General features: G+C 45.8%; 2 protein-coding genes across 2 annotated transcripts; one reads left to right on the forward strand and one right to left on the reverse strand.

Moving 5' to 3' along the window:
- Positions 1-21,150: 21,150 nt before the first annotated feature.
- LOC125542759 (probable uridine nucleosidase 2) lies at positions 21,151-23,705 on the forward strand. Its single transcript, XM_048705933.1, has 7 exons — positions 21,151-21,411; positions 21,547-21,662; positions 21,765-21,824; positions 21,974-22,264; positions 22,453-22,549; positions 23,016-23,123; positions 23,254-23,705. Exons 1-7 carry the CDS (start codon positions 21,357-21,359, stop codon positions 23,499-23,501), a joined length of 975 nt encoding a protein of 324 aa, XP_048561890.1. The 5' UTR covers positions 21,151-21,356; the 3' UTR covers positions 23,502-23,705.
- A 261-nt stretch (positions 23,706-23,966) lies between these two features.
- LOC125542758 (RAP domain-containing protein, chloroplastic-like) lies at positions 23,967-27,125 on the reverse strand. Its single transcript, XM_048705932.1, has 3 exons — positions 25,274-27,125; positions 25,050-25,132; positions 23,967-24,343 (listed from the first exon to the last, which is right to left on the reverse strand). The coding sequence occupies exons 1-3, from the start codon at positions 27,045-27,047 to the stop codon at positions 24,272-24,274; spliced, it is 1,929 nt and encodes a 642-aa protein (XP_048561889.1). The 5' UTR covers positions 27,048-27,125; the 3' UTR covers positions 23,967-24,271.
- Positions 27,126-72,089: the final 44,964 nt, after the last annotated feature.

Consider the following 72,089-nt stretch of genomic DNA (forward strand, 5'->3'; position numbering starts at 1 on the left):
CTTAAACCGCACTAGGGGCTTCCTGCTTTGTTATTTTTCTCTTTCAAGACTTTAATCTCTGGAAACCATGTCCGGCAGCATGATTGCCGAACACATGATGCAGCAACCAAGGAGGCAGAAAGCTACGTCACACCACGGAACTCCCAGGTGGATTACTATAACGAGTGAAATACTTGCTTTAATACTATTCCTCAGCTTGCCCTTGGAAGGGACATGTCAAACATTCCTACTTTTTGCTTACCGCACTACTTGTATCATTCTGCTTTAACGCACCTTTTTGAATAAACAATGCATAGCATTAAGACTATTATTTGCATTCTTCCTTTATATATATATATATATGTTCATTCATGACATCCAGCACCCGTACACTCTGGTACGGCCAATACGCTAGGGGCTTAAGCATACCCCATAATACGGCGTGAGAAGTGCGAACACTTTCGACAGTGCAGCACCCCGAACTTATAGCATTATATGCATCAGCTCTGAATCATGTCTTGGGTCAATAGTTGGGTTTGCCCGGCTCCCATGTTTTGGTATCTTACGTTCCGCTATATCGGCTAAGGTAGCACTGGGAGAACTACTGCGATTGTGCCCCGGTTCTGCTGGGCTAAGCACCTCAGTAGAGAAAGCTAAAACTGACTGTCATGATAAGGCGAGAGACTGGTCGCTGTTCGAGAGGTTTGAAGTCCCTAAAGACTTATGCCGCTTAGAGCGAGGAGTCGGCCCTGTCTGGCTTAAGGCGTGTATAGCGCCCCGAATTCAGTCTTCCGAATACTAGGGGCTTCGCCGAAATTTAAAATTATAGAATTCTATGGCTAAGTGAGAGCGATAACGCATTATAGTCTGATTGCCTTGTTCGTTGTGCTGAGCACCTCCCTCGAAGGACCCAAAAATGGGAACAAGAGTGCTCAGGTTTATCCCGAACACCCCAGCACTCGTGGCGTGGGGGCAGAAGCCAACGACTAGCCATCTCTCAGATTTGATAAATAGCCAAACAGAAGGTAATATTTTAAATTCAAACAGGCGTTGCATAGCGCATATGAACAAGTTTTCATAATACAGGATTACACGAGTAAGTTTATTCAAATATTACATCTTTCGCACACTCGTCCGCTACAAGACGGGCACCCTTCAGGACACCCTCATAGTACATCTCAGGGTGGCGATGCTCCTTGCCCTGCAGCGGCCCTTCCTTCACCAGCTTCACGGCATCCATCTTGGCCCAGTGCACCTTCGCGCGGGTGAAAGCCCGGCGTGCACCTTCGATGCAGACGAACTACTTGATGACTTCCAGCCGTGGGCAGGCATCCACAAGCCGCCTCACCAGGCCGAAGTAGCTGTTGGGAAGGGCGTTGTCAGGCCACATCCGGACTATAAAGCCCTTCATGGCCTGTTCGGCCGCCTTGTGCAGCTCGACCAGTTGCTTCAGCTGGTCGCTCAGAGGTATCGGGTGTTCGGTCCCAGCATACTGAGACCAAAACAGCTTCTCCGTTGAGCTTCCCTCCTCAGCCTGGTAAAACTGTGCGGCATTCGACACGCTGCGGGGCAAATCTACGAATGCTCCTGGAAAGCTCTGGACTCGGGTAAGTAACAAGTAATTTACTTTCACATTCTTGCTTTGCAAATTGAATGCCTTACCCGCCGCTATCTTCTTCATCGCATCAATCTCCTGGAGGGCCTTTTCGGCTTCAGCCTTGGCACTCTTTGCACTCTCAAGGGATGCAGCAAGCTCAGACTCTCGCGTCTTCAAGTGAAGCTCCGACACCTCGTGCTTCGTCACGAGAGCGTGGAGCTCTTGCTGCACCTCGCCCACCCGTGCCTCTTGTTTTTCCCGCTCGGTGCGCTCCTGGGCCGCTTTGTTTTCGGCCTCGGATAGAGCTTGCTTCAGGGTTGCCACTTCGGTTGTGGCCCCTAGCAAATTAAAGATGATCCTGTCATTTTGCAATTGCATCCTTTTTGTATATATACATATCTATAGACTAGGTATTACTTACCTTTGTTCTCCTCGAGCTGCCTCTTGGCAAGGCCGAGCTCTTTCTTGGACCCTTCGAGGTCCTGCTTCAGTACGGCGACCTCCGCAGTCAGTGCGGCAGAGGTCAGCAGTGAAGCCTGCATACGCATATAGACATACTTATATTAGAATCCTGCAGATATTAGTTGATCCTCTATTCGGATTTTATTTTTTGAACACCAAACAGAGCATCAGGGGCTACTGTCTATGCGGTAATATTTTTCCTATATTTCAAATACTTACCTCAAAGCCTGTTAGAAGGCTGGCACAGGCTTCAGTCAGTCTGCTCTTGGCGGCCTGAACCTTCTGGATCACCGCACTCATAATAGTGCAGTGCTCTTCGTCGATGGAAGCGCTGCGAAGCGCTCCCAGCAGATTGCCCGGTGCCTCTAGATGGACAGAGGTCACCAGCACGGGCGTCTTGCCCCTTTTGGAAGGTGGCCGCCTGCCCGAGTCTGGAACCACTGGAGGTTCCGGCGCAACGTTCGGCTGAAGGCCGAACTCGGAGCCCTCGGGAGCCTTACTCCCTCTGCTCCCGGAGTCCGGAAGGTCGCCTTGAGGCGCCTCCGGGACTGTCTCCCCTCGACCCGGTGCCTCTTGAGATAGCACCTCGGCATTGTCCGTAGGGCAAGGGGAGGTGGCAGTCGGAAGTGGATCGCTATCCATATCCGACGAGTCCAAGGAGCCGCCCGACGAAGATATGTCGATACGGGCTTGGGGCGGTCTGCATAATCATATTCGGTGTTAGGAGAAGCAGTGCGACAAAGGTATGCTATGAGTTACTCTGGTATCCAAATACTGACGACTTCGCCAGGGGCTTGGCCCTCAGCAGCCACTCGTCTTCGTCTTTGGCGGCGGTGGTGGAGCAGTCCAGAAGGAGAGTCCTTCCCTTCTTGGACCCTTCGCCCCCCCCCCCCCGGTTGGGGCTACCTTCCTTTTCTTGTCTCCCCCGGCTGGAGGGGGAGCATCTTCATATTCCTCCTCATCTTCGTGGGAGGAGTGCGTCGCAGAGTCATCGGACGATAAGTCCGATACCACCTGGCGTCGGGAACTCTTTCGGGTTCCCTTGGCCTTCTTCTTGGTCTTCTCCAGCACCTTGTAAGGATCCGGAGTCAGCATCTCCGTCAGGAGAGCATCCGTAGTGTCTTCGGGCAGAGGGGCCAGATAGTTGATCTTCTCCGATGCCCCCACCAGTCCTGTCAAAGGCATGGGAGCTCAGACCCCGCACGTGGTTAAGCTATGGGAAGTAAAAATCCTACCAGATGTACAAAACTTACCAGATTCGCAGGGCGCTTCGCGCTTAGCCCACAGTCCTCGGTGAGAGAGGGAGGGACCTCGGCACCCTTGAACAGCACCCTCCAGACGTCCTTGTGCGTCGTGTCGAAGAGCTCGCTCAGAGTCTGGTGCTGGGCCGGGTCGAACTCCCACAAGTTGAAATCCCATTGTTGATACGGGAGGATCCGGCGGAAGAGCATGACCTGGATTATGTTGACAAGCTTGAGCTTCTTGCTTGCCATATTCCGGATACATTTCTGGAGTCCGTCCAGCTCCATCGATGAACCCCAGGATAGGCCCTTCTCTTTCCAGGAGGTGAGCCACGTGGGGACTCCGGATCGAAACTCGGGGGCCACCACCCAGTTGGTGTCGTGCGTCTCGGTGATGTAGAACCACGCCGATTGCCACCCCTTTATGGTCTCCACGAAGGAGCCTTCAAGCCAATAACATTGGGCATCTTTCCCACCATGGCTCCGCCGCATTCCGCTTGTTGGCCTCCCACCACCTTCGGCTTGATATTGAAGGTCTTCAGCCACAGACCAAAGTGGGGCCGGATGCGGAGGAAAGCCTCACACACGACGATGAACGCCGAAATGTTGAGGATGAAGTTCGGGGCCAGATCATGAAAGTCCAGCCCGTAGTAGAACATAAGACCGCGGACGAATGGATGAAGGGGAAACCCCAGTCTGCGGAGGAAGTGCTGGAGGAAAACTACCCTCTCGTGAGGTTCCGGGGTAGGGATGATCTACCCAGTCAGCGGGCAGCCGATGCGCGATACTTGCGGCTAAGTATCCGGCTCCGCGCAGCTTTTTGATGTGTCCCTCCGTGACGGAGGAAGCCATCCACTTGCCTCCCGCTCCGGACATGTTTGGAGAAGGTTGAGGAGAAGGATGTGGACTTGGGCGTTGGAGCTCGAGTGCGCAAGAATGGATGAGCAAGGAGGAAGAAGGCGTGGGTAGGAAAAGGTTAAACCTTATCCCTTTATAAGGGCGGCCGAAACTATAAGCCCCCACTAGCCTGGTAAAACTCGCTTATCCCCCAAGCGCCGTAATTGATGGCACGGTTGGGTTACCCATGCCCGTATTGATGATAATACCGTAATAAGGGGGACACGATCTCTGCTTTGACAAGACGTGTCAAGAAATTGCCTCGCGTTATGTGCGAGGCTAGTTAAAGAAAAACGGTTCGAATAATCACCGAGCCATGGCATGATGTCATGTTGCCAAAACGTGTCAGCAGATTAGATTTGTGGAAATATTATTCTCTCTACGGTGGTATGTGGAACTTATTTTGTAGGGTCGCACACTATCCTTTTATTCAAACTCTTATGTGGTGTATCCGAAGGAGGAACCTGCCTTGCAATGCCGAAGACAACACTGCGCGCCGGACTCATCATCATTGAAGCCTGGTTTAGGGGCTACTGAGGGAGTCCTGGATTAGGGGGTCTCCGGACAGCCGGACTATATCCTTTGGCCGGACTGTTGGACTATGAAGATACAGGATTGAAGACTTTGTCCCGTGTCCGGATAGGACTCTACTTGGCGTGGAAGGCAAGCCAGGCAGTACGGATATGGATATCTCCTTTGTAACCGACCTTGTGTAACCCTAGCCCCCTCCGGTGTCTATATAAACCAGAGGGTTTTAGTCCGTAGGACAACATACAATCATACCACAGGCTAGCTTTTAGGGTTTAGCGTCTCCGATCTCATGGTAGATCAACTCTTATAATACTCGTATCATCAAGAATAGATCAAGCAGGACGTAGGGTTTTACCTCCATCAAGAGGGCCCGAACCTGGGTAAAACATTGTGTCCCCTGCCTCCTGTTACCATCCGCCTTACACGCACAGTTCGGGACCCCCTACCCGAGATCCACCGGTTTTGACACCGACAATGTTTATTAAAGAACAATTGGTATTTAAGCTCTCCTTCCCTATTCTTAACAATAAAATCATGTGCCACCATATTTTATAATCTGGATAAACACGAGGCAGCACCTTTTCTTCCTTCTCAAAATGCCTAATAGGTATGTTAAAATGTGCAGCTAGCGGTGTGAAGCATAGATGCCTCCAAAGATGGGGCCCTTGGTACGGTTCAGACTTAACCGTTTGGCAATAATACCGCCCATACTAACAGATTTATCACCGTATAAACCGTGGAGCAAAATAATAATATCAGGGATACTAAGGTTTCCCCAGTTTCCGCGACCAATTAAACAACGACTAGCAAATAATGCAAAGTAACGTAAAACAGGAAAATGTATGCTAGTGATTCGTGCATCGGAAACCTTCCTTGTTTACCCTACAGTGATAGTATCAATAAACCCCTCCACATCATCGCGATGTGGTTCTTCTGCCTTGCCCTCAAAAGGGACTAAACAAATCCGACAAAAATCATAAAGTGACATCTCCTTATGCTCATCATATAAATGAAACTCCACCGTAGGTGGCGAGTTCCTAGAATGGAAATGAAAGTTTTGCACAAAGGTATTTGTGAGTAAGAGATACTGATCGCATTGGTCATGGAGGAAAGCTGTGAGGCCTGCATTCTTAGCCAATTCATGAAAATCTTCATAAATACCGGCTGCTCTCAAGAAATCATCAGAAGGCCATTCACACGCCCGAACCTCCGCGATGCGAGGAAGATTATACTTAGGCTTTGGTGCCTTTTCCTTCGAGCTTTGGCTCGATGAGCCCCTCAAAAGTATCCTCATCATTTTCTGAAAAATTCTGAAATTTTTAGTAACTTCAAAATAAAAGTGAACCAAACTCAATAATATTGATAACAACTACTCCTACAAGTGCCTAGGGCCTATATCATGCATCAAAACTACTTTTGACCATATAAATTGGACATGCAAGCTCAAGAACAGGGTCACCTAAGCAGGAAAAAAATTGCAATGAATAAAGCACTAGAACAAAAACTAATTGGACCAATAGAGGAGTCACATACCAAGGAACAATCTCCCATAGCAATTTTGTGAGAGGTGCTTTGAGCAAGGAGATCGAAAATGGCAGCAAAATGAGCTAGAACTCGTGCTTGAGCTGGATATATTCGTGTTTGGGGGAGGAAGAAGGAGTGTGTGGCTGAAAGGATAAGTGGAGGAGGGCCACCGTGGGCCCACGAGGCAGGGGGGCATGCCCAGGGGGTAGGGCGTGCCCTCCACCCTCGTGGGCAGGTGGTTGACTGATAACCCACAAGTATAGGGGATCGCAACAGTTTTCGAGGGTAGAGTATTCAACCCAAATTTATTGATTCGACACAAGGGGAGCCAAAGAATATTCTCAAGTATTAGCAGCTGAGTTGTCAATTCAACCACACCTGGAAACTTAATATCTGCAGCAAAGTAATATGATAGTAGTGGTAACGGTAGCAAAAGGTAACAGTAGTAAAAGTAGTGTTTTTGGTATTTTGTAGCGATGATGGCAATAGCAATGGAAAAGTAAATAAGCGAAGAACAATATATGGAAAGCTCGTAGGCAATGGATCGGTGATGGAGAATTATGCCGGATGCGGTTCATCATGTAATAGTCATAACCTAGGGTGACACAGAACTAGCTCCAGTTCATTGATATAATGTAGGCATGTATTCCAAACATAGTCATACGTGCTTATGGAAAAGAACTTGCATGACATCTTTTGTCCTACCCTCCCGTGGCAGCGGGGTCCTTACGGAAACTAAGGGATATTAAGGCCTCCTTTTAATAGAGAACCGGAACAAAGCATTAACACATGGTGAATACATGAACTCCTCAAACTATGGTCATCACCGGTAAGTATCCCGATTATTGTCACTTCGGGGTTAACGGATCATAACACATAATAGGTGACTATAGACTTGCAAGATAGGATCAAGAACACTCATATATTGATGAAAACATAATAGGTTCAGATCTGAAATCATGGCACTCGGGCCCTAGTGACAAGCATTAAGCATAGCAAAGTCATAGCAACATCAATCTCAGAACATAGTGGACACTAGGGATCAAACCCTAACAAAACTAACTCGATTACATGATAGATCCCATCCAACCCATCACCGTCCAGCAAGCCTACGATGGAATTACTCACACACGGCGGTGAGCGTCATGAAATTGGTGATGGAGGATGGTTGATGATGACGATGGCGACGGATTCCCCTCTCCGAAGCCCCGAACGGACTCCAGATCAGCCCTCCCGAGAGGTTTTAGGGCTTGGCGGCGGCTCCGTATCGTAAAACGCGATGATTTCTTCTCTCTTATTTTTTTCTCATCGAAACTCAATATATGGAGGTGGAGTTGGAGTCGGAGACACAACAAGGGGCCCACGAGGTAGGGGGCGCGCCCCCCACCCTCGTGGCAAGGTGGTGGGCCCCCTGGCCTTCATCTTTGGCAAGTATTTTTCTTATTTTATGAAAAGTGGCTCTATGAAGTTTCAGATCATTCCGAGAACGTTTGCTCCTGCACATAAATAACACCATGGTAATTCTGCTGAAAACGGCGTCAGTCCGGGTTAGTTCCTTTCAAATCATGCAAGTTAGAGTCCAAAACAAGGGCAAAAGTGTTTGGAAAAGTAGATACGTTGGAGACGTATCATTGACCCCCCTGATGTGTTCTCAGTGCCAAATATTCTCAAATATTCTAGAAAAATCATATTTAAATTTCAGGGCATTTGGAGAACTTTTATTTTCGGGGTATTTTTATATTGCACGGATAATCAGATAACACACAGAAAAATATTTATTTCTATTTTATTTAATATAAATAACAGAAAGTAAAAGCGGGGTACAGAAGGTTGTGCCTTCTAGTTTCATCCATCTCATGATCTTCAAAAGGAATCCTCTAACAAGGTTGATCAAGTCTTGTTAACGAACTCATTCCGAATAACATGGAACCGGAGAAATTTCAAACAACACTATGTTACCTCAACGGGGATATGCACATCCCCAATAATGAGAATATCATATTTCTTCTTGAGAGTAGGAAGAGGGAATTCAAAACCTCCAAATATAATCGATGGAATTGTTCCAATAGAGTTGATACTATGAACTTGAGGTTGTTTCCTTGGAAAGTGTACCGTATGCTCATTACCATTAACATGAAAAGTGACATTGCCTTTAGTGCAATCAATGACAGCCCCTACAGTATTCAAAAAGGGTCTTCCAAGAATAATAGACATACTATCGTCCTCAGGAATATCAAGAATAACAAAGTCCGTTAAAATAGTAATGTTTGCAACTACGACAGGCACATCCTCACAAATACCGACAGGTATAGCAGTTGATTTATCAGCCATTTGCAAAGATATTTCAGTAGGTGTCAACTTATTCAAATCAAGTCTACGATATAAAGAGAGAGGCATAACACTAACACCGGCTCCAAGATCACATAAAGCAGTTTTAACATAGTTTCTTTTAATGGAGCATGGTATAGTGGGTACTCCTGGATCTCCAAGTTTCTTTGGTATTCCACCTTTAGAAGTATAATTAGCAAGCATGGTGGAAATTTTAGCTTCCGGTATCTTTCTTCTATTTGTAATAATATCTTTTATGTACTTAGCATAAGGATTTGTTTTGAGCATATCAGTTAATCGCATACGCAAAAAGATAGGTCTAATCATTTCAGCAAAGCGCTCAAAATCCTCATCATCCTTTTTCTTGGATGGTTTTGGAGGAAAAGGCATGGGTTTCTGAACCCAAGGCTCTCTTTCTTTACCATGTTTCCTAGCAATAAATTCTTTCTTATCATAACGTTGATTCTTTAATTGTGGGTTATCAAGATCAATAGCAGGTTCAATTTCTATATCATTGTCATTACTAGGTTGAGCATCATCATGAACATTATTATTAACATTATCATTAGTTTCAGGTTCATTACCAGATTGAGTTTCAGCATCAGAAATAGAAATATCATTTGGATTCTCGGGTGTTTCAACAATAGGATCACTAGAAGCATGCAGAGTCCTATCATTTTTATTTTTCTTCTTTTTAGAAGAACTAGGTGCATCTAAATCATTTCTCTAAGAATCTTGCTCAATTCTCTTAGGATGGCCTTCAGGATACAAAGGTTCCTGAGTCATTCTACCAGTTCTAGTAGCCACTCTAACTACATTATCATTATTTTTACTATTCAATTCATTGAGCAAATCATTTTGAGCTTTAAGTACTTGTTCTACTTGAGTGGTAACCATACAAGCATGTTTACTAATAAGTTTAAGTTCACCTTTGACATTAGCCATATAATCACCCAAGTGTTCAAGCATATTTGAATTATATTTCAGTTGTCTACCAAAATAAGCATTAAAGTCTTCTTGCTTAGCCATAAATTTGTCAAACTCATCTAAGCATGGGCTAGCAAATTTAGTAAACGGGATTACAGCTTTATCATATCTATAGAGAGAATTTACCTTTACTACCTGTGTCGGGTTATCAAGACCATGAGTTTCTTCAATAGGTAAAGGATTAAGATTATTTGTTTCTTCAACAGGCGGTAAATTAAGACCATGTATTTCCTCAATATGATGTAAATTCTTAACATCTTCAGCTTTAATACCCTTTTCTTTCATAGATTTATTTGCCTCTTGCATATCTTCAGGACTGAGAAATACAATACCCCTCTTCTTAGGAGTTGGTTTAGGAATTGGCTCAGGAATTGGCTCCGGAGGTGTCCAATTATTTTCATTTGTCAACATATTATTCAATAGAGTTTCAGCTTCATCCGGTGTTCTTTCCCTGAAAACGGAACCAGCACAACTATCCAAGTAATCTCTGGAAGCATCGGTTAGTCCATTATAAAAGATATCAAGTATTTCATTTTTCTTAAGTGGATGATCAGGCAAAGCATTAAGTAATTGGAGAAGCCTCCCCCAAGCTTGTGGGAGACTCTCTTCTTCAATTTGCACAAAATTATATATATCCCTTAAAGCAGCTTGTTTCTTATGAGCAGGGAAATATTTAGTAGAGAAGTAATAAATCATATCCCGGGGACTACGCACACAACCAGGATCAAGAGAATTAAACCATATCTTAGCATCACCCTTTAATAAGAACGGAAATATTTTAAGGATATAAAAGTAGCGAGTTCTCTCATCAGTAGTAAACAGGGTAGCTATATCATTTAATTTAGTAAGATGTGCCACAACAGTTTCAGATTCATAGCCATGAAAAGGATCAGACTCAACCAAAGTAATTATATCAGGATCCACAGAGAATTCGTAATCCTTATCAGTAACACAGATAGGTGAAGTAGCAAAAGCAGGGTCAGGTTTCATTCTAGCATTTAGAGATTGCTTATTCCATTTAGCTAATAACCTCTTAAGTTCGTTTCTATCTTTGCAAGCTAAAATAGCTAAAGAATCTTCTTGATCAAAGACATAAGCCTCAGGAATAACAAGTGATTCTTCATCATCACTTTCATCAGTATTATCAGATTCAATATTTTCAATCTCTCTAGCCCTAGCAATTTGTTCATCAAGAAAATCACTAAGTGGCACAATAGTATCAGACACAGAAGTAGTTTCACCATAAGTATCATGCATAGCAGAAGTGGCATCATCAATAACATGCGACATATCAGAACGGATAGCAGAAGCAGGTGTAGCTGTCGCAAGCTTACTCAAAACAGAAGGTGAATCAAGTGCAGAGCTAGATGGCAGTTCCATACCTCCCCTCGTAGTTGAGGGATAAATCTTGGTTCTTGGATCTTTCAAGTTCTTCATAATGATAAGCAGATATAAATCCCAAGTGACTCAAAGAATAGAGTTATGCTCCCCGGCAACGGCGCGAGAAAATAGTCTTGATAACCCACAAGTATAGGGGATCGCAACAGTTTTCGAGGGTAAAGTATTCAACCCAAATTTATTAATTCGACACAAGGGGAGCCAAAGAATACTCTCAAGTATTAGCAGCTCAGTTGTCAATTCAACCACACCTGGAAACTTAATGTCTGCAGCAAAGTGTTTCGTAGCAAAGTAATATGATAGTAGTGGTAACGGTAGCAAAAGGTAAGAGTAGTAAAAGTAATGTTTTTGGTATTTTGTAGTGATGATAGCAATAGCAACGGAAAAGTAAATAAGCGAAGAACAATATATGAAAAGCTCGTAGGCAATGGATCAGTGATGGAGAATTATGCCGGATGCGGTTCATCATGTAATAGTCATAACCTAGTGTGACACAGAACTAGCTCCAGTTCATTGATATAATGTAAGCATGTATTCTGAATATAGTCATACGTGCTTATGGAAAAGAACTTGCATGACATCTTTTGTCCTACCCTCCCGTGGCAGCGGGGTCCTTACGGAAACTAAGGTATATTAAGGCCTCCTTTTAATAGAGTACCGGAACAAAGCATTAACACATAGTGAATACATGAACTCCTCAAACTACGGTCATCACCGGTAAGTATCTCGATTATTGTCACTTCGGGTTAACGGATGATAACACATAATAGGTGACTATAGACTTGCAAGATAGGATCAAGAACACTCATATATTGATGAAAACATAATAGGTTCAGATCGGAAATCATGGCACTCGGGCCCTAGTGAAATCATAGCAACATCAATCTCAGAACATAGTGGATACTAGGGATCAAACCCTAACAAAACTAACTCGATTACATGATAGATCCCATCCAACCCATCACCGTCCAGCAAGCCTACGATGGAATTACTCACGCACGGCGGTGAGCATCATGAAATTGGTGATGGAGGATGGTTGACGATGACGATGGCGACGGATTCCCCTCTCCGGAGCCCTGAACGGACTCCAGATCAGCCCTCCCGAGAGGTTTTAGGGCTTGGCGGCGGCTCCGTATCGTAAAACGCAATGAATTCTTCTCTCTAATTTTTTTCTACCCGAAACACAATATATAGAGTTGGAGTCGGAGAGGCAACAGGGGGCCCACGAGGTAGGGGGCGCGCCCCCCACCCTCGTGGAGAGGTGGTGGGCCCCCTGGCCTTCATATTTTGCAGGTATTTTTCATATTTTCTGAAAAGTTCCTCCGTGAAGTTTCAGGTCATTCCGAGAATGTTTGTTTCTGCACATAAATAACACCATGGTAATTCTGCTGAAAACAGCGTCAGTCCGGGTTAGTTCCATTCAAATCATGCAAGTTAGAGTCCAAAACAAGGGCAAAAGTGTTTGGAACAGTAGATACGTTGGAGACGTATCAGTCATCAACCCCTACCTCGCGGAGGTGCTGCAACACCCTCAAACCATTGAGATGCGTGAGGGGTTGTTGCACATCCGCAATGTTGAGGGACCAAGGAGGACCGGAAGCGTGGAGGCAAGGCTCGAGGCAATGGAGCAACAAGTTTTCAAGTGCCAGGAGATGGTGGAGCGTGGACTTGACTCCAATCACATTATGATCACGGAGTTAACCAAGAACCACAAGCTGGATGCCAAGGACATTGGGGAGGCCATCTTCAAGCTTCACGAGAAAATCGAGCACCTCCAAGCCCAGATCTATGACCTGCAAAATCAAAACTATGAGTATGAATATAGATTCAAGGGGATGAGTTTGGCTGCATATTTGAGGATTTAGGAGACTCGGTCATCCTTCTATGATGGCGATCCTATGCCTTGGAAGAGGGACGACAAGCCTACATCATCAACAACTCCACCCTCTCCACCAACAAAGAAGAATTGAGTATCTGGTATAGGCACTCCCCTTGGCAACTGCCAAGCTTGGGGGAGTGCCCCGGTATCGTATCACCGTCACTTTTATCTTTACCGTTTTTCTTAGTTCGATCCTTTTGATAATATTTTGATCTAGTAGAATAAAAGTTTTTAGTATGATCTAGTTTTGAGTTTTGCTTTATGATCCCTCTATGTAATCGAGTCCGTGAGCTATATAATAAAGATTAGTGTTGAGTCAAGGGCTTGATTATTTTGCCATGATCTTGAGTGAATAAAAGAAAAGAGAAAAGAATAAAAAGAAACAAAGAGATCATATGGATCTTATGGAGAGTAATGACTTCACATATAAAGAGTATTATGAATAAAAGTTGTTGAGAGTTGACAAACATAGTTTTGGTCATCATTGCAATTAATAGGAAGTAATAAAGAAAGAGAGGTCTTCACATATAAATATACTATCTTGGACATCTTTTATGATTGTGAGCACTCATTAAAATATGATATGCTAAAGAGTTGACGTTGGACAAGGAAGACAGCATAATGGGTTATGTTTTCTTACATCGAAGATAAATTATATTGTCATGGATCATCCAACATGTTGAGCGTGCCTTTCCCCCTCATGCTAGCCAAATTCCTTGCACCAAGTAGAGATACTACTTGTGCTTCCAAATATCCCTAAACCCAGTTTTGCCATGAGAGTCCACCATACCTACCTATGGATTGAGTAAGATCCTTCAAGTAAGTTGTCATCGGTGCAAGCAATAAAAATTTCTCTCTAAATATGTATGACTTATTAGTGTGGGAGAAAATAAGCTTTATACGATCGTGTGATATGGAAGAAATAAAAGCGACGGACTGCATAATAAAGGTCTATATCACAAGTGGCAATATAAAGTGACGTTCTTTCGCATTAAGATTTTGTGCATCCAACCATAAAAGCGCATGACAACCTCTGCTTCCTTCTGCGAAGGGCCTATCTTTTACCTTTATCTCCCACCTTACATAAGAGTCATGATGATCTTCACCTTTCCTTTTTACATTTTATCTTTTGGAAAGCACATTATGTTGGAAAGATCCTGGTATATATGGCTAATTGGATGTGAGTTTTCATGAACTATTATTGTTGACATTACCCTTGAGGTAAAACGTTGGGAGGCAAAACTATAAGCCCCTATCTTTCTCTGTATCCAATTAAAACTCCATACCCATAAGTATTGCGTGAGTGTTAGAAATTGTGAAAGACTATATGATGGTTGAGTATGTGGACTTGCTGAAAAGCTCTTATATTGACTCTTTCCTATGTTATGATAAATTGCAATTGCCTCAATGACTAAGATTAGAGTTTGTTGGTTCTCAATGAAGTTTATGATTCATACTTGAAATTGTGATTGAATTATTACTCTAGCATAAGAGATCATATGACAATAATTATATAAGCTGTTGTTCTAAGAATGATCATGATGTCCTCATGTCTGTATTTTATTTTTATCGACACCTCTATCTCTAAACATGTGGACATATTCTTCGATTTCGGCTTTCACTTGAGGACAAGCGAGGTCTAAGCTTGGGGGAGTTGATACGTCCATTTTGCATCATGCTTTTATATCGATATTTATTTGCATTATGGGCTATTATTACACATTATGTCACAATACTTATGCCTATTCTCTCTTATTTTACAAGGTTTACATAAAGAGGGAGAATGCCGGCAGATCGAATTCTGGGCTGGAAAAGGAGCAAATATTAGAGACCTATTCTGCACAGCTCTAAAAGTCCTGAAACTTCACGGAAGTTATTTTCAGAATATATAAAAAACACTGAGCGCAAGAAGTACCAGAGGAGGGCCACTCACCAGCCACGAGGGTGGTGGCGCGCCCAACCCCCCTGGGCGCGCCCCCCTGCCTCGTGGGCCCCCTGGTGGCCCTCCGATGCCCATCTTCTGCTATATGGAGTCTTTCATGGACAAAAAAATCATAAGCAAGCTTTCGGGACGAGACTCCACCGCCACGAGGCGGAACCTTGGCGGAACCAATCTAGGGCTTTGGCGGAGCTGTTCTGCCGGGGAAACTTCCCTCCAGGAGGGGGAAATCATCGCCATCATCATCACCAACGATCCTCTCATCGGGAGGGGGTCAATCTCCATCAACATCTTCACTAGCACCATCTCCTCTCAAACCCTAGTTCATCTCTTGTATCCAATTCTTGTCTCTAAGTCTGGGATTGGTACCTGTGGTTGCTAGTAGTGTTGATTACTCCTTGTAGTTGATGCTAGTTGGTTTACTTGGTGGAAGATCATATGTTCAGATCCTATATGCACATTAATACCCCTCTGATTATGAACATGAATATGCTTTGTGAGTAGTTACGTTTGTTCCCGAGGACATGGGAGAAGTCTTGCTATTAGTAGTCATGTGAATTTGGTATTCGTTAGATATTTTGATGAGATGTATGTTGTCTCTCCTCTAGTGGTGTTATGTGAATGTCGACTACATGACACTTCACCATTATTTGGGCCTAGAGGAAGGCATTGGGAAGTAATAAGTAGATGATGGGTTGCTAGAGTGACAAAAGCTTAAACCCTAGTTTATGCGTTGCTTTGTAAGGGGCTGATTTGGATCAATATGTTTCATGCTATGGTTAGGTTTACCTTAATACTTTTGTTATAGTTGCGGATGCTTGCAATAGAGGTTAATCATAAGTGGGATGTTTGTCCAAGTAAGGGCAGCACCCAAGCACCGGTCCACCCACATATCAAATTATCAAAGTACCGAACGTGAATCATATGAACGTGATGAAAACTAGCTTGACGATAATTCCCATGTGTCCTCGGGAGCGCTTTTCTCTATATAAGAGTTTGCCCAGGCTTGTCCTTTGCTACAAAAAGGATTGGGCCACCTTGCTGCACTTTATTTACTTTTGTTACTTGTTGCTCGTTACAAATTATCTTATCACAAAACTATCTATTACCTACAATTTCAGTGCTTGCAGAGAATACCTTGCTGAAAACCACTTATCATTTCCTTCTGCTCCTCGTTGGGTTCGACAATCTTACTTATCGAAAGGACTACGATAGATCCCCTATACTTGTGGGTCATCAATCGGTATTATGAGTTTATGTTTTTGATGAACCGAAGGTAGTTCGGAGTCCCGTATTTGATCATGGACATGACGAGGAGTCTCGAAATGGTCGAGACGTAAAGATCGATATATTGGAAGCCTATGTTTGGACATCGGAATGGTTCCAGATGAGTTCGGACATTTTCCGCAGTACCGGGAGGTTACCGGAACTCCCCGGGGAGTATATGGGCCTTATTGGGCTTTAGGGGAAAGAGAGAGGGGCTGGCTAGGGCATCCCCCCCCCAAGGCCTAGTCCGAATTGGACTAGGGGGAGGGGCGGCGCCCCCTCCTTCCTTCTCTTCTCTCCTTCCCTTCCTTCTCTCCTACTCCTACTTGGAAAGGGGGGGTCCTACTCCCGGTGGGAGTAGGACTCCCTAGGGCGTGCCATAGTAGAGGGCCAGCCCTCCCCCTCCTCCACTCCTTTATATACGGGGGAGGGGGCACCCCATAGACACACAAGTTGATCATTGATCTCTTAGCCGTGTGCGGTGCCCCCTCCACCATAATCCACCTCGGTCATATCGTAGCGGTGCTTAGGCAAAGCCCTGTTCCGGTAGTATCATCATCACCGTCATCATGCCGTCGTGCTAACGAAGCTCTCCCTTGACACTATGTTGGATCGTGAGTTCGTGGGATGTCACCGAGCCGAACATGTGCAGATCACGGAGGTGTCGTACCTTCGGTGCTAGGATCGATCGATCGTGAAGACGTACGACTACATCAACTGTGTTGTCATAGCGCTTCCACTTACGGTCTATGAGGGTATGTGGACAATACTCTTCCCTCTCGTTGTTATGCATCACCATGATCTTGCGTGTGCGTAGGATTTTTTTGAAATTACTACGTTCCCCAACATGCGGACGCGGGGGGAGCCGAAGATGATGAAGACGAAGCAGGGGCGGCCCCTTGGACGAGTTGCGGTCACCCTTAGTGGCGGCGTTCACGGAGAAGGAGCCGTGACTGGCCTTGGAGTGGCACGCCTCGACACGCTGCTCGGTGAGGAGGAGGCGGGAGTAAACCTCATGTGCCATCATGGGAGTTGAGTTGCCCCGCTCGTTGATGATCTCAACCAAAGCATCATACTCCTCGTCGAGCCCATTGACGATCAAGGAGTTGAACTCGGAATTGGTGAGCGGCTGTCCAATGGAGGTCAACATGTCAGCAAGGCCCTTGACCTTGTTGTAGAACTCCGTGGCCGTGGAGTCAAGCTTCTCACACTCGCCAAGCTGACGGCGAAGCGCAGATACACGCGCCTATGACTGCGTCGCAAACGAGCGCTCGAGGATGGTCCATGCCTCATGAGACGTCAAAGTGATGACGACAAGCCCGGCAACAGCCGGAGAGAGCGACCCCTGGATGGAGGAGAGGTTCGCCTGGTCCTGCCCTGTCCAGACACGGTGGGCCGGATTATAGACCGGACCGTGCACGTTGTCCACCAGCGCGGGGGGGGGGCAAGGGAGACAGCCATCGACATAACCAAGCAGGTAATGACTCCCAAGGAGCGGAAGAACCTGCGCACGGCAAAAGATGTAGTTGTTGGCCGACTGCTTGATGGTTATGAGGTGGCTGAAGTGAAACGGCGGCGGCGGCGGCGATCCCATCGTGGAGACTGCCTGGGGTGGAGACACCATGGAGGCAGTCAGGGGCACCGTGGGTGCGACCGGAGGTGCAAGCGGTGCAGAGGCAGATGGCGTCGCGGCCGGGACCGACGCCGCGAGCCCCGCCATCAAGGCGGACTCGGGCGCCCCTCGGTATAGTGGCGGGACAGAACCCGTGGCAGGAGAGACGGACGATGAGGCGCCGGTGTGCACCACGAGCCGGTGGAGTCGAGAAGAAGGAGCCGACGCTCCGTGTCCCAAGCGGGGACTGCACGACAGCTGCATGCAACGGGCGGGACAAGAGCGCCGTGAGGAGGCCGACAGGAACCCCGTGGTGGTGGAACCGGAGGCGGAGGCACTCGTCATGGCGGCGGCTGATCGGGCGGCGGCGGTAGTGGCGGCGGTGTCGGGAGTTTAGGGTTTTGTGGAAGCGAACGTAATCTAGTGTGATATCATGTAAGACAATAGGTTTGAGGGAATCGACACGACCCTCTAGGGGTGGCCTATCACATATATATAATGAGGTGGTATACAACATTACAATATACACGTGTAAATACAGAGGCTATATAGTCTAACACCCTCCCTCAATCTTAGCCACTTCCTAAAAAATTTAGAAGGATAAAATTGTGTCGGCAAGCCTCAAACTATGGTCATCTCTTCCAAGGATGACATCTTCATCAAAGCATTGCCTCTATCACAGTTTGAGGCTCGGTGAAGACAGTCTAACAGTCCGTCTTTTGCGTCAAATTGTTTGATTTGCACAACGCGCACATGCTTGTGAGTCGTGACTAATCCCCTCCCGAGCACGCCCAACACAACTAGCGGTTGTTTTCGTCTTATTACACGAGGGGACCGCCTAATCGCCCGCCTTCATGCTTGTGCAATATTCCAAAACTCTCTCTCGTTCATGTTTTTCTCGTGCATATAATATCAAGTAAAATTCAAATGTGGACATCTGAGAAGAAGCTTCATTTTCAAAACGTTGGTGTGGCCCTGGGCTAGCTGATGCATCCATGTTGGCAACAGCTCACACTAGCTACTACAAGGCCACATAGCATTGGCCGGTGAAAATGTGTCACACTGACCGCTCGTGGTGCTCTCTGGTCAATGTGGTGCTACACCATTGCCATTCCATAAGTGCTAACCATCATCCATCAATATGGGTCCAAGCAAAATAAAAGTGTCTTTCCTTTCTTCCCGTGGAATAAATGAAGGCCGGACGGCTAGGGTCTCCCGTCAACACCGCCGGCAGTCTGCTTCGTCTTCAATGGCCTTAGGTCCATGGAGGCATGACGGACCCAAGTCCTTGTCGGCGGGAGGATTCCTTCTTCGTTTGTACATGTTTTTTTGAGTTTGATTAGAGTTTACATCCTCCTCGAGAAGGCGTGGCGGCTTCTACAAGACACCACCAATCACTTCATAAACTAGTGTGCCAAAACAACTCATCCAATAACTCCAGATAAAGTAATACATCATCCTTTCTCCACTGGCATCTCCAAGAAGTAGATGATGGGAAAATATGAGCAAATCATATTGGTCTCGTCGATGTTCTTCGTAGGAAGAAATCTTGACACTGTCAAATGAAACCAACAATGTGATCCTTTTGTGTAGCGCCACATACATAATTTTTTTTATATAAATGAACGACTCTAGTCATGAAGACAGAATATGTCCGGAATAGATGAGAAGTAATAAGGTAAGAGGTAAAATATGTACTGATAAATTCAAATAAGGTGAGAGGAGATAGAAGGTCTATGAAAGATAATAATGTAACACACAAGCATGCATGCTAAACCTCTAACATATTCACAGGAACATTTTTATAATTTATAACTACACAATGACATTGTAACATATAGCACAATGACATAGCAGTTGCAACATTCGTTCTTTTTTAACAAATAACACAATGACATTATGACATAGTATATTGAGCATTCTTGATTCTGGAACTCTTAGCACAATGAATTATTATCACATAGCAATTAAAGCATGCTTGTTTTCATAAATTACATAGCGAATAAAAACCAAGGCATGTGACTCTACCTATGCGAGCACCCGCGAGGCCTAACATACCACTTCTCCCCCTTTGACAACAAGTACCAAAAAGGGTGAAGGAAACTAATGAGACCCAAATGATCACTCCTCATCGATGTTGTCATCGTCAGGGACCCCCTGTGAGAAGATGTCGGTCTCAGACGGGAAGCCAAACTCAGGGATCGGAGGAACTAGAGGGATATGATCATCATCGATAGGTCTCCCACCTCAGGCACGAAGGCGAGCCTTATGCTGGTTGACCCTCGTTGTATGACAGGACTCCATGATGGCAACATTTATTGCATTGACAGTGCAGGCAGCGATGATGGCCTTCTGGGACTGAACAAGGAAGCTAGCAATGCGACCAAGGGGTTCCGCCATTGGCCTTGCCTTTGGGGAAGGAGCCATAGGTACATTACCCTTGGCCTTGTCCCTTTTCTCTTCATGTGGAGTCTAGAATTGATGAGCAACAGTATCCTGTACAGGAAAGGAAGCGATAGCATCAATGAGAGGCAGCGAACGCTGTTTATGCGGCCGAGGAGGCCATCGCAAGTGAGTTCCTGTGGAGAGGTGGCGCGTCTCCTATGCAGATGCACTTCTTTCCGCTGCAATTTCCGATAAATAACGAGGAGAATGACAAGATGCAACACATGGTGGCTAGCGGCCATGAGTCTCCTATGATATGCTGATGGTTGATCGAGGCGGCGGGTTTCAGGCAACGGAGGTGTGATGCAGTCGGGAGGAGGTGGGGGGAAAAGGCATGGCGAGATCCACCTATCGGAGTTGAGAGGAGGTGGAGGAATGGCGCGGTGAGTTCCTTGGATGGCGCGCTGGTGGTGGGGAGAATGGGGAGCGGGTGAGATTTTCGTTAAATAGAAACGAAGCTGCCGAGGATAAGGCTTGTTCGTGCCGTGACAATCCCTGAGCGAATTAATTGAAAAAGTGACGTGGCAGGAGCCCATGCATCAAGATTTGCGCATCCAATCCAGCGGCCTGCGACACGTTTGATCCCAAGTGCTAACAATCCGATGTCAGACCGTTAGCATTTGGAGAACCAACCTAGATGGTTAGGAGAACAGTAGTATCTTAGCCCACCAGGATTCAAATCCTGAATTTATTTTAGGATTTCCGGTAATACGCGTTCAGTGGGAGGAGACGCTCACGTCGACTGCGAGGCGCTTACGGTGACTTCGTAAAATCTTAAGATGATATGCTGGCCCAATCTCTCGGAGGTGCTCATAGGGATAGGGTGTGCGTGTATGCGTTCATAGGGATGAGTGTATGCACGTATATATGGGTGACTGTGTCTGTACTGATGTTAATAAAAAAGACTGTTAGCATTTGAAAAAAAAATACTTAGATTGTGCATGTCCGATGTGTACCCCTATTCTAAAAGAAGGTGTATGGTGCTCTAAAAACAGGGAAATGATCGTGACAAGGCTGCCCATCGGAACCATGGGTCATGGGTGGGATCTGGGCTGGGGCCCCGTGGATCTCCAACAGCCTTTCCTTTTGGGATATACTACTGCCCGGAGAGGTCGGCAGCGCCGCTTTCCCTCTCTCAAGTTGAGCCAGCCGCATCACTGCCTGTGAGCGAGACGTGTACACATCTCCATCTCCGTCTCCACCTCGCTCGATCCGCCTGCACAACCGGCGCTGCCCCGATCCCCAAGAATCCGATCCAGGGATCCAGGTCCATGGCCGCCGTGACCAAGAAGAAGAAGGTCATCATCGACACCGACCCAGGGATCGGTCCGCATCCACCCATCCGTTCTTACGAATCTTGTTTTGTCGATCCCTCCTCTTGTTTTTCTCGATTTATTATCATCATATCCCCCTCCTTATGAATCTTGCATTGCGAATTCGCCGGGGATGGACGAACCGCAGATGACGCCATGGCCATCTTCGTGGCGCTGAGGTCGCCGGAGCTGGAGGTGGTGGGCCTCACCACCATCTTCGGCAACGTCTACACCGCCCTCGCCACCCGCAACGCGCTGCACCTCGTCGGTCCACCCCACCCCACTCCCTCGCTCGCATTTTGACTTTCGGTTTTCATGAGTGGATCTTTCTGATGCTAATCGAGTCCATCTCTAGCTTGATTTCAGCTGGAGACCGCTGGGAGGACCGACATCCCCGTCGCGGAGGGGTCCCATGTAACAATCAAGGTATCATCTTACTTCAGTACATTCTGTATTTATGTATATATGTATCTTTGTTTACCATCTCATTCAGTTAAATGTCTGACATCTCGATCGATCAAGTGTTTGCTAACTGAAACTGAATGTCTGTGTGGTCCACCGTGAATAAAATTCAGAAAGCCACCAAGCTACGAATTGCTAGCTTCGTCCACGGTTCCGATGGCCTCGGCAACCAGAACTTCCCTCCGCCGGCCGGCAAGGCGCTGGACCAGTCCGCCGCCGCCTTCCTTGTCGAGCAGGCGAATCTCTACCCCGGACAGGTCACCGTCATCGCCCTCGGACCCCTCACCAACCTTGCGCTGGCTGTCGAGCTTGACCCCTCTTTCCCAAAGAAGATTGGGCAGATTATTATCCTGGGTGGCGCATATTCAGTTAATGGAAATGTCAACCCTGCAGCTGAGGCAAATGTGAGTTAGTCCTATCAGATTCTTGTTAGATGATGTTGTCCTGTCACGCTTCCCTTCAAATTCAGAGAACAACACACTTTATGTCACCAGCTTCTTCTTTCAGAGCATTGATTTACAAATTGCAAGCTGCAATTCCAACAATTCATCATCTTGCCTTCACTGGTTAATTGGTTATCTCGATTAAACAGATATTTGGCGATCCTGATGCGGCTGATATAGTTTTTACCTGCGGTGCGGATATTTTGGCCATCGGAATTAACATTACGCACCAAGTACTCCTTTCTGGTAATTCTCTTGCTGTCCGGAGTTGTTTCTGTATCTTGTTACTTTTGAGACCTTGTTATATAGCAGAGCTGAAAATAGCAACATGATACTAATTGTGGTTTCATATATAGTGGGATATATTCTTCTTTCCTCGTGATTATATCATATGTTTTGCTTGAGTTAATCATACAGGGGTTAACAGCAACAGTGTGAACCTTTGGTTAATAACATAAGGCATGAGTTCGGTTCTAGTTGTTTAACCAACTATACTAGCTTAGAAGATATCTTTTCGAAGAATGAAGGCACCCATTTTGACACCGAGTGCTTTGTTCGCTTGGAATGATTTAATTTTAGTTGTCACTTGGTCTTCATGGATAACTACAGATAGTTAGGTTGCATAGATGTACCACCTCTTGTTGGATGAATCTATGTTTGATATTGACAGTTGCCATGTATTAGAAAACATAACATTTTGACATGTCTGCAGATGTTGACCGGAAGAAGCTTGAACAGTCCGATAGCAAATATGCTCGCTACTTGAGCAATATACTGGGTTATTATTATGATTATCACATGGACGCCTACTCCATAACAGGTCAGTATGAAAGCAGTCAGTCTGTACACTTAACTTGGATGGATCAGCAGTATAACACTTGATGATGAGAAGCTAAACAATTAAAGAGACTTGAATGGCTGATTTTGTTAGTATGATGAAATGGTTGCAGGAGTATATCTTCATGATCCCACAACTCTTCTTGCCGCCGTAGATCCGTCGCTGATGACTTACACGGAAGGAGTGGTGAGGGTTCAGACGGATGGAATCACAAAGGGTCTCACCGTTTTCGACAATACCAAGAAAACGTATGGGGAGATAACAGCGTGGTGTGGTAAGCCGACCGTGAAGGTTGCTGTCACGGTCGATGCCCCCGCTGTCGTGGAGCTAATTATGCAGAGGCTTCTCATGGACGATTAAAACATCATGTTTGCAATGCTGCAGTCAAGATTCAAGAACATATTTGTCAATGTTGCATTATGTACTGGCTACCTTACCATGTGCCTTTTTCTTTGTAGTTCAACACTTGTAGTCCAACACTTGACATTTACACTTGTAGTTCAACACTTGAGCCTTTTACACTTCGGACATAAGGACCAGATTATAGTCCATTTTCACTTTTCAGTTCTCAATGCACATCTGAATCAATTGTTTGGTGTGTAAGAGGATAATTGGTTTGATGCCAACATTTGGCATTGCCAATACTTGGCAAGCCAACAACTGACAATATAAAAAATTGCCAAAAATGGGCAACTTCTTGTGAGGTTGGCAAGTAAACATGCTAACCAACCATTTTTGGCATTTGCCAAATGTTGGCATGTCAATTTTTGGCATCAAACCATTCCAATGTCATGCCATCATCAAGAGTTCTCACGCAGTGCAACATATGGCAACCTGATCTAGCTTATGTGTTTCAGCACCAAACAGTTCCCCAAAAATTATCATGTGATACAGAATAGTTCAGTGTATACAAATATCTCACGTGCCTCTCAAACAAAACAAAAACATAACTATATCTCATCACCAACGGCTTCTGACACGCTAGGCCTTGAAGCTACACGCTGCGCCCAATAAACACCGCGCCCTGCAAAGCCCAAAGTTGGATCCACCACAAATTGCTTGAAAATGCAATTCCAGGGGTATTCTTCATGTTGGCAGAGCTCATGATGTCAAATGTCCAACGGCTACACTTATTCTGCATCAATGCCTAAAATTCTCCTCAGATACTCCATTTGCTCAGTCTCACCTTGAAGCTCCTCCCACTGTGTTTGTCAGGGAAAACAAACTCTTAATATGCTAAATATTTTCACCTATTCAGGTAACTAAGAAAACTAATGCTGAAATCCAAGTCAAGGTTCATATGAGTGCACAAAATGCCGGTACAAGTTCGTGTGAGCTCCATTACAGATAAACATGAGTAATAGGGAGAAGCCTTTTCTTATAGAAAAAACAGAACAAGACATTGATTTCAGATGGTGGCATATGAAATCCTGGAAAATATGTCACGCTGTGGAGGAGTTAAGAGTTTCCTTTGCGAATTGACAATAGATTAATTAATATGACACACTAATGAGTGTCAGGGAAAAGAAACTCTTAATATATTATCACAGTAAGTCTTAAAATAGATATTCTCACTTATTCAGAGAACTCAGAAAACTAATGCTGAAATCCAAGTCAAGCTACTAAAATGTCCCTAAAGTTAATATGAGAGCACAAAATGCAGAACAAGAACTTCTTTTTTTCTGTCCAACAAGTTAATGTGAGTTTACAGATAAACATGAATAATAGAGTGAAGCCATTTCTTTTGGAAAACAAAACAGAACAGTGATTTGAGACGGTGGCATATGAAGTTCTGGAAGATATGACACAATATAGAGTAGCTGTGAATTTTCTTTGTTAATCGACGACAGATTAAACAATAAATCTGTAAAATTTACTAACGGTTAGCATCTTCAAGGTGTGACTAACCTCTTGGTGAGACAAGGAAACTAATTTCCATCCAGCAGCGGTTATGTAACGCCTTTTAAATGCCGTGTGGCCTAATGGTGTGCCTGAAAAACAGGTACACATCTGCATTAGTTTCTGCTTTGAGATGCAGAATCAAGTAGGGAAACAAGAAGAAAATGGACAGCCTTTTATCAGAAATGGTAAGTAAAGCACAGAAAGCAACAGACATCAATAGTAGAGGATACCTAAATTCCTTGAGAAGTGCGTCGTCCCGTCTATCTCAAATGCAAGCTTCTCATCAACTAACACCGCATCGACGGTGTAACCATCCACTGTATATTCTCTAACCCATTCATGCCCGGTACTATATAAAAGACGTCCGACATCCTTCTGAAACAAGGAGGTCGTCTTCTGATTGAACCGTTTGCTCTTCACCGCTTTTGTTATTTTCTCTTCCAGATCATCTCTTAAGCCCATATTGAGATGTGCATATTCAAGCTTCAAAGACTGATTTGCAAGATATACCTGTGATGCGAACATTATGTCTTCCCTGTACTGATCAGAGACTCTCTGCTCTTCGTGTTGGCTCAGAGTGTTCCAGATATGTGAGAAGAATTGTCGGTCCAGTTGCCCAAGAACAGCATAGGACCAAGCAATATTGCCAAGCTGATCTCGACTAAAGTTTAGCGCATGAGAATTGTTACCATATTCTTCGCTCGAAGCTTCTTTGGCAGCGTTCTGCTGCATGTCTGACGACGATGGATCATAGACATTACATTTGAAGATGGCAGCATCCTGGAAAGCAGCATCAAGTGCGTCGAGCAAAGGACCGGGGCATTCATTAAGAGAAGCACATCCCCAGAGGAACTGAGCAAGCTCTTGCTCCTTGAAGGTGTGCACCAGTGTTGCTGCTCTCTGTGCCAACGCCGAGAAAAGGCCTGGTGCTGACTGGCGCATGGTGGCGAACGCTCCGGCGACATTGGCGACATTCTGCGCGTTGAAATCATCAGCCTTGGAGATGGCCACGCCGGCAATCCTATCCATCTCCGGCAAGTAGAGCAGGTCACCCCCGATCTTGGACAAGGCCCAGCAGATGTTGGACACGCCCTGCGGCGAGCACTCCGGGAGGGACATCATGGCCAGCCCCACGAGCATGGACATGTCCCTGTGCCGTGCGAAGGCCAGCCGGTGCATCTGCACCATGGACACGGCCTCCATCCTCCTGGCGATGCGGTGGAGCGCGGTGGCGATGTTCAGCGCGGTGAGCGGCGAGGGGCTGAGGCCCTTGGCGACGGCCGCGACGACGTCGGCGGTGAGCGCCAGCACCTCCTCGGCGGTCTGCGCCTGCACGATGTCCCTGTTGAGGGCCACCTCCCTGGTCCGGTTGGACGGCGCGGCGGCGAAGCTGGAGAGCGTCTGGATGAAGCGCTCCCTGTTCCTCTGCCGCTTTTCGTCGAACAGCCCGTCCCCGAGCTGCGCCACCCGGAGGTCGAGGTCGTCCAGGGTCGCCTCCTCGTCGCTGTCGAACTCGTCCCCATCCAGCGGCGGCTCATCCTCGTCGGCGTCGTGCTTGCGGGGCTTCCTGCCGAGGACCCTCTTCTTCTGCTTCTTCTTCTTCTTCTTCTTGGGCGGGGTGACCATGCGCTGGAGCGCCGGTGTGAGGCCCCTGGCCTCGATGGAGCGCAGCGCGGAGCGGCGCGCGCGGACGCACCAGTCGGTGCTGGCGGCGGGGAGCGGGTCGTCGTCGCCGTCGTCGTTCCCGGACCGCGGCTGAGGGTCGGGCCCGAGGAAGTCGAGCTGCCACTGCGGCGTGGCGTCGTCCTCCTTCACGGCGGCGCGGCAGGGCGGGAGGCGAGAGGCGCATCCCCTGAGACTGAGGCTGGGGAGGCCGGAGAAAATGGGGTGGTGGGGCTGGGGATAATGGTGGTACGGGTTGCTGGAGGAGAGCACGGGGAAGGTGCTGCCGCCGCCGGCGGTGCTTCGGGGGAGAGGGGCGAGGAGCGCGGCAGCGGTTTCCATTGTTGGTTGCTCGGCTCAATCGGGGTAGCGCGGCTCGAGTCTCTGGATGGATAAGAAGGAATTTCAGCGCCTGGCCTCGCCTGGGAAGGCTGCTTGGTTTTCTTGTGTTAGTCTGAAACTCTGAATGTGTACAGACTTTGCTTCAGAAAGTTCAGAGAAATTGTAACAAAAAAATAAGCCTGTGTCTGCTAGTCTGAATGTGCACAATGTAGTTTCATAATTCAGGTCTGTGGTAATCAAGCGGTTAATATGCGGAACACAAAGTATTCATCTGTAAAACGGGAGTACTTATAAGCCGCCTGAACCAAGTATAAGCCGCCGCACGAATCCCACCAAAGATGATTAGTGGTGTTATGGATTGGTGGTTGAACACACTTGTGTTGCACTCGTTCCAAATCTCGCATGCGATGAGCATTGCGAGCGTCGCCATACCCTTGCGGTTAGCATGATTTTGAAGCAAGAAGTGTTCCCATCAAGCCTTAACGTTGTCGATGCTCCTCCAGGAGGTAGAATGAAAGCAATGGTGGCCAAGCCAATCACGGGCCAAGTTCCAAATCTAGAGGGAGAAACGGCATTGGAATCTCATATGAGCAACCAACTCAACGGTACCACATTTTGGTCACCCGCACTTAGCCAATCTGCCTGCCATCCAAATCCATTTTGTATGATTAGCCACAAAGAATTTGCAGTTGGGAGGAGCCCAAATCTTCCACACCATGCTAAAGCCGCGAAGTAGCATCCCGAGCTTCCACACAATTAAGTTCAGGCGGCCGTCAACAAGCTGTGTCTGAGACGTAAAGGACCAAAGGTTGAAGAACTCCTGGATATGTGGCATAAATAGGCTGTTGGAAGTTCATCGATATTCACCCAAGATCACCCACAAGGGCATCCTTGACTCGGTCGTTCTTCTTTGTGGAGATGTCAAAAAATGGAAGGAGCAATGTCTTTAGGTTGCATTCCGTTGACCCATGGCGAGTTCTAGAAGCTCGCCTTAGCGCCATCATCGATCATCGCAAATGGTGAGAGCATGGAAGAGAACCATATCCGAGCTATCACAAGGGTTGCCAGTGCCCACCCATGTTCTCTCCAGCGCGGGCCACTCGAACCAAGGCCAACCGAGGCGTAGGGCCTGAGAGAAATTGCCCAAGTGCAGGATCCCAAGGCCACCAAAGACGGTAGGCCGGCACACCATCCCCCATTTAATTTTGGATTTCCCAGCCGAGACCTTGTCAGATCCCACCCAAAGAAAGGCCTTCCACAACCTGTCAATGAATTGCAAAACCTCCAAAGGGATGCTAGGGCAGGGGGTGATATGGTAGACAGTGACGACCGTGAGAACCACCATGACCAAGGCCACATGTTTGATGGTAGTGAAAAAACAGCCTTGATAAGGGGGAAGCTTGGCCGCCACCTTATCTTCCAAGTGTTGAAAGTGAATGTGCTTGAGGCGCTTGATCAACAAAGGCAACTGAAAACAACACATGGGGAAGGCCGACCACATCATAGGGAGGCTTTGCATCATGTCGCCAAGGTCTATGTCGTCGCAACAGATAGGGGCAAAGCGCGACTTGTGGAAGTTTGTTATCAACCCTGTGACCTCCCCAAAGTCATTAACGGTGGAGGAGAGGGCATGCATATCCTCCTTAATCAGGGCCACAAATATGGTCACATCATTGGCGTACAGAAAGGGGCAAAGCATCTTCCCACGGTCTCTGAAAGGATGCAAAAGACCAAGCTCGGTGGACAACTATAAGAGGTTACAAAGGGTCAATTGTGATGGCGAAGAATGACAACGACAGGGGATCTCCCCGTCTGAGGCCGCGACCATGGCGAATGGGAGTGCCGGGTACACCGTTGAGAAGCACCCTTGAGGAAGACATGGAGAGAAGGTGGCAATTTAGTTGTGAAAGTGAGGGGTGAGCCTCGCCGTTGGAGGAGGTCAAAGATATACTCCCAGTGCACAGACTCGAAGGTCTTTCTTATGTCAAACTTGAGAAAGATTGAAGCCTTTTTTCGTCGGTGCAACCAACACACGTAAATGCGGACAAACATGAAGTTATCATGGTTGCTTCGAGTCGTAGTGAAGATGCTTTGGGTGTTGGGAATGAGGGTGTCCATGTGAGGGGCAAGTTACATGACCAACAGTTTCGCCACAATCTTTGCAATGGCATGTGTAAGGCTAATTGGGCAATAGTCGATGATCTCGTCGGCACCGTCTTTCTTAGGGAGGAGCACAATATTGGCTGAGTTCAGCCATTCGAAATGCTCCACATGTAGGTCCGAGAACCTGCTGATGATGGCCATGAGATCCTATTTAATGAGGTTTGCAATATTGTCCGAGCAGTAGTAGTGGAACAAGCCAGTGTTTCCCCTTAATTGCTTCTTATTGCTTGTAGTTTCCCTGTATTTGAAAAGCATTGACTGATGATTACTGACACTGATTGTTGGCGTACGTGATACATGGAAAGAGATTATGCACGTAGTGTGGTGACTTGATATGGCTGGTCCATGCATGAATATGATCCATGTTTTCCTTATATACACCGATTGATTGTATTATTTCTTTGTGGGGTGATTGATTGTTATTTTTTAATTTCATTTGCCTCCTTCATTTCTTTAGTTTCTACAAGGGGCGACAACAAAATTGTAAAAAAATCCAAGCGAATCCTTCATTCCCTTTGTGTGTGTGTGTGCGCGCGCGCGTGCGTGCGTGCGTGTGTGTGTGTTAGCATTAAAGACAACACAATCAGCGGTCCTAACAATTCATGGCGCCCACTCTTCCTTTCTTTGTCTACTCTCGCGATATAGTTTTCCTCTCTGACGATGAGGACGTGGTTGATATCATGCACTCATATGGCTGTGACACGGTCATCCTCATTTCATCCGATGATGGTGATATCGGTGTCTACTACGTGAACAACGATTTCAGCACCAAGGCCACCCCGCGGCCAAGTCTTTTGTGGCTGATCGCTACAACTAAGACAGCGATGATGACTCCAACAACACCACACCAAGTTGGTGGGGTCGGCCGACCAAATACAACTACTGGCATAGCGACGACAGTCCTTGTGGAAACCGATGAGATGCTCCGCAAGGATTACCATGGCACACATGTTCTCGACCCGTCGTGGGTTTCTGAATGGTGGGTCGTCGACTACTACAACACATGCTTCATCGACACTCCTAGAGGAGTTTCTGAATGGTGGGTCGTCGACCCGTCGTGGCAACCTGAACTCACGGATCATCACCTAGAAGGGAAGACATTTGCAGAATAAGTTCTTGGATATGTGCAAGACCATGTGCAAACGCGACTATCACAAACCGCGCGCACGGTGGAAAAAAAAACTCTTCAAATACTACATAAAGGCATGGCAACACATCGTCCAACAAGCTAATATGTCTTGTTCCACAATGTGTTGTCATGCGTTTTGCAGTGTTTGAAGAGTTATTTTTTCTGCTGTGCGCGCGATTTGTGATAATTGCGCTTGTACTTGTTCTTGAACATATCCAACGACTTGTTCGACAAATATCTCATCTTCTGCGTGATGATGCATGAGTTCATGTTGCCACGGCAGAACAATGACCCACAATTCAGAAACTCCTCCACGAGCGTTGTTAAAGGTACACGTGCGCCATCGTAATCCTTGCAGAGCCTCCCATCGATTTCCACAAGCCAAAGATTGTTGTCGCTATGCCATTAGCTGTATTTGGCCGGCCGACTCCGCCGAGTTGGTGTGGTGTCATTGTGAGAGTAGCCGTAGCTGGAGCTAGCATCCACAAAAGATGTGGCCGCACGGCGCCCTTGGTGTGACCATCGTCCTCCTCGTTGGATGAAATGGGACGGCCTGACAGCGCCATCAGATTCTGATGTCAATCACGTCCTTAACGTCCTCATCATCAGTGAGTAAAATTGTATTGGGAGAGGAGACGAAGAGTGAGCGCCATGGATTGCTAGTAGTGTTGACTGTACTATCTCGAACGCTCATATATGTTCACTATAATGAGGCTGGAAGGCAATGGAGGATTGCCGGAATGAGAAAACTATCATGGCGCCAATTTTTTACAATTTGTTGTTCTCTCCCCTTGTAGAAACTAATGGAGAATGCCCTGGGCTCCTCCCTCCACTCAAGTTGCCGCCCCCTCCAGATCGACTCCCCCCGAACTTCAGGCCACAAATCGTGTCTGATGCATCGCAGGCTTCGGTGGAGAAGGGGTGGGTGGAGGTCGGGGGCCGGCATCGCCCGAGGCTGGAGAAGCCATCTGCCCTGCCCCGCAAGAAGAAGGACGACCGCTCCCTCGCATTCAAGCGGAGAGCTTACGGACTCTGCTTCCGTTGCTTGGCGGAGGACCACTTTGTCGCCGATTGCCGAGGCCCTGTCACCTGCCTGGCTTGCGGCCACTCTGGCCATCGCAAGCGTGACTGTCCGGGCCGCCTTCCTGCCAGTCAAGGTCGCCTCCGCCGCTCCATGTTGCCGCCATCTGCTCCTGGCCTCCCCAACCACGAGCCACCAGCTTCTTCACAACAGTTGCAGCAGCGCTCGTGGGCCGCCGTGGTTGCTTCTCCGACGGGGCTCGTTCAGGAGGCCCTTTGTAGCAACTCCGGTGTCTCTTGGTCAAGTCTGTCCGATCCCGGCAAGACTACCTTTGCTGCTGATCTGGGGCTGCTGCAACCCCTTTTTGCAGCACAGACCGAGACGCTGCACGCCGAACTGCAGGCCCTGGTTACCGCCCGTGTGGAGGAGGTCGTTCAACCTCTCCGCGACATGGCGGTCGCTTTGCAGGGATGGGCGGCCCAGGACTCAGGCCTCTTGGAGCGGCTGGAGGTTATTAGTGACAGAGTTGTTGCTTCGCCGACCATCATCTCTTCCTTGGCGCCGATGGGTCCACCTCCTCCCTGGTGTGACCATGAGGAATCGCTGCCTCCTGTTGTTGCTTGCAGTAAGGATATCAGTGATGCGGGTGTGGCTGGTTGCTCATCCGAGGTACTGGCTGCTGTGGCTCTACCTGTAGATGTTCCTCCTCCTTTGGATCTAGCTCTGCACAGGATGGTGACTCAAGGTGAGGAGGCGCAAGCGAAGGTTGCTGAGAAAGTCAGAGGGACCGATGATATGGAGCGGACTGAGGTGTCCTTACCTGTTGGCTTGGTTGGAGAGGTGCCGCCCTTGGTCTCCTCTCCAGGGATGACCGCCTCAGAGGGCAATACCTATATGATGTCTTCCGGGTCCGAGGAGCTACTCGATGACATTGGAGTGCCTTCAACCACCTTATTGGATGAACTCCTAAGCAGTTTCAGTTGCACAGTGCCACGGTCCTTACTCGTAGAACCGATTCATTTGCAGATTGAAGGGGCATCTACTTGTTCCGGAAGGCGTAGTGACCGTTTGGATAAAAAGAACAAAAACTGCAACATTCCTACTGCCAAACGCGCTGAATATAGATTGGCGGAGGCTTATTGGGAACTACCGAAGGGAATGACGTCTAAGAAAGCCACCGAGGAGGAGGTGCAAGAGAAGATGAAGCCTTATCTACGGATGTATAAGAAACCGCTTACGCCAACGGCGGTCCAGGCAATCCGTGCCTTGGTGGAAGTCAATGTTTGATCTCATTTTTCAGAAGGTTAGGCCCAAGTACACAGCTAGTTGCAGGCGTGTTCTTGAGGTTGCAGAGGTTGACTTGGTTGGGTATGTTGTGTTGTCGGTGGTCTTGGGCTTAGGCACCCTTGTATCTGACTCGGACGACGTCCCTTGAGTGCTAGCCCGGTCTTTGTGGTCTTCGCCGGTTTCCCTTATGTAACCGTGCCATGTATGATTTTTGGGTCCGGTTTCCCCTATTAACTGAACCAATTCTCTTCGTCTTAATGCAATGCGGGAGCTCTCCGCTCTCTGACGAGGTTCCGTCAAAAAAGAAACTAAAGGAGGCAAATGAAATAAAAAAAATACAATCAATCACCCAGAAAGAAATAATACAATCAATTTGTGTACGTAAGGAAACATGGATTGTTTCCATGCGTGGACCGGCCATATCAAGGCACTGCACTACGTGCATGATCTTTTCAATATATGACGTACGCCAAAAATCAATGTCGATGCCATGCTTTCCCAAGAACAGGGAAACTACAAGCAACAAGTACAAACTGCAAGAATTAGAAAAAAAACTACAAACTAAAATTAGCAAGCAGCAAGTACAGGGAAACACTGGCTTCCAATTTCTTCAGCATGCTGGATTTGGATAAAAAATCAAAGGAGGGACAAGGGCACAGAGGATGAATAGTTTGCCCTTACTTACCAGGGTGCTCCAGGTTCTGTTCCTAATCTGATGCTCAGTTCCCTCTCCAAGCTAGCTATTGAAACCAAACTCTCACATACTTACAGACGGGTCCCAGGATAAACCCTTCAGCCACTAGTGTATACAACTAGTGATCCAAGTGTGTTGTTACTCGTGCGCGACTTGATCGTCTTGGTTCTTGAGCGAGCGCCCTCTGCTTTGCTCTGTTCGTTCTGAATTTGTTCAGCTTATGTCTTTTTTGCTACTACTAATATTGCCACACCGTTGCCACCAGGCAAAGTGTAGTAGTAGCGCGTTTCCATCAAACGTGCTGCTGCTAGGTAGTTTAGTAGTAGCGCTTTCGCCTAGCACGCGCTACTGCTAAACCCATCCCATCCTCTCCACTGGCCGCCCCTCACTCTCCGCTCCCACTCTCCCCTCACCGTTCCACCGCCGCCGATGTTCGGCCCTCCCCCGCCGCCACATTGCCGCAGCCGTCCTCGCTCCTCCTTCCTCGGTATGCGGCGCCCCTCCTCCTCCTCCTCCCATTGCCCTCCTCCCTCCTCCTGCCGTGCCCTCCTCCCTTCTCCTCCAGTCGCGCCCTCCGCCCTCCTCCTCCTCCCACTGCCCTCCCCCCCCCCCCCCCCCCCCCCCCCCCCCCCCCCCCCCCCTCCCTCCTCCCACCCCCTCCTCCCTCGGCCTCCCACCCCTCCTCCTCTCTCGTCCCTCCTCCTCCTCCCTCCTCCCACCCCTTCCTCCCTCCTGCCTCCCTCCATCTCTCCTCAATGATAATGTAGTTTTTTTACTGTTTTTTCAATACAATAGAATTTAGTAAGTGCTTCATTTACTTATGTTAGGTTTATTAAAAGAACTAGTTTCACATAGTTTTTTTTACTGTTTTTCAATACAATGGAATTTAGTCTATACTACTATTAAACAATCAAACAATTTCTTTCTTAACGCCACACAACAATTGTACCTAGGTTGATTAGCACCGCTAGATTAAACCCACTGAATAAAATCTAATGGTTATGATTAACTTAATCCCGAGTCATGTGTGTAGTTAGCAATTTAGAATGACTGACCGTACTCCACCCGCATAGGAATATTCCACATGCCGTTTCCCACTAATCACGCTATTCCATCTGTTAATTCCTCCCCTACCAAAAATCTCTTCCAATCAAATAGGAGGCATGCACGCCCGCCGCACGGAGTCATCACCAACCTCCTCCACTCCTCTCGCTCCCCACGCCCACACGATGCCGCCTAGATCAGAGGAATTGGAGGCCGTCGCTCCGCCATGTTCCGTTCAGGAGCCGAAACAACAAGCACCAATGGCCGCTCCACAGCCGGCGGCCAACACAAGTGGGTTACACATCTGGCGAGCTGTCGACTCTATCTTTCCCACCGTGCCGCGTCAAGAACACCTCTGTAGTGGCTCTCGGTTTGGTCACGCCTGCGCCATTGGGTTTCTCTCTCAGTCTGTTGTTCATACGACTCTAATAATTTACCAAGATCGGATTTTATCTACGTATCCAACCAGGGCAGACTGATGAGAGCGAGTTTCTTGCCGGATTCGTCCGTCAAACAAGCAACTCCTTGATCTTTACTCATGTTTCTCTTGGTGATGTTCAGGTGTCGCACTACCCGCAGGGAAGCTCAAGGCCATCGCCACCGACGTCGGCCGCCCCGGTGCAGGAGGAAACATGCACGTGCTCGGGCCTCGGGGAAATTGGCAGCGTCGTCCACGCCCAGGTCTTCGACAGGTAAGAAAATCAACACAAGGATCGAAGGCCCATCATGTTTTACTTTCTTCCCCTCTTTGTCCATTCTTCGTGTTGAACTGGATCCCGTCTTGTTTGCTCCAACAACAAGATCCAGCTACCGACAGGGATCAATCGTCCAATCATCAAGAGGTTTGGTGCTCAACTCTTGAAGAAGGCCTAGACCGATCCATCCAAGGCACAGATACCATCCCGTTTCTTCTTGCATGCCTTCTAAAGCAATTTCTTGATGATGGATTCTAAATTGCTCTGGTGGTTTTCAGAACGGCGTAGCTGTTCCTCCAGCAGCGCGGGCAGCCCTGCAGCCAGTAAACAAGAAGGTCCCTGTCAAGGCCGCCGCCTCTTGCTGTTACTCGCAGGGGATGGTGAGAAAGATAGAGTCGACGGCTAGGCGGATGTGTAACCCACCTGTGTTACTTGCTGGCCACTCCTGGAGCGTAGGTCGCCATAGCCATCCGTGGCTTTGACGCTCGGCTGCTGCCCCACGGACGTATTCGCCACACCCCTCAGCCGACGCTACTGCCCTCCACTATGTGGCTATCCTTCAGGCATGATTCTGACGCCCTACCAATACTGGCACCATGCTGCCTAGGCTGATTTTTGCTTTTTACATGCAGGAAAATTAATTATATGCATGTTCTATTCGGCTGCCTGATGCCCAGTACTGGTGTTTGCGGGGATAGTACAGCCTAGCCTCTTCAGTAGGTGCAATGGCATTAAAGCTTATGAGCTCATTTTTAGCATGTACATGAGCAGTTGACATGCTGGTGTGAAGCAGGTATGTGCCTTGCTTATAAATAAAGCCTTGCATGATTTGCTTATAACTGATGGACTGAGGTGGAGGTGAGAGATGTATAACAACCATCTTGATCCAAATGACAGGGCTAACCTGCTTACCTATAATTTTACCACATCCTAAGACTTAGAAATCTATACAATATGAATGCCTAGCTGTTTTGTGGTCTACATGTCTGCATGTAGTGTTCAGGTATGATTCTTGCATACTGTCAACAAGGGCACGGTGTATTTCCTGAACTTCTTTTTCATTATGTTGAGCTCGGTTTCAACTTCTACCGAGTAGTTGGTAAGCAAGCCTGATGCAGATGTATGGAGGTTATGCACTTCCATTAGCTCTAGAGTTGTCCACTATACCGATAAGGCCTACATATTCTGCTAATGCAGGTTGGAGGGGAACATGAACCCCGGCAATCCAAAATAGAAGATATAAAATAACTGCAGCTCATGCCATGCATTTCTATAACAACAAGGAGCAAGTCTGTTTTTTAATATCCTACCACAGCCAAGCAATTTAAGCTTATATGGGTGCTCTCTATTTTTCAGAGGTGCGTGTATTGAGAGCACCCATGATTCAGGCAAAAAGCTAGACAAATTAACAAACTTTGTACAAGTTGTACTTGAAGCCAGTGATAGCTCGTTCAAGGATGCTGATTGTGATTATCCTACTTCAACAACGTGCTTGCCACTCAGGAGTGACAAAGTACAGCATGCTGCTTTTCTTTAAGAAACCCCTTCAACTTATGTATGCAATATGTACTTGTGAAGAACTATGACAGAGCCTTGTTTATTGTATGCATGTCTAATGTATTTTCATACTGAATAGAGTAACGTACTCTTGCCCCCACGGTCCCGGCACCACGTTTGCAATTGTATTCTTGGTCGCGTGTTGCTCAATCAGGTGAGTCTGTTTTTCTCTCATTTTACTTACATTTTTACATGAATTTGCCCGTGCATTTGGTCCTATCACTGACAACAATTCAAACCTGTCAATTGGGGAAAGATATGCCCATCATCAGTCCTCTACAGTTGAGATGTTGATATGACAAGTTTAATTTGTGTTTAATCTTCACATAACTAATTTTGAATACCATGTATGTCATATAGAAATGTTAAATTCCCTTCATTTTTGGTCACAAATGTCGCACTACAGGTGATGCGAGAAACTCAGGATGGGGGCAAAATGGTCTTGACCACTGGCGAACTCTTCTATCTCACCGACTCCCTTTGTATTCGAGTCCAGCAATTCAACTTATGAAGATAACATGTAGGCTGAACCCAGGAGAGAACAAATTATATGCACCTCTTTTAGTATCTTTAATCAAAGTTTGCATCTCTATCATGTTCACTTGGACAATGACTATACCTATTATATGTCCTTTCAAGTTCACACAAGAAATTAGATATGTTGCATACTTTACTATCTGACTATGATTTCTTGGTTTGGGATTTCCTTGTCTACTAGCACTTTACATGACATCATCAATAGATAAGTCATAGGGTTTGTATTAAACCTCATGAGACATGGGGATCATCAGACACTACATATATTCTACCCCCACCGCCACCCCTCACCAAATTTTTGGAATATGAATTCAGAATGCGTTGATCAAGACAACATACGTACACGCTTAGCACTCCCTCCATTCACAAATACAAGATATTCTAAGTACGGATTGAATGTATATAGACACGTTTTATTGTGTTTGTTCACTCATTTTAGTTTGTATAGTCTATATTGAAATATACAAACATCTTATATTTTTAAATGAAGAGAATAGTATACAGTAAGCTTCATTTCACCTAGAAGAGCTTCCGTAACATGGAAGTTAATTAGTTTCAATATGAATTAAGAATAATACCCACATGAATTTTATAGGTTGCTTTTGATTTAGACATGCGTTGCACGTGCATGCTTACTAGTAAGTGCTTAATTTACTTATGTTAGGTTTATTAATTGAACTAGTTTCACTAAGGTATTTTTAGTAAATGTTAGGGCTAGAACTAGGATGTTTTAGACATAGGGTTTCACTAAGGTATTTTTAGTAAATGTTAGGGCTAGAACTAGGATGTTTTAGAAATAGTTTGTAATTTTAGTAATATAAAAAAGTTTTAGTAATAGAAAACTGGTGAATAGGTTTTTTGAATATAAAAAAGTATTTTGAATAGGATAGAAAACTAGTTAATAGGTATAGAATTTTTTTGCATTTTTTTTTCAATATGCAGGCTTTGTAGAGTCGTGTCTCTTTGGAGTGATCGTCATCCGAGCTACCTTTAGCTACTTCCTCTACACCCGAGGCGGTGAGCTAAAAGTCCACCTCCTCCTTCTCTACTTCTCGGTGTTGAATAGAGTAGAATTAGGGTATTTAGTTATGCTTCTTAACCAAATGAAATGTTCGGGTTATAAGATATATTGAAATGTTTTTGTCAATATTGAACCATTGAGATGCAATGAGCACCAGTTTATGCTCATGTGCGAATGCTTATGATAGTTGATTCGGATATATGAGACAAGGGACATCTTTGTATCGCAGGGAAAATCCGAGTGGCCTATGTTTTGCCGGTGTGTTGATTAATTTCCGCTCCGGCAAATTTCAGGCGCTCGATATGTCCTTTTTTAGCAAATTTCATTCCCGATTTTTCCGTGAATTTTAGCATAACTTGTGCTAGAATATATATGAAATATCTAGTGGCCCGGATTTTCTAGAAAGACATTTAAACGACATCTCGGGTTGACTTTAAGTCTGTCGGGACTCCACCATATGAGAGAAGAAGAATGCCGATTGTTGTCGTGGGGGTCGTTCGTCCTCTTCCTTCTCGTGATAGACCTTTTGGTAATGCACGGGAAGGAAGGAATCAGTGAGGGAGAGTCAACGGTTAGACGAGGCTTATACTGCTCCTCTCTACCTAAAAAAAGCTCTTCCATAAAGTAAACATGACCCAAAGAGATTCACGCTGGACCTGTGTTCCAGAAAATTTGTACTTATATTCAGTTATGCAGTTGTATTTTTTTTCTTGAGTCAAATTCATGTAAACAATAATTCTAGCTGTTTCTTGAGTCAGATTCATGTAAAAATTCGACAACAATTATACGGTAACACTTAACTTCTCAAATAATGCATAATTTTTTACAATACTCTAAACCAATAGTAGATTGTTGAAGGACCGAAGATCAATGTCAGTCGGAACACACTTAGGGCTTGTTCGGTTAATCCCTCCCACAAAGGGATTGGAGAGGATTGGAGGGGATTGAGGTGGATTTTGACTTGTGGGGGATTTAATCCCTCTCAATCCCCTTCAAACCCCTTCAAATCTGAAGGAACCGAACAAGGCCTTATTGAGGAAATTGCCAAAATAATTCTGAAGTTAAAGAGCCCGATGGCAAGTAGAAAAGGAAATAAGCTGTTATCAAACTATTAGATAAAGAAGAATGATCTGACATAAAGCCAACCTGACTGCAGCGGGCACACTTGACAGTCTGGAAACCATGAGGTGTACTGAAATTCCAACAGAGATGATCGAAAAGCTTGGCTGGATCTGAAAGAGCAGAAAACGGACAGTAGTAAACCTGCAAAGGAAATTACACATAAAAATTCAGAAACAGTCACCACCAAATTGAATACGGTCCTGAGGTGAGGAATCGTGGACATAACTAAAGATGCAATACGCGTGGCTCAAATTTGATGGTAAAATTTGCATACAACGACTCGGCAAGCACACACCGCATGCAAAATGAGATCCCAAGCAAAGAAAAGATAGGAGAGGAGGTGACTTGGTCACCACTACCTTCACATGACAGGACGGAGGAGGCAGCCGGTGCAGCCCCTCACGTCAGTGAGTAGATGAGCCGGGGGAGCTCTAGGAAGTGGAGGTCGCCAGGATCCTACCCTGGGCGCCGACGGAGCTCGTGGCTGTGGACGACGACGATGTGGGGAGGGGCTGTACACGGGCTGGTCTGAGCAGGCGACGGAGGCGGCGTGCAGATTAGCGACGGAGACGGGGCTCACGCGGCTTGCTGGTGCTCGGGGGGGGGTGGGAGCAGCGCCCATGGAAACAATCAGGTTTTAGGAAACAAAAATACGGGATTTTAAGGAAACTGATGACGGATCGGTGCACCACAGAAGAAATCATAACGTTATCATGGAAGCAAATTATGCACCTGCTCAATTTTGATAATGAAGAACATCCAAATATTAAGGAAACAGATCCCAGTTTTTTTGGGAGGGGTAACAGATCCCAAAATTGTAGGACGTAGATGCTTTGTTTCTTATATATTATTAATTATTATTACGAGCTGGGGTTTCCCTAAATAATAGTAGTATCAGGTTCCAGATATATAAGGACGTACATGGGGCTCCTTTCAATCGACCTCCTTCTCCGGCATCGCCGTCTGCAGCCGCCGCACCGATCTGCAAAGATGAGCTGCCCTGTCGACATGTTCGGCCCACTGCCGGACGAGGTCCTCTGCCACGTGCTCTCCTTCCTGCCCTCGCGCGAGGCCGTGCAGACGTGCTGCCTCGCCCGCCGCTGGAGCCACCTCTGGAAATCCGTCCCCGCCATCCGCGTCCGCGGCGAGGGCGCCAAGTTCCTCCTCTTCGTCAACAACCTCATCTTCGAACGCAACCTCGGCTCCGCGCCGCCGCTGCACTCGTTGGAGATCGACGCCGACGTCGAGGTGCGCCTCGCCTGCTCTTACTGCAAGCTGCTTGACTGCGACTGCAACTTCGACGACTACCGCCACCGTCGCGAGGTCAATGCCCAGGTCGACGACTGGGTCAGGCATGCCCTGCGGGCGGGCCGCGCCCGCTCGCTCAGGGCCTGCTTCGGTGAGACCCGGTGGAAGCCCCGGCGCGCCCTCCCTTTCGCTTCACCGCATCTGACGACGATTCACCTCGACGCCGTTTGCCTCAGAGGCGGCCAGCTGGACTTCTCCTGCTGCCCGGCGCTGCTGCGGCTGGATCTCGTGCTCTGCAGCCTCCACGGGGACGCGCTGGTGTCGCCCTCGCTGGAGCGCCTCGCCATCAACGACTGCCACACCGACATCTTTCAAGACCCCAACGCACCCGATGAAAGGTTCCACATGAGCTTGTCCACGCCAAGACTCCGTTTTGTGGAGATATCTGATAACTACGACAAGGAACAGTTCCTTGAGATGGCGCCATGGTTGACGGAGGAGAGCATCTCATACTATTGATGTGTGATGGTGATGATGGTTGTTCACCATACCCATAGACCGTGAATGCTACTACCAACTGGAGATAGTTCATCCTATATTTATATTTAGGCGATATATAGGAACACTACATTAGTCAAGCAGAAGCAAAGCCGTAGTAATATCTTAAATAATATTAGCACTTGTGAAAATCACATAAGACGAACAATACACGCTTTATCTATATCTGTTGTACAATGAACACCCGCAATACATGCATACTGAATTTTGGTAGGAAACAATTTGAATCGGTTGGACGATTCAGTATGAGCATCCATTGCCCCCTAAATTTTTTTTTTGCCCCCTATGTTTACCACGTATCATGGACCACCCATCTCGGTCCCTCTTTTCTATTACCTTTTATATACTATATAGCAAAAAGGCCCGTGCATTGCAACATGTGCAAATAAATAAATTTATGCTTAAGAACTTAGAAAATAATTTACCACTCAAACAAGTTTGAAGTAACAAAACAATTTTCTTTTCATTTGAGCAAAACAAACAGGGCAATCACTCGCCCCTTCTAAGCATTAATGATAGCAGTTGCGTGCAAGTGCAAGGTCAGAAAAGCTTAACTTTCAGACGATCAGACATGCTTGATGACAATATAAACAATAGCCTTGTTATAGTATGTGACGGTATATGGGTGATGAAACCTAAGATCTAGCAAAAAGTATTAGTCAAAGGTTCCAGAACGTTTATCAAATGATAGAAACGTCCAGTTTGAGGCGTTGTCGTCTGCAGCATGCAGCATAGGAATAAAGTCAGAAGCAAAAACAATACAAGTACTCAAATTAACATGGTGGATAAATAGATAAAAGTAATACAAATGGAGTACTAGAGAACTGCCAATATCAATGATAAATATTGAAGTGAAAGAAGCACCCGCTAGATTGATTGCAACCATATTAACCAAGTTGATAAATAGACTTTCATCCTAGACTGACCATGTACAATATGGCGTCTGCTAGGCGTCATCCGGATGCTAATTTACGTCGTGACAGCCATTGACTGGAAATTACGCGCGACCGTTGGATTGTCGACACGTGTTCGGAGAAAAACCGTACGGCGTTGCAAACCCATGTGTTGTTGCAATCGTGAGAGGTGGAAGCAAAATCCCCACCTCCTCTGCACCCACCCGAACTAGGGCGATGGCGAGATCCCCAGCGGCACTGCCTTCGCATCCACCTTGTCAACAATCGCCGCTGTGTGATGCAACTCCGTCGTCGATTGCAACAGTCAACACCCCCCCCCCCCCCCCCCCCCCCCCCCGCGGCATGGCAAGTTACCATATAGTGCACTCTATGTTGTCGGCTGCCATGGATGGAAGCTCTGGTGCTCCATCCAGCAACAGGCAGGCAAAATCGGCCCCGATACTTGCCGACTAGCGGAATCTGCGGTCTGGAGCTACAACGGAGCTCCGCAATCCTCCTGTCTTCTCTGCTAATGGCTCCCGGGCTAGCCCCTCGCATGCTTGGGTAATTTGCAAACAAACCCTAGCTTCCTACAAGCATGCATCAATTGAGTGTGCCATGTGCCTGGATTTTTGTCCCTCTATTCACTGTCTCCTCAGATATGCAGTACGAATTGTAGCACTACATCACCATTCTCCTCTGTTCATTGTCCCTCTGTTAACTGAAACCACATATGAAATGTTCCTTTAAAAAATCAGTTTAAGAATTGCAACAAAAAATCAGGAAAAAGTCCCCAAAAAAGTGCATGTTGGTTATGTTGTATGTGTGGGGAAAATATAAAGCATTGACTCTGTGGTATGTTGTATGTGTGTTAACTGTGTTGCATGTTAATCACATTTGATCATGTCGGGACAAGTTTCTTCACTAGAAAAGTTGAACAAAAATGTGTTGCATCTTCTAGGAAAGGAACATGACCGAAATATGATCATCTTTACTTTTAGCACTGTGATCATTGTAGTAGCAAGTGTGTGGAAGCGTTTATATTAATATCATGAGGCGATGATTGTAGTAGTAGTTGTAGAAGCATTATATATTAGTAGCAGGTGTGGAATAATAAATTAAACTAAAGTTATATAATATTATCTACTAGAAACACTAGTTTTACATTCTAACTTCTTTGCTGATGACCTGATACTTTTTTTGCAACAATGAAACAAAATTTAGGCTACCGATGATGCAGTTGAGGATGATGAGAGCTACATCACGGCGCAGATTTCTACTAGAAATGGAGTCAATATGGAAGGGATGATTAGTGTTGCTGATGCGCAACAGGATAAGGATGATGCTGATGATGATGCAATATCATCGTAGCCGATTGTTCCATATGTGAGCATGACCTTTGATGCAGTTGACGATGCAAGAAATTTTTATAGCAAATATGCTTTCAGCCACGGGTTTGGAATCAGAACATCTGCTTCGAAAAATAGCCAAGCAAGAGGACCCATAAAGTTAATTAGTAGGACTTTCACATGTGTTGATGCACGAAAGGATGGTGACCAGAGTGGAGTTGATAGCACTACAGATAGTATTGCAACAGAGTCAAGCAATGCTAGCATATGCCCTGGACTTTTGATGAACATGAGTGACACGTGAAAAAATAACTGGTTGCAATGTCACGATTGCAAGGCCCACATGATTGTAGGGCTACGAGAGAACCGATGGACCGTCACATGTTTTACAGAAGAGCATAACCATCCTCTGGTGCAGCAGGAAGATAAAGTTAGGTTTTACCAGTCTCACCGAAAGATTCCATGAGAAGACCACCAACTGTAATGACTTTGCATGAACACAACTTGTTAACCTCAGATTGCATGGGTATCTTTGGAGATTCTCATGGAGGTGATCAGAGGCGCCTTGGTTATGTGAAAAGAGATGTTTCAAATCCACGATCTGAGATGCGTCAAACCATGTCATTTCAGGACATGGCCATTGCTACCTCTTGAGCATGCGTTGGTTTTCCTTTGAAGAGGAAAGGGTGACGCAACAAAGCAGCATAAGTATTTCCCTCAGTTTTTGAGAACCAAGGTATCAATCCAGTAGGAGACCACGTGCGAGTCACGCCATACCTATACAAACAAATAAGAACCTTGCAACCAACGCGATAAAGGGGTTGTCAATCCCTTCACGGCCACTTGCAAGAGTGAGAACTGATAGAGATAATAATAATAAGATAAATATTTTTGGTATTTTTATGATATAGATTGAAAGTAAAGATGAAAAATAAAATAGATTGGAAACTTGTATGATGGAAAATAGACCTGGGGGCCATAGGTTTCACTAGCGGATTCTCTCAAGATAGCATAAATATTACGGTGGGTGAACACATTACTGTCGAGCAATTGATAGAATTGAGCATAGTTATGAGAATATCTAGGTATGATCATGTATATAGGCATCACGTCCGTGACAAGTAGACCGACTCCTGCCTGCATCTACTACTATTACTCCACACATCGACCGCTATCCAGCATGCATCTAGAGTATTAAGTTCATAAGAACAGAGTAACGCTTTAAGCAAGATGACATGATGTAGAGGGATAAACTCATGAAATATGATATAAACCCCATATTTTTATCCTCGATGACAACAATACAATACGTGCCGTTTCCCTTTCTGTCACTGGGATCGAGCACCACAAGATTGAACCCAAAGCTAAGCACTTCTCCCATTGCAAGAAAGATCAATCTAGTAGCTTGGCTAAACCAAACTGATAATTCGAAGAGACTTGCAGAGATAACCAACCATACATAAAAGAATTCAGAGAAGATTCAAATATTCTTCATAGATAATCTTGATCATAAACCCACAATTCATCGGATCTCGACAAATGATAACCCACAAGTATAGGGGATCGCAACAATTTTCGAGGGTAGAGTATTCAACCCAAATTTATTGATTCGACACAAGGGGAGCCAAAGAATATTCTCAAGTATTAGCAGCTGAGTTGTCAGTTCAACCACACCTGGAAACTTAATATCTGCAGCAAGATATTTAGTAGCAAAGTAATATGATACTAGTGGTAACAGTGGCAAAAGGTAACGGTAGCAAAAGTAACATTTTTGAGTTTTGTAGTAATTGTAACAGTAGCAACGGAAAAGTAAATAAGCGAAGAACAATACAGGAAAAGCTCGTACGCATTGGATCAGTGATGGAGAATTATGCCGGATGCGATCGATCATGTAACGGTCATCACCTGGGGTGACACAGAACTAGCTCCAGTTCATCAACGTAATGTAGGCATGTATTCCGAATATAGTCATACGTGCTTATGGAAAAGAACTTGCATGACATCTTTTGTCCTACCCTCCCGTGGCAGCGGGGTCCTATTGGAAACTAAGGTATATTAAGGCCTCCTTTTAATAGAGTACCGGACCAAAGGTTTAACACATAGTGAATACATGAGCTCCTCAAACTACGGTCATCACCGGTAAGTATCCTGATTATTGTCACTTCGGGGTTAACGGGTCATAACACATAATAGGTGACTATAGACTTGCAAGATAGGATCAAGAACTCTCATATATTGATGAAAACATAATAGGTTCACATCTGAAATCATGGCACTCGGGCCCTAGTGACAAGCATTAAGCATAGCAAAGTCATAGCAACATCAATCTCAGAACATAGTGGATACTAGGGATCAAACCCTAATAAAACTAACTCGATTACATGATAAATCTTATCAACCCATCACCGTCCAGTTCGGAAGGTTGATGAGTTCCTTCCTCCATAGGCATGGAGTCTTCGGAGAAGAGCCCAGCCGAGTCTCCCCTTCACCCGTAGGGTGGTCAAGCTCGAGGTCCACAAATCCGTTAGTTATTTCATCCACCATCACCCTAGCATATCCTTCTGGAATCGGCCGGCAGTGAAAAGTTGCGCCAAGTTCAGGAGGTGCAACAGAGCCAAAAGCCGCCTTGACTTTCAATTTCATCCATTGCATCATAAGGTAGCAATATTGAGACTCCGTGATTAAGTCCACAGGGTAGCTAGCAGGAGTCGTGAAGACAGGCTCCAGCTGAAGCAGCTCAGTGGAAGTCACGCTGCTTCTCCGCTGAGATGGCAGGGTAGCTTCGGGGGAAGCTTCGGTAGGTCGCTTGCTGCGATCTGCTTCTCGTTCCTCTATCGCTTGTTCCCATGCGTGCAGCGCCTGCATTTGGGTCTGCTCCACTTTCTTCCTCCTCTCCTGGCATTTGTAACCGTATGCGTCCAGAAACCCAACCTTCCATGGAACGGAGCCTGGCGTGCCTCGTGTTCGTCCAGGGTGGTCAGGATTCCCAAGGGCCATTGTGAGCTCGTCGTTCTCTCTGTCTGGAACGAACGTCCCTTGCTGCGCTGCATCGATATACTGCCGAAGCTTCGTGATGGGTATTCGCAGTTGCTCGTTCGTCCAACGACACTTCCCTGATACAGGGTCCAAGGTTCCGCCAACCCCGAAGAACCAAGTCCGGCAACGGTCTGGCCAGTTCAATGTGTCTGGTTTGACCCCTTTATCAAGCAGGTCATTCTCAGCCTTGGCCCACAAGGGCCGGGCTTTGAGGTAGCTGATAACCCACAAGTATAGGGGATCGCAACAACTTTCGAGGGTAGAGTATTCAACCCAAATTTATTGATTCGACACAAGGGGAGCCAAAGAATATTCTCAAGTATTAGCAACTGAGTTGTCAATTCAACCACACCTGGAAACTTAGTATCTGCAGCAACATGTTTAGTAGCAAAGTAATATGATAGTGATGGTAACGGTAACAAAAGCAAAGTAATATTTTTGGTATTTTGTAGTGATTGTAACAATAGCAACGGGAAAGTAAATAAGCGTAAACCAGTATATGGAAAGCTCGTAGGCATCGGATCAATGATGGATAATTATGCCGGATGCGGTTCATCATGTAACAGTCATAACATAGGGTGACACAGAACTAGCTCCAATTTGTCAATGTAATGTAGGCATGTATTTCGAATATAGTCATACGTGCTCATGGAAAAGAACTTGCATGACATCTTTTGTCCTACCCTCCCGTGGCAGCGGGGTCCTAATGGAAACTAAGGGATATTAAGGCCTCCTTTTAATAGAGAACCGGAACAAAGCATTAGCATATAGTGAATACATGAACTCCTCAAACTACGGTCATCACCGATAAGTATCCCGATTATTGTCACTTCAGGGTTAACGGATCATAACACATAATAGGTGACTATAGACTTGCAAGATAGGATCTAGAACTCTCATATATTGATGAAAACATAATAGGTTCAGATCTAAAATCATGGCACTCGGGCCCTAGTGACAAGCATTAAGCATAGCAAAGTCATAGCAACATCAATCTCAGAACATAGTGGATACTAGGGATCAAACCCTAACAAAACTAACTCGATTACATGATAAATCTCATCAACCCGTCACCGTCCAGCAAGCCTACGATGGAATTACTCACGCACAGCGGTGAGAATCATGAAATTGGTGTTGGAGGAAGGTTGATGATGACGATGATGACGGATTCCCCTCTCCGGAGCCCCGAACGGAGTCCAGATCAGCCGAGAGAGTTTAGGGCTTGGCGGCGGCTCCATATCGTAAAACGCGATGAATCCTTCTCTCTGATTTTTTTCTCCCTGAAAGTGAATATATGGAGTCAAGGTTGAGGTCGGTGGAGCGTCAGGGGACCCACGAGGCAGGGGGGCGGCCCCTGGGGGTAGGGCGCGCCCCCCACCCTCGTGGACAGGTGGTGGGCCCCCTGACGTGGATCTTTCTTCTAGTATTTTTTATATATTCCAAAATAATTCTCAGTTGATTTTCAGGTCATTCCGAGAACTTTTATTTCTGCACAAAAATAACACCATGGCAATTCTGCTGAAAACAGCGTCAGTCCGGGTTAGTTCCATTCAAATCATGCAAGTTAGAGTCCAAAATAAGGGCAAACGTGTTTGGAAAATTAGATACGGCGGAGACGTATCAACTCCCCCAAGCTTAAACCTTTGCTTGTCCTCAAGCAATTCAGTTGATAAACTGAAAGTGATAAAGAAAAACTTTTACAAACTCTGTTTGCTCTTGTTTTTGTAAATATGTAAAGCCAGCATTCAAGTCTTCAGCAAAGATTATGAACTAACCATATTCACAATAACACTTAGGTCTCATGTGTACTCATATCAATGGCATAATCAACTAGCGAGCAATAATAATAAATCTCGGATGACAACACTTTCTCAAAACAATCATGATATGATATGACAAGATGGTATCTCGCTAGCCCTTTCTAAGACCGCAAAACATAAATGTAGAGCACCTTTAAAGATCAAGGACCGACTAGACGTTGTAATTCATGGTAAAAGAGATCCAGTCAAGTCATACTCAATGTAAACTAATAGTAATGGATGCAAATGACAGCGGTGCTCTCCAACTGGTGCTTTTTAATGAGAGGATGATGACTCAACATAAAAGTAAATGGATAGGCCCTTCGCAGAGGGAAGCAGGGATTTGTAGAGGTGCCAGAGCTCGGTTTTGAAATAGATATGAATAATATTTTGAGCGGTTACTTTCATTGTCAACATAACAACCGAGAGATCTCGATATCTTCCATGCTACACACATTATAGGCGGTTCCCAAACAGAATGGTAAATTTTATACTCCCCCTCCACCAACAAGCATCAATCCATGGCTTGCTTGAAACAATGAGTGCCTCCAACTAACAAGAGTCCCAGGGGAGTTTTGTTTGCAGTTTTTTGATTTGATTTGCATAAAGCATGGGACTGAGCATCCCGGTGACCAGCCATTTTCTCATGAGTGAGGAGCGGAGTCCACTCCTCTTGAGAATAACCCGCCTAGCATGGAAGATACAGACAACCCTAGTTGATACATGAGCTATTCGAGCATACAAAACAGTATGTTTATTTGATTGTTTAGAGTTTGGCACATACAAATTTACTTGGAACGGCAGGTAGATACCATATATAGGTAGGTATGGTGGACTCATATGGAACAACTTTGGGGTTTATGGAATTGGATGCACAAGCAGTATTCCGCTTAGTACAAGTGAAGGCTAGAAAAAGACTGGGAAGCGACCAACTAGAGAGCAACAACAGTCATGAACATACATTAAAATTAATCAACACCGAATGCAAGCATGAGTAGGATATAATACACCATGAACATAAATATCGTAGATGCTATGTTGATTTTGTTTCAACTACATGCGTGAACATGTGCCAAGTCAAGCCACTCGAATTGTTCAAAAGAGGATACCACCCTATCATACCACATCACAAACATTTTAATAGCATGTTGGCACGCAAGGTAAACCATTATAAGCTCCTAGTTAATTAAGCATGACATAAGCAACTACAATCTCTAATTGTCATATCAAACATGTTTCTTTCATATAGGCTGAATCAGGAACGATGAACTAATCATATTTACAAAAACAAGAGAGGTCGAGTTCATACCAGCTTTTCTCATCTCAATAAGTTCGTCATATAATCATCATTATTGCCTTTCACTTGCATGACCGAATAGTGTGGATAATAATAATAGTGCATGTGCATTGGACTAAGCTGGAATCTGCAAGCATTCAATTCAAGAGAGAAGACAAGGTAATATGGGCTCTTTGTTAGATCAACAATAATGCATATAAGAGCCACTCAACATTTTAATCATGGTCTTCTCCTCTCGACCCCGAAAGAACAAGAAAAGAAATAAAACTATTTACACGGGAAAGCTCCCAACAAGCAAAAGAAGAACGAGAAATATTTTTGGGTTTTCTTTTTTATTATTACTACTACAGGCATGGAAAGTAAACTAGCTAAAAGCTTACAACTATTTTTTTTGGTTTTCTAAGGTTTATCAAACACATAAGAAGAAAGCATAAAAAGGAAAATAAACTAGCATGGATATTACAATGAAAGAGTATGAGCACCGACAGCTAGCATGAGTGTGTGAACATGAATGTAATGTCGGTGAGAAATACGTACTCCCCAATCTTAGTCTTTTGGCCTAAGTTGGTCTATGGCCACGCCTGGCCTAGCGGATATCCAAAGTTGTAGTTGGGGTCATACTGAGACGCAACGGCAATTGCCTGATGAGCTGCAGCTTGGAGGCGAGCTATCTCCGCCCTCCTCTCGTACTCGGTCGCCTCCTCCCTGGTTATAACATATCTCCCTTTGCCTGAAAGTCAAAGAAAGTAGGAGCAGGGAGAGCGACGTGATAGGTGCGCCGTCTGTCAAAGATTAGTCGGTACTGGAGGAACTGATCGTTCCTCTCAACAAACTGATGACGAACCATAGCATCATAATCTAGATAAGAAGGAGGCAACTCAATATCATCTCCATGTATGGGTATCTCAAGAAAGTTAGCTATACGAGTTGCATAAATTCCACCAAAGAAATCTCCATGAATACGATTATTATGCAACCTACATGCAACAATAGCCCTCAAGTTGTATTGTTTATCTCCTAAAACAGCACTTCTGAGAACGCTAAGATCAGGTACACACATGTGACATGCTTCATCTTTACCGTTTATGCACCTTCCTATGAAGAGAGCAAAATAATGTATAGCAGGAAAATGAATGCTCCCTATGGTGGCTTGTGTTACATCACTACAATAAATATGTCAACTAATGACCTTCTGTCAGTGACCCTGGAGGAATTGGTCATAGATCTATGACAATTTGAGACCAATTGGTCAAAAGCTGTTCGGGGGGCTCCAAACCCTAAGCCATTGCGACCATTTTGGTCAGAAAGGTCGTAATTTACACGAAATGGTCATAAAGCAAACAACGCTGGTCCGCTGCCTTATCTCTAGTTGTTAACGACCAATATAGATGGTCATAGCCTTGTAAATTGTGGTGGGTTGTGATGACTAGGCGTCATCTCATCAGTTTTGCCTATGTGTCATGTCCATGTGTCAATTTTTGCCCTAGGTTGTGAAGCAACCTATATTTCTGTCATTCCCAAAATTCCCCAAAAAATCTCATAAATTCTTTGGGTCATATCTTCGTCAAATATGTAAAAATCCTTCCTTGCCTAGTTCAAAAATAATTCAACAATATTCATTTTCCTATTATGTTCACAACAATACTTTGTGAAGGAAGTGCTATTTATATATTCTTGATTACCCTCAAAATTTTTGGGCACTCTTTCCTATCCAAATCATTGCCTCAAGAAAAAATTCAGCTCCATTTTCCCAGTAAATCTTCCTCGGCAAATTTCCAAAGTTGTTTTCCACCTAGAAGCATTGTGAAGGAAGTACCATTTTTATATATCCAAATGACATGAAATTTATACAGTTCCTCCATATGCCAAAATTATCACCCTCCTCCAAATTGCATCTCAGTCAAATCATCTATGTGAGCCCAGGTTCAATTTATATTTTATGGCCAGATTGGCACATTGCAAAGCAAGTGTTTTCCAGATCCCTCCTATTACCCTCAAACTTTTTGGGCACTCTTCCATACCCAAGTCATTGCCACATGATAATATTCAGCTCCATTTTCCTGGTAAATCTTTCTCAGGAAATTTCCAAAGTTTCTATCTCGAGAGAAGCTTTGTGAAGTAAGTACTAGCTAGGCTTACCCAAATGGTCTGAAAATTTACCAGGGCATGACCATACCTATGTAACTTAGCTACACCAAATTTGAGCTCATTTTATTTATCCAATTTCTCTTGCTAATTTTCCCAAGTTTCTGTCCAGGAAATAGCATTGTGAAGGAAGTACCACTTTGGCATGTCCAAATGGTATCAATTTTCTACAGTGCTTTCCTATGCCCAAATAACCACCCCCACCAAATTTCAGCTCAATCCATTCATTATTTTGAGCCCAGCTTCAACATTCATATTTCTGTCCAGTGTGGTACTTTGCAAAGCAAGTACCACCTAGGCTCCTCCTTTTGAGATAAAAATTGTGAAGACAGTCTTCTTAGTAGATGATCATCCTCAACCAAAACTCACTCCCATTGGCCACGTGCATTTCCTGTATCGCTAATCAAACACTTGGATGCTAATTCATGTTTGAGCATAGTTCGATCTCCTCGTGAGAATCTTATGTTGTAATTTTATTCCTAGCACCTGCCTTGGGAGTACCCAACCCCCAAGACATGCCTAGGCCGCCCAGAACACATGGCAACGCTGTTGGGGAACATAGTAATTTCAAAAAAAATCCTACGCACACGCAAGATCATGGTGATGCATAGCAACGAGAGGGGAGAGTGTTGTCTACGTACCCTCGTAGACCGGAAGCAGAAGCGTTAGCACAACACGGTTGATGTAGTCGTACGTCTTCACGGCCCGACCGATCAAGCACCGAAAATACGGCACCTCCGAGTTCTAGCACACGTTCAGCTCGATGATGATCCCTGGACTCCGATCCAACAAAGTGTCAGGGAAGAGTTCCGTCAGCACGACAGCGTGGTGACGATCTTGATGTTCTACCGTCGCAGGGCTTCGCCTAAGCACCGCTACAATATTATCGAGGATTATGGTGGAGGGGGGCACCGCACACGGCTAAGAGAACGATCACGAAGATCAACTTGTGTGTCTAGAGGTGCTCCCTGCCCTTGTATATAAAGGAGCAAGGGGGGAGGCTGGCCGGCCCTTGAGGCGCGCCAAGGAGGGGGGATTCCTCCTCCTAGTAGGAGTAGGACTCCCCTTTCCTAGCCCAACTAGGAAGAGGGAAGGGGGAAGGAAAGAGAGGGAGAGGGAGAGGGAAAGATGGGCCGCGCCCCCCTCCCCTAGTCCAATTCGGACTCCCCATGGGAGGGGGTGCGCCACCTCCTGGGCTGCTTCCCTCTCTCTCCCCTCAGGCCCACTAAGGCCCAATACTTCCCCGGGGGGTTCCGGTAACCCTTCCGGCACTCCGGTTTTCTCCGAAATCACCCGAAACACTTTCGGTGTCCGAATATAGCTGTCCAATATATCGATCTTTATGTATCGACCATTTCTAGACTCCTCGTCATGTCCGTGATCATATCCGGGACTCCGAACAACCTTAGGTACATCAAAATATATAAACTCATAATGAAACTGTCATCGTAACGTTAAGCGTGCGGACCCTATGGGTTCGAGAACAATGTAGACATGACCGAGACACGTCTCCGGTCAATAACCAATAGCGGAACCTGGATGCTCATATTGGCTCCCACATATTCTACGAAGATCTTTTATCGGTCAGACCGCATAACAACATACGTTGTTCCCTTTGTCATCGGTATGTTACATGCCCGAGATTGGATCTTCGGTATCTCAATACCTAGTTCAATCTCGTTACCGGCAAGTCTCTTTACTCGTTCCGTAATACATCATCCCGCAACTAACTTATTAGTTACAATGCTTGCAAGGCTTATGTGATGTGCATTACCGAGAGGGCCCAGAGATACCTCTCCGACGATCGGAGTGACAAATCCTAATCTCGAAATACGCCAACCCAACAAGTACCTTCGGAGACACCTGTAGAGCACCTTTATAATCACCCAGTTACATTGTGACGTTTGGTAGCACACAAAGTGTTCCTCCGGTAAACGGGAGTTGCATAATCTCATAGTCATAGGGACATGTATAAGTCATGAAGAAAGCAATAGCAACAAACTAAACGATCAAGGGCTAAGCTAACGAAAAGGGTCAAGTCAATCACATCATTCTCCTAACGATGTGATCCTGTTAATCAAATGACAACTCATGTCTATGGTTAGGAAACATAACCATCTTTGATCAACGAGCTAGTCAAGTAGAGGCATACTAGTGACACTCTGTTTGTCTATGTATTCACACATGTATTATGTTTCCGGTTAATACAATTCTAGCATGAATAATAAACATTTATCATGATATAAGGAAATAAATAATAACTTTATTATTGCCTCTAGGGCATATTTCCTTCAAACGCCACAGCCACGCGGTGACCACGCGGCGGGCATGCGAGTTTACGTGCTCTGGAGTTCGGGCCCTCGTCCACCATCCAAACCTCGATGTATCGCCACAAAACCATGTATTTATGATTGAATAGATACTTATTTACCTAGAAATGATTTTTGTAAAAAATAAAGAGCAAACTATAAGGTAGATGCAGTTCAAAATTGACCCGCTTCCTACTGAATCGGCATAAATTTGTCTTTTTCACAAGTGGTGGATCAAAACTTTTGACACCCAAACATTTTTTCAATTATGAATTAAATATGGCCTAATATTTTAGAAAAATGATTTGGTCCAATTTTGCAACAAATATATGGTAGCTCCTTCACACAAAAAACTCATTTTGGGCATTCAAAAAATGGAAAATGAATTTTCCGTGCAATGAAAACAAAAATTCCCTTAGGCAACATTGTTTGTAATTCCAAGATGCACCCTTGTGCACAATATGAGATCATTTGAACAAACTATGCCATGAATGTGGCCATAAGATTGATCATTTGGCTTGAAAACCCTGAATCTTCACGCATGATAGCTCATTTCTGAGAATAGTTTTTTAAAATAATTGCCGTATTACAAGTTTATTATTTTTCCTGGAAACTTGGACACATATAATGACACAATGCGAAGGTTTTGCAATTTTTTGAATTTTTTGAATTTTTTATGCCCGTTTCGGAATGCGATCAAAACGGCGGGTTCGACCGTTCCTAGCTAGTGGTTGAATCTTGGAAAACTTTTGATGTTTCTATGATTAAATATATACTTATGTACCTAGAAATGATTTTTTTTGAAAAAATAAAGAGAAAACTATGAAGCAGCTGTAGTTCAAAATTGACCCACTTCCTACTGAATCGGCAGAAATTTGTCTTTTTCACAAGTGGTGGATCAATACTTTTGACACCCAAACATTTTGTCAATTATGCATTAAATATGGCCTAATATTTTAGAAAATTGATTTGGTCCAATTTTGCAACAAATATATGGTAGCTGCTTCACAAAAAAAATCAATTCGGGCACTCGGAAAATGGAAAATGAATTTTCCGTGCAATGAAAATGAAAAATCCCTTAGGCAACATTGTTTGTAATTCCAAGATGCACCCTTGTGCACAATATGAGATCATTTGAACAAACTATGCCATGAATGTGGCCATAAGATTGATCATTTGGCTTGAAAACCCTGAATCTTCACGCATGATAACTCATTTCTGAGAACACTTTGTTTAATAAATTGACGTATTACAAGTTTATTATTTTTCCTGAAACCTTGGTCACATATAATGACACAATACAAAGGTTTTCCAATTTTTTTTAAAAAATTTATGCCCGTTTCGAAATGCGATCAAAACGGCGGGTTTGACCGTTCCTAGCTAGTGGTTGAATCTTGGAAAACTTTTGATGTTTCTCTGATTAAGTAGATACTTATGTACATAGAAATGATTTTTGGAAAAAATAAAGAGCAAACTATGAGGCAGCTGCAGTTCAAATTTGACCCGCTTCCTACTAAATCGGTGGGAATTTGTCTTTTTCACCAGAGATGGATCAAGGCTTTTGACACCCAACCATTTGATCAATTGTGAATAAAATATGGCCTAGTATTTTAGAAAATTGATTTGGTCCAATTTTGCAACAAATATATGGTAGCTCCTTCACAAAAAACCCGATTATTGCCACTCCGAAAATTGAAAAATGATTTTTTGTGCAAAGAAATAAAACCCCCATGCCAATATACACACATGTAAACAATATTGGACCATTTTCACAAAATATGATCCAATTTTCCATCAAAGATTTCATATGTTCTTAAAAAACCATTTTTACACTCAGAAAATAAAATAAAATTCTCATTGGTGGAAAGGTGTGTGTGCCATGGATCGATAACATGGCACACATCCATCCATCCATCCCACACCACGGTGACCTCCTCCCTCCGCTCCTTCCTCCCAAACCCTAACTCCCACTCCCCCGATTCAGATCGAATCGATGGCGACGCCACACTCCCTTCCACAGCCGCCTCCCCTCTCTGCCACACCTCTCCCCTCGCCGCCGCCTCCCTCTCCGCCACCACCTCTCCCCTCGCCGCCGGTCTGCCACATCCGGCAACGTCGGGGCCATTGGGTGCTAGATCCGGCACCGGCGTGGCCCTTCACCAGCAATTGGCAAACCGCCACCCACCTCCTTCTCCCCTCGCCGCCTCGCCTTCGCACCGCCCATCGCCTCCCGCACCCCCCCCCCCCCCCCTTCCCCCCCCCCCCCCCCCCCCCCCCCCCCACCCCGTCGAAACCCTAAGCGACGGCAGCCCCCATGGTGAAGGGACGCACGGGGCAACGCGTCAGGCTCTACATCCGGGGCACCATCACTACAAAAAAAGACACATCCGTGACATTTTGGGCCGAACGAATTTTTTTTCCTGTCATACATATGACACTTCTATGACGATAATTGTGACAAAACCCGGGGCACCAAAATGTCACAGACAAAACCCGGGGCACCAACAGTATCCCGTGGAGTCCCGTTTTGCGGTACGCCACACCCCTCCCGATGAACAGGACCCCCGTTTCGACCGTAGGAGGTCCGTTTCGTCTGTTTTGCGGTATGCCACACCCCTCCCGATCAACAGGACCCCTGTTTCGACCATAGGAGGTTCGTTTCGTCTGTTTTGCGGTACGCCACACCCCTCCCGATCAACAGGACCCCCGTTTCGACCGTAGGAGGTCCGTTTCGTCCGCTTTGCGATACGCCAGACCCCTCCCGATGAACAGGATCCCGTTTCGAACATGGCCGGTCGAACACAAGGCCGTTTCCTCTGTTCTGCGGTACGCCAGGCCTCGTTTCCATCGCCTGTTCCGTCCAAGCCCTCCCGATGAACATGACCACGCATTCCGTTCCGACCCAGCCGGTTGGCTCCCACGCGTTCCGTTGCCTCCCGATGAACACGACGCATTCCGTTGCCTCCCCATGAACACGATACATTCCGTTGCCTCCCCATGAACACGATGACGACGCTGTTTCTCTGTTCCGACCCAACCATGTCAACGAGCCCTCGCCGTACGTATGCGCGAGTAGGCGTTCGAGACCCCGCCCGTATGTACACATACGTGGCCGTATTTTCTTTCTTGCACCCTGGCCGCTGTACTTACGTGTACATGCTACGTGCGCGCCTCTACTACGACACGTGCGCGCCTCTACTACGACACGTGCGCGCCTCTACATCCACCAGTATATATGTACGTACACGTTCGCGACTAGAATGACAACGCTACGTACGCTTCGAGTAGGTGGGTCCCGACTGTTAGGCACTTCCTTGCGTGCGAAGATGTAGCTGGTGGGTCCCAGCAGTCAGGGGGGTGAATCGTTTTGTTTTTTTGCCCGGACGCACTTCCTTGCGTGCGAAGGTGTAGTGGTGGGTCCCAGCAGTCAGGTGGAATGTTTTTTTCACGAAATACGGTGGCCCGTCCGGTGGGTCCCCGCTGTCAGGTGGAGGAATAATTATTTTACGCGTAATAAGGAGGCACTTCCTTGCTGCGGCCGTGGACCCAGCTGTCAGCGTCTCCACGTACAGTACTCTTCCGATGTAAGTCAGTCGTTGACCACATTGACCACGCCACGCCGAGAGCACCACGGCGGTGGACAATAGCGAGGCCTAGGAAGGGGACGACACGGAGGTAGGGAAGACTCGACAGTTGTTTCCCACGCGGAGGGGAGTACGACTGTACGAGGGTTTACTGGTTCGTCTGCCGTCGCCGGAGAATAACAGTAGGTGTGGTGAGTAGAGGGATGGCTAGGCCAGCGACGGGAGTACGGTGGGGCGGTGAGGCCTGCGCGGCAGCACGCCGGCCGCGGGGAGGAGGGAGCAGGCAGTCCCGCCAGTGCTTGTTTGAGCGACTGGAGCAGGAAGAGCAGAGATTGAAGAAGCATGACGGCCGTTGGATGGACATCCAACAATCAGTGCTTGTGCGTCAACCTTTTTTTAGGAAAGCCTCAAATCTGTGGAAAACAGCATACAACCCATCTGCCATTATTTCTAATAATTTACAGCCCATTTGCTAATTCTTAAGGTTTTTTGAGCCCATATTCTTTTTGTTAGCATTACAGCCCATATTGTGGCCACAGATAAAAAATTATACGAAATTTTGCATATTTCGGTGCGGTCCGAACTGTTTTTAATCCCGAAATTTCGACTCACATTCAAACTAATTTAAAAAATAAATGTATATCAATATAAAATCCAACAAATTCTCCACGCATAAAAATTAATGTAATTTAAACTCTTGAAATGAAAAAAAAGATATTTGAAACTAATTGCCGGTTTGATGTGTTTTAAAAATATACAACCCATTTCTCATTACTGCTGGGCCATTTTCTCGGCCAGCCGAATGAAAGCTCTCCTCGTCTTGAAAGATTTGCAGCCCAACAGGCCTGACAAAGCGACTTACTTGGCAAATCACAAAAAATTGGGCTGTGACCTTGGACCCAGCTGTCAGCCTCTCCATGTACAGTACTCTTCCGATGGAAGTCGTTGCTTGACCACGTTGACCACGCCGCGCGGAGAGCACCACGGCGGTGGACGACGGCGAGGCCTAGGAAGGGGACGACGCAGAGCCGGGGAAGACGCGGTAGTGGAAGCTCGCGCGGAGAGGAGTACGAGGGTTCACTGGTTCGGCTGCGGTGTCAGGCTGCCGTCGCTGCAAGACTTGGCCAGCGATGGGAATAGTAGGAGGGTGAGGCCTCTGCGGCAGCACAGCCGGCCACGGGAGGCAGGAGCATGCGGCACGACCGGCGCTGCTTTGGGCGGCTGGAGCAAGAAGACCAGAGGTTGAAGAAGCAATACGGCCGTTGGATGGACAGAGTACGGTCACTGGAGCTAGAATCGTTCATATTGACTAAGTTGACAAAGCCCTTCGTCCCCATCAACTTAGTAGGCCCACAAGTCAGCCTCCCACCAAGGTGGGTCCCAGCTAGCCGGGGGAGTATTCATTTTTTTGTGCGTAATAAGGAGGCACTTCCGGTGGGTCCGAGCTAGCAGCGGGGGGAACGTTTTTTTCGCAAAATACAGTGGCCTGTCCGATGGGTCCCAGTAGTCAGGGGGAAATGATTTTTTTCGGAAAATACTGGTGACCCGTCCGGTGGGTCCCTGCTGTCAGGTGGAGGAATAATTATTTTCTGCGTAATAAGGAGGCACTTCCTTGCGGCTGCCGTGGACCCAGTTGTCAGCCTCTCCACGTACAGTACTCTTCTGATGGAAGTCAGTCATTGACCACATTGACCACGCCGCGCCGAGAGCACCACGGCGGTGGACGACGGCGAGGCCTAGGAAGGGGACGACGCGGAGCTGGGCAAGACGCGGCAGTGGGTGCCCATGTGGAGAGGAGTACGAATGTTCACTGGTTCGACTGTGGTGTGAGGCTGCCGTCGCCGCAGAATAACAGGGGGTGTGGGTGAGTGGAGGGATGGCCTGGCCAGTGGTGGGAGTAGTATGGGGGCGGTGAGGCCTCCATGGTAGCACAGCCGGCCATGGGAGGCAGGTGCAGGCGGCACGACCGGCGCTGCTTTGGGCGGTTGGAGCAAGAAGACCAGAGGTTGAAGAAGCACTATGGCCGTTGGATGGACATCATACGGTCACTAGAGTATTGACTAAGTTGACAAAGCCCTCCGTCCCCGTCAACTTAGTAGGCCCACAAGTCAGCCCAACAATATGGTGGGTCCCAGCTAGCAGGGGGGTATTCATTTTTTGGGCGTAATAAGGAGGCACTTCGTTGCATGCGAAGATATAGCTGGTGGGTCCGATCTGTCAGCGGGGGGAATATTTTTTCGCGAAATACAGAGGCCCTTCCTGTGGGTCCTAGCTGTTAGGTGGAGGAATCATTATTTTGCGCGTAATAAGGAGGCGTTTCCTTGCGTGCGGCCGTGGACCCAGCTGTCAGCCTCTCCACGTACAGTCCACTTCTGATGGATGTCGTTCATTGGCCACGTTAACCAAGCCGCGCCGAGAGCACCAGGGCGGTGGACGACGTCGAGGCCTAGGAAGGGAACGACACGGAGCCAGGGAATACTCGACAGCTATTTCCCACGCGGAGGAGTACGAGGGTTTACTGGTTCATCTGCCGTTGCCGGAGAATAACAGCATGTGTGGGTGAGTAGAGGGATGCCTAGGCCAACGATGGGAGTACGGTGGGGCCGTGAGGCCTGCGCGGCAGCATAGCTGGCCGCAGGAGGAGGGAGCAGGCAGTCCCGCCGGCGCTTGTTTGAGCGGCTGGAGCATGAAGAGCAGAGATTCAAGAAGCACGACAGCCGTTGGATGGACATCCAACAGTCACTGCTCTCGTGTGTTGACTAAGTTGACAGGGAGTTGCGTGTGCATCAACCTTTTTTTACAAAAGCATACGCGTCAACCTGTAGTAGGCGCACAAGTCAGCCTCAAATATGTGGAAAACAGCATACAACCCATTTGCCATTATTTCTAATAATGGACAACCCATTTGCTAATTCTTAAGAATTTTTTTGGAGCCCATCTTCTTTTTGTTAGCATTACACCCCATATTGTGGCCACGGTTAAAAAGTATACGAAATTTTGCATATTTCAGTGCAGTCAACTGTTTTTAATCTAGAAATATCGATTCACATTCAAACTATTTTGAAAAATAATTTATATAATATAAAATCCAAATAATTGTCCACGCATAAAAATCAATGGAATTTAAGATCTTGTAATGAAAAAAAATTGAAACTAATTCTCGGTTTGATGTGTTTTAAAAATGTACAGCCCATTTCTAGGAAAACCGAATGAAACTCTCCTCGTCTTGAAAGATTTGCAGCCCAGCAGGGCCGATAAAGAAAGTAGGCCTTGTTTGGGTATTTCTTAAGAAAATAGAACTGGGCTAGCCATTTTCAGCAAGAAAAAAACACAACTGGGCTCATGATGTGGTAAACATAAATAAAACCCTGGCTAGACGGGCCACAGCCCCCGCACAGCCCCGTTGTTACCCTGATCCGTCGCTAAAACTAGTATAAATAACAACTTCTTGTTCCTAAAAAAACCGCGTGACTTGCTGGGTCCCTGGTGTAAGCCGCTCGTAGTGTAATTCTCTCGTTTATTGACTACGTTGACAATGGCGTGAGCCCCAGATGTCCAACCATTAGGAGGAACCATATTTTTGGGCTTGTACTATAGAGGCACTTGCTTGCGTACTGCCATGATGCTGGTGGGTCCCTACTATCATCCTCTCCATGTACAATCATCTCCTTGTTCCTCTCGGTTGTTGGCGACGTTGACAACGCAAGAGGGCGGCGCACCGTGCACGGCGAGCGAACCAAGGCCGCAAGGCGGAGGACGACGGCGAGGCCTTGGACTGAACGAACAGGAGCCGTTGAAGATGCGCCGGTCCAGTCGCAGGTGGAGGGGAGTACGAGGGTTGATTGGTTCGGGCGCGGGTGCGTGTTGGGGCTGACGTCACCGGAGAATAACATGACGTGTGGGGGAATAGAGGGAGGGACTGGCCAACGTTGGAGGGTACGTACAGTAGGGCGGTGGAGGCGCAACCAACCATGGGAGGCGGGAGCAGGCGGAGCCGACGAAGTGGTTTGGTTTGGGCGGCTGGAGGAAGAAGAAGACAAGAGATAGAAGATACACGACAGATGTTGGATGTCAATCCAACGGCTGGTAGGCAGAATCGTTTGTTGACTGGCTAGTAAGTCGACACCACCTTGGATAGGCTATTTCCTCACGGGTCCCAAATGTCAGAATCCAAATCTGTCACAGTCATGCAGCCTTTCCTATGAAAATTTATAGCCCATTTGATGTGCTAGTTCAAAATAAGTTTGTGGGTGCTGGTGGGGGCTAATCACTTGGCTTCTGTAATGCACAGTGAGCTCAAGCAGCCGGCGAGAGTGATGTTATTTCCCTTGCTTGGGATTTGTTACAATATTTCACTCTAAGTTAAATGAATGGCAAGCCATTTGCCTTGTTTCAAAGAAAACATGACAGTCACAGCCGAGTTGAAAAGGGCAGGAACATCTAACTCCAGCTTACAAACTATACAAAAGCACGAGGGTTAATTGTTCATCAGGTTTACAAAAAACCAGATTAAAAAGGGCAACAACATCTAACTCCAGCACTGTTTTCGGCAGTCACAGTCAAATGGATCGGTTCGGTCCATAGAATGAACATCCTGGGTCGTAAAATTTACTGGATTATGACCACAATATGTTGTAAATAGAAGCCCAGCACGTTCAGAAGCTCTTTTGCCCACCTGAAACTCCTTTTTTTGCTCTTCGACATATCCATCCGTTAATTCAGTAAATATATGGGCTTTTGAATTGATTTTACTATTTACTAGTGTGGATGGGCTGTTTTGTCTTGGGCCCAGAGAAACAATTACTACTAGTATAGTGGAGACACTCTACAGCTACCCAGAAAAACAATTACTACTAGTACAATGGAGAGACTCTACCGCTTCTGGCTCCTCCTAGGTCATTGAAACGTCTCCCTCTACTGAATGCCGTTATACTTTTGTTCACCGACATGCGGGCCCAAATGCCATCCACCAAATTAGAAGGCAGTATGCAGGCGAAGAGTCACCCCGGTCGTAGCGCGGCAGTAACGAGCCGTCGTATCACAAAACCCCACCTCCCTGGAGTCTAAGTTTGACGGACGAAGCAACCATCATTTCACTCTTTGCTAAATCCCCTTCTCCCTCACCGTCTTCAAGAAAGACAACACTCGCATCTGCCACTGTTCTTCTCTCCAAACGAAGGGAAGGTAAGAGGATCCGTGATGTTGATATATTTTTGTTTAGAGAAAAAAAGAACTTTTGTAAAGCAGTAACCGATCCTCACTCTCTCTTTTGTTCATTGCGATTGTGTTTTCCTTTCAGTGGTCTCCTAGTATTCGTCAGTTTCATGATGGACCAAGGAGAAACAAGCAAAGATTTGCCGATATTGGAGCAGACGCGGGAGGCTGATCCCCACGAGACAGAGAGCTCCAAGAAGATGGAGGCAACCACCGGGACGACCCCAGATACACTCACGGCCACTACTGAGATGGTCAATGCCCCGTTTGAGGTTACAGCCCCCGTGGCACTGCAGGAGAAGTTTTCCCCCTTCGAGGATGTGCCCCCCCGCCGAGCTTCCCAAGGTGATTTCCTTCTTTGCCGATCTCGATTGTGGTTTTTCATCTAAGTACGTGGTGATTTTTTTAGAAAATGAAGTATGTGGTGATTAATAATGCAAAATTTTATTAGCTTCGATGCCATGCTATACATAGTGGTTTAAATAACTTGTGTTTCTTATACTGAAAAGTAATTCAGAATTTGTTTCTATTTCAATTAGAGCCCTGATGAAGACAAGGATTGTGTGGTTGTACATGTCACTCGCTATGAGGCGGACGACTTGAATATACGCACTGGGAAAACAAAGTTCTTAGGCTGTTGGATCCTGGAAGCCATTTGCGGTTATACCAATGAAGAGTTGTATTCCAGCCTCACTGTTGTCAGGAGTGTTGTCCAGGGTGTACTGAAGCACAAGAAGTTCAAAGCTACTCCTTTGTTTGTGAGGCATACTGTTCTTGTCAAGCTTATGCAGGAAGATGACGTGGCATGCCTCCACAAACAAGTTTATTAGTGGCAAGGCCACAAGGTGGTCTTCATGAAGGTTCACAGGATTGAACTGCTGCAGGACGTCCTCGATGATGTTCATGGCAAGGTCTGTCTTGTGTCCAGCCCAAATTAGATCGAGGCATGAAATAGTTGCCCCATCTAGTGTTTAATAGCAGTTTGGATTGTGTCTAATTATCCGAACCTTGCCTGTTATTGACCCCTCTGGGCTAGTACTTTGTTTGAATTCGTCTATGGGAACTGCTGCTACTTTTGTGTGCCCGTGAATCATGTGAGAACCATTGTAATTGTTGCCGAAACAGATGCGTCCTCACTAGTTTTTTCATGAATATGGCATGGTAAGACATAAGTTGTCACTGTTTATCATACGAGCAGTGTGTGTTTTGATGAAATAGAGCACTCGTTCGAGAACCGTGCGCCGACGTATACATAAGTACTTGTAAACACTGTTGGTGCTACCCCACTTGTAAGCAGTTGTGCAAAACACGGCACATTGGCTCAGCTCGCTTCAACACTAGGCTATCGACCAACTAACAATCAACAATCTGCTGTCTGACACATAAGCAACTATGTATCTTGTTATAGTGGTTCATGCAGTTAATTGAGGCCACAATGTAATAAATTCCAAACGTTCACACACTAGTCTAGCGCTCATGTGGAACACTCACATTAAACTCGTCTTCATAAAAAACTTGAAAAGCATAAGTTAAGCAATTTTATACATCTCAATGATTCATAGAACATAACAAACATATACTAGTTCACAGCAAAAGACAAAGTTGTGAGAAGGTTTACAAATCAGGAAAAAACAAGCAAGGCTTCTCTGAGCAAAGGGCCTCCCGGCAGGCTTAAATTTCCTGGAGTTCACTGTAGTTTTTTCTTGTTGCCACCATCCAGGGTTAGGTTCTCTCATTCCAGAATAACCAATTATAATTGTGGTCTCAGCTGGAATGCTGAACTGAACCATGCAGTGTACTGACCAGCTGAAATGCTTGTGCATTCCACTAAATTTAAGCACCGCTATTTGCACAAATAAGCAGACCACAATGCCTCTTGTCCGCGCACCTGTCCAAAAAACCGCCGTGCAGCCGTGCCAGCTAGTCCTCGGTCCATGGATGAACTGGTAGAAAGTGCATTCCGGACTAGGATGCAGTTGTTTTCGCTCGTCCCTGCACTGCAATCAGGAAGTAAAACATATGAATCAGCTTCTTTTGGATTGCGTTGGTCATTCTACCTTAGTTACTACCAATGTAGGGATACCTTGAAGACGGGAGGTTAGACGACGACAACGAGGGATAGCCATCTCATTTTGCGTAGTTGTACTAAAACGGAGGTGTGTGCTTTTGATTGCGCGGATAGAAGCGATACGGAGACAGACATCCCAAAACGATATGGAGACAGATATCCCTGTTTGCGCAAATACGAAATACGGTTATTTAAGCAGTGACAGATATTACTACTTTCCCCCGTTTCCTCTTAGAAACAAGTCCTAGATTCATGCTACAGCTTTCCCACTTTCTTCCCTGTTTGAACCAACGCTTTGAGTCGACTATATGAACTAGGTTTACTTCTAATAATAGTAGAAGTCTAGGTGGCTTTGGAACAGCGGACGAAAGTAGAAAAGGATCCACACGAAGGGATCTGGGGTAGTAGAGCAAGGCAGGTTTCGAAGGAATATATACCTGAGGGTTGTCGACATGTGGCAAAGATGGCGTCGGGAGGCCGCATCTTGGCCACAATACCGCGGGGAGGAAGAAGGGGTCGGAGGCCCTCCCGAGCCGGCGCTCTCTCAGAGAGAACGGCACGGCCGCCGATCGGGACGCGCGATCAGCCGTTGGTCTCCTCCCTAACCGCTGACGGCAGCGTGAACGATGCACCTACACCCCTGCCCCAGTCGAGGTTGTCCGGCTGGATTTGTGACCAGCCGTGAGCTGAGAGAGAGAGAGAGAGAGAGTGGCCACCTATGTGTTGCTTAGATCTGGAGAGCATGAGAGAGTGAACGAGAGGAACCCTAGTAAAGCAAGCGCTAAGGCTCCTGCTTTTATATATAGTGGAGTGATTTTGTTGTACCAGCTTCAAAAAAATGCGCTCCTACGTGTAACCGCGAGTGGGTGTGAGAGAACTAGTGCGTGCGTGCACCGCTTCTCTTCGTGAGAGTACAATATACTATGCCCAGAGAATGTTCGCCGCAAGAGTAATAGTATAAGTGTGTGACGTGTGAGCTAAAATAAAATGTGCGCGCCGTCTTTTGTTTTTTAAAAGTTCTGAGGGTAGGGTGTGAAGAGCACATATGTGTGTGACGTCTACCTGCAGATAGACGGTGGGTGCGACATGTGAGTCTGCGAGAGGACTTGGGAGAGTCGGGACTCGTGAGGGTGCGTGTGCGTGAGAGAGAGGGGGCACGTATCAATGCAATGCATGTGTCCGTAAATCATTATCCGACAAACGTTCGCCACAAGCCTTTTCCTGACGGACGCCGTAAGAACCGTTAGATCGACATCTGACAGTGTCAGTTTTGCCATGTCATTTAACAGAACAGCCACTCCTCCTACACACAAATCTTCCACGTGAGTGTTAGCAACTGCCGTATGCTCCCTCCGTTCCGAAATGCAGTGCATATAGCTTTATTGAAAATTCGAACCTCGCAAACTTTTACCGAGTTTTCATGTACCAAATTGCACATGTAGAATACCATGTATATATCATTTCATTCATCTTCGAGAGGTAACTATAAAGATGGGTGAGGAGTCTACAAAGAAAGACCATCGTATCACCCGCAACAATTTCAAGCATCCTTTAGTGTCGAGGAATATCATAGGAACTCTATATGATATGGTTTTTATAGGATTTTTTCCTTTAGAGCCAATTGGTTCATAGGAATAGATTCATATACTCCACATTTCAAAGAAAATAAACATGATATCATTTCTATAGCTTTAGAGCCACTTGGTTCATATGAATGGATTCCTATACTCCCTTAATTTCAAAGGAAAATAAACATTAGTGTATATTCAATAGAAAAGTTCCTATGATATGAACCAAATTACATCTCTTTTCTAATCCCTCCTCATAGGAATTGAGATACATGTCATCTCTAGATTCAATAGAAAAGTTCGTATGATGTGAACCAAATGACATCTCTTTTCCAATCCCTACTCATAGGAATTGAGATGCTCCATGTCATCTCTTTCCCTACAACTTCCATGTATACATCTTCTATTCCTAAATAGATAGTACAACCCACTAGTAGCTTTTTTCCAAAACATGCAACTATGGCACAAGAACTATATAGTGTGCCAATAACTTTGAAAGATGGTCGCTGGATGAAGCTAACCCGATAGTGCAGAGATAGGAAAATCCGAGCACTACTGGCCATTGGATATCATCAACATTCCACCAGATCTGCCACATGTACATTTTAGAAGACTCCATGGTTGAACTAAGCATAATGCACAAACCTCAAAACACAAGCACTTCTCCTTTGTTCTAGAATCTTCTGTATCATAATTGATTATTTTTTTCTAAATGAATTGCCATTATTTGTTTTTTTACTTTATGATTTACAATGCACAACCCCATGAATCTTAACATTTTTATAAAACTAATTGATTTTGAATGAGATGAACTATAAGAACTAAAAGAACATCTACATCATGCATATATGACTCAAAGCTTTACATGCTATAGTGTGTATTTATTCATAATTTGGTTTCGAAATCTCATGTGTTCAATACATGTGTACCTTACTAGTTTTGAGTAGAGTAGCAAATTTCACGCGGCCCCGGGTATATCAAAATGCAGGGCCCATGCATCATTGCCTTTCGGTCGAACCTACATCCATAATTTTTTGTACGTACTATATCTCCACTGGTCCCCGAACCCAAAATGCTGCCTCGTTCCCGTAAAACCAAGCGGCCCACACATATTTAAGGCGTTGACTCGACCCCGTTTACTATGACGTGGTCCCGAATGCCGTAGTACACCTACAAACCCTACCATCGCACTCATCATCAGTTTTCTTCAAGAGGTAGAGGGAGAAGCCGATTTGTAGTGGACGCGCTTTTAAAAAAGGATCTGTAGTGGAGACCCCTACCCTAGGGTGCCCTAGGTAGCTACCGCACGCATCATGGTTTTCTCTTTTCTTTATGCTCTTGCGCCCTAGAGTGAAATGATGGTTGCTTCGTCCGTCCAGCTTAATGCGGGAAAGGTGGGGCTTTGTGATTTGACCCCTCATCGCTCATTTTCTACTAATGCGGCACTACGACCGGGGTGCCTCCAATTCCAAATGCTGCTCCGAACTGTAATTTGGTGCATCACACGTGGAACAAGACGGTGGATGAGCCACATGTCGGCCAAAGGGGTCCTGTTAATTGTGTCGCCATTTCGAGTGCGGACTGATCCTACTTGAGTTGCTACACCAACAATTGGTTTTGCTCCTTGGTGAATCCCGACTATATTGATCTAAAAAGATACGTGCTGAACTACCCTCTCCGTCTCGGTTTTTTTAGGCGTCTCGGTTTATAGGGCCTGCACGTAGTTCTAGGTCATCCATTTGACTAACTAAATATGAGTTATTATGTCAAAAAAAGTATATCATTGGATTCTTAAGCGGATGTAGTTGTATTTAAAAGTCGAGGGCGGGGCTTTTCCTACGCGGTAGGCGGGGCAGTTCAGCCTAGTCGGTTCGACAAAGACGCGAGAATACGAGGGAGTAGGCTGCTGCAAACGTAGGGTTGTGTGATTTGACAGCGAGTTACTGCTGGACAGGTGGGGCCCCGTGATTTGACTTGCCATTATCATTTTAACTACGGCGCTACGACCGGCGTGAGTCTCCCGATTCCTGACCACCTCCATACAGGTGCCTCTCCCAATGCTCCACCATGTAGTAGAGGCTGGCTCTTGCATGAGAGCCCACTTCTCCACTTTTTCCTTGCCTCTCTTTCCTCCACATATGCAAAAATGCCATGTAAAGTGCACTATTGTACTTACTTTTACTTGCTCCTACAGGTGCTTAAGCTTGCCACATAGGCATAAAGTCTGATGTGGCAAGTTAATCAAGAAGAGAGAGACTAGTTTGGTGACCCAAGGAAGGAATGGCGCGAAGCGCGTGTACCTAGGTGAAAAGACAATTTTGAGTCTATAGCTAATTAAATGAAGCAAACTTAGCAACACCATTTCATTGGAAGAGGTCACTCCTTGGCAAATGCAATAAATACTAGTACTCCCTGTGTCCCATAATATAAGAACGTTTTTGGCACTACACTAGTGTCAAAAACGTTCTTATATTATGGGACCGAGGGAGTACGAAGAAAGAGATAGAGAGGAGTAAAAAAATACACTTATAGCCAACCTTGTTGTAGTATGAGTGACTAAGTGATGACTATGTATGACATGCCAACATCAGATAGCCTAACGCACCATGTTAAATCTCCAAGGGCGCGACCGCGCGAGCGACGTGACGGTCGTGGTAGGCGCGACCATGATACGGGCTGCTGGCAGCCCTTGGATCTGAGATCAAACGGTCGCATGCTAAGTTGCTGAAAATTTACAGAATAACCCTCCAGGATAGGATATTCACCCATAGGTCTAGAATCACACCATGCAACCGTTCAATCTCAGATCCAAGGGCTCTCGGAAGCCCGTATCATGGGAGAATGGAAAGCCACTACCCTGCCGTTCGCACGCTGGCAGTTCGCTCCTACTCGTCCCCGCACGTCCTTCAATACTATGGCGGTTCGTGATACGTCTCCAACGTATCTATAATTTTTGATTGCTCCATGCTATATTATTTACTGTTTTGGACATTATTGGGCTTTATTATCCACTTTTATATTATTTTTGGGACTAACCTATTAACCGGAGGCCCAGCCCAGAATTGCTGCTTTTTTGCCTGTTTTAGGGTTTCGAAGAAAAGGAATATCAAACGGAGTCCAAACGGAATGAAACCTTCGGGAAGGTGATTTTCTCACCGAATACAACTCAGGAGACTTGGACCCTACGTCAAGCCAATTAACAGGAGGCCACGAGGTAGGGGGCATGCCTGCCCCCCCAGGCGCGCCCTCCACCCTCGTGGGCCCCTTGTTGCTCCACTGACGTACTTCTTCCTCCTATATATATCCACGTACCCCCAAATGATGAGAGACGGAGCCAAAAACCTAATTCCACCGCCGCAACTTTCTGTATCCACGAGATCCCATCTTGGGGCCTGTTCCGGAGCTCCGCCAGAGGGGGCATCGATCACGGAGGGCTTCTACATCATCATCCAAGCCCCTCCGATGAAGTGTGATTAGTTTACTTCCGACCTACGGGTCCATAGTTAGTAGCTAGATGGCTTCTTCTCTCTTTTTGGATCTCAATACAATGTTCTCCCCCCTCTCTCATGGAGATCTATTCGATGTAATCTTCTTTTTGCGGTGTATTTGTTGAGACCGATGAATTGTGGGTTTATGATCAAGTCTATCTATGAATAATATTTGAATCTTCTTTGAATTCTTTTATGTATGATTGGTTATCTTTGCAAGTCTCTTCGAATTATCAGTTTGGTTTGGCCTACTAGATTGGTTTTTCTTGCCATGGGAGAAGTGCTTAGCTTTGGGTTCGATCTTGCGGTGTCCTTTCCCAGTGACAGAAGGGGCAACAAGGCACGTATTGTATCATTGCCATTGAGGATAACAAGATGGGGTTTTTATCATATTGCATGAAACTATCCCTCTACATCATGTCATCTTGTTTAAGGCGTTTTTCTGTTTTTAACTTAATACTCTAGATCCATGCTGGATAGCGGTCGATGAGTGGAGTAATAGTAGTAGATGCAGGCAGGAGTCGGTCTACTTGTCTCGGACGTGATGCCTATATACATGATCATACCTAGATATTATCATAACTATGCTCAATTCTGTCAATTGCTCAATAGTAAGTTGTTCACCCATCGTAGAATACTTATGCTCTTGAGAGAAGCCACTAGTGAAACCTATGGCCCCCGGGTCTCTTTCTCATCATATCAATCTCCATCACTTTATTATTGCTTTGCTTTTTTACTTTGCCTTTTACTTTTCACTTTGCATCTCTATATCAAAAATACCAAAAATATTATTTATCATCTCTATCAGATCTCACTTTCGTAAGTGACCGTGAAGGGATTGACAACCCCTAAGCGCGTTGGTTGCGTTGAGCTATTGTTTTTGTGTAGGTACGAGGGACTCTCGCGTAGCCTCCTACTGGATTGATACCTTGGTTCTCAAAAACCGAGGGAAATACTTACGCTACTTTGCTGCATCATCCTCTCCTCTTCGGGGAAATCCAACACAGTGCTCAAGAGGTAGCAAGAAGGATTTCTGGCGCCGTTGCCGGGAGTCTGCGCAAAAGTCAACATACCAAGTACCCATCACAATCCCTATCTCCCGCATTACATTATTTGCCATTTGCCTCTCGTTTTCCTCTCCCCCACTTCACCCTTGCCATTTTATTCGCCCTCTCTCTCTCTCTATCCTCCCTCTCTTTCTCTATTTGCCTCTTTTGCCCGTTTGCTTTTTGTTTGCTCATGTGTTAGTTTGCTAGCTTGTCGTTATGTCAAGTACTTTACCTTTTGCCTCTATGTCTAAAATTGGGGAAATTATTTTCGATATGGAAAATAATAATATCATGAAAAATTCTGATGCTCCTTCTAAAGAACCTACCATCTTTCATACGAAAAAAATTCCGTGTTGGTAGTGGTAATATTATTGGAAAAGGAGTTATTCAAGATTTCTTTACTTGTGCCGGTGCTTTACCTTCTATGGGTAGTTCTATCCTTCACAGAACTAGTAGTCTTGCGGACGCTATTGCCATGCTTGTAGTTGAACTTGAAAGACAATTCATGCACATGCATCCTTCCATACAAAGGATTTTCTGGAATTTTCTAATATTGAGCATTCTTCTGTTAAGCGTGCCGCTACTATCTTTTTGGCTCATGAGTTTAGATTCATAATAAAAGAAGCCAAAGAAATCTTTGCGCATTGTAGGGTGGACGCTTGGCGTCCTCCCATAGAGGCTATCCTCTTTGATCAAGAAAAAATAATGCGTTTTCAATCTCTAGACTATGTTGCTTTCAATGAAAATCTTAGAAAAAGGGTTCCTACCAATGTTTTAGTTGATAGAATTTCTGAACTTATTGATAATTTGGCTATTCGAAATAATGAACTAGGATATTCTCTTGAATATAGGCTCACAAAGTTCTGTCAAAAGAATGCTTATAATGATGAATTGGTTGTGCATTATGAAGGACCAAAGGAGGAACCTATACCCCCAAGGTTGATCTTGGGGACTTTTGTCCCGTTAAATTTAGCCCTTTTGATTACTTTTGCTTGCCTCAAAGAAAACTTGCTGCCGAACGTAGAGAATATGAAATGAATTTTAATAATCTATCTTACTATTATGGCAATACCTAGATCTATTGTTGCTTGTTATGCCTAGCTAGGGGCGTTAATCGATAGCGCTTGTTGGGAGGCAACCCAATTTTATTTTTATTCCTTGTTTTTT

Source organism: Triticum urartu, chromosome 3, assembly GCF_003073215.2.
Source record: "Triticum urartu cultivar G1812 chromosome 3, Tu2.1, whole genome shotgun sequence".
Classification (NCBI taxonomy): Eukaryota; Viridiplantae; Streptophyta; class Magnoliopsida; order Poales; family Poaceae; genus Triticum; species Triticum urartu.

What these genes read in the sequence shown, in the direction of transcription:
- LOC125542759 (XM_048705933.1), top strand. Translation starts at nt 21,357, where the DNA reads ATGGCCGCCGTGACCAAGAAGAAGAAGGTCATCATCGACACCGACCCA. An exon ending in GGTCCCATGTAACAATCAAG is followed by an intron (nt 21,825 to 21,973) that starts GTATCATCTTAC and finishes AATAAAATTCAG; the next exon opens with AAAGCCACCAAGCTACGAAT. An exon ending in GGACGCCTACTCCATAACAG is followed by an intron (nt 23,124 to 23,253) that starts GTCAGTATGAAA and finishes AAATGGTTGCAG; the next exon opens with GAGTATATCTTCATGATCCC.
- LOC125542758 (XM_048705932.1), bottom strand. Translation starts at nt 27,047, where the DNA reads ATGGAAACCGCTGCCGCGCTCCTCGCCCCTCTCCCCCGAAGCACCGCC. An exon ending in GCACTTCTCAAGGAATTTAG is followed by an intron (nt 25,133 to 25,273) that starts GTATCCTCTACT and finishes CCTGTTTTTCAG; the next exon opens with GCACACCATTAGGCCACACG. An exon ending in TTTCCTTGTCTCACCAAGAG is followed by an intron (nt 24,344 to 25,049) that starts GTTAGTCACACC and finishes TGACAAACACAG; the next exon opens with TGGGAGGAGCTTCAAGGTGA.